This window comes from Camelina sativa, chromosome 4, assembly GCF_030686135.1.
Source record: "Camelina sativa cultivar CO46 ecotype springtype chromosome 4, ASM3068613v1".
In the NCBI taxonomy this organism is placed as follows: domain Eukaryota; kingdom Viridiplantae; phylum Streptophyta; class Magnoliopsida; order Brassicales; family Brassicaceae; genus Camelina; species Camelina sativa.
In genome coordinates this window covers 4,588,011-4,660,099 of record NC_141883.1, presented here as the reverse complement: position 1 = coordinate 4,660,099, position 72,089 = coordinate 4,588,011, and the positions used below count along the sequence as shown (strand labels likewise).

The 72,089-nt window shown below is 34.1% G+C and overlaps 5 protein-coding genes, 1 long non-coding RNA gene and 3 pseudogenes across 7 annotated transcripts; 8 read left to right on the top strand and 1 right to left on the bottom strand.

Annotated features, from left to right (window-relative positions):
- The first annotated feature begins 3,275 nt into the window (after positions 1–3,275).
- Positions 3,276–4,165, top strand: LOC147945379 (uncharacterized). Its single transcript, XR_015596566.1, has 2 exons — positions 3,276–3,824; positions 3,906–4,165. It is a non-coding gene; the product is annotated as an uncharacterized LOC147945379 (long non-coding RNA).
- An 8,831-nt stretch (positions 4,166–12,996) lies between these two features.
- On the top strand, positions 12,997–14,950 carry LOC104779838 (cytochrome P450 71B26-like). The gene is made up of 3 exons (XM_010504237.3): positions 12,997–13,336; positions 13,404–13,984; positions 14,063–14,950. The coding sequence occupies exons 1-3, from the start codon at positions 13,030–13,032 to the stop codon at positions 14,675–14,677; spliced, it is 1,503 nt and encodes a 500-aa protein (XP_010502539.1). The 5' UTR covers positions 12,997–13,029; the 3' UTR covers positions 14,678–14,950.
- Positions 14,951–19,465: 4,515 nt separating this feature from the next.
- Positions 19,466–21,407, bottom strand: LOC147945378 (uncharacterized). Its single transcript, XM_087509052.1, has one exon. The coding sequence runs from the start codon at positions 21,125–21,127 to the stop codon at positions 19,847–19,849; it is 1,281 nt and encodes a 426-aa protein (XP_087365178.1). The 5' UTR covers positions 21,128–21,407; the 3' UTR covers positions 19,466–19,846.
- A 13,425-nt stretch (positions 21,408–34,832) lies between these two features.
- LOC104779837 (cytochrome P450 71B26) lies at positions 34,833–36,699 on the top strand. The gene is made up of 3 exons (XM_010504235.3): positions 34,833–35,166; positions 35,234–35,814; positions 35,900–36,699. Exons 1-3 carry the CDS (start codon positions 34,860–34,862, stop codon positions 36,512–36,514), a joined length of 1,503 nt encoding a protein of 500 aa, XP_010502537.2. The 5' UTR covers positions 34,833–34,859; the 3' UTR covers positions 36,515–36,699.
- Positions 36,700–49,708: 13,009 nt separating this feature from the next.
- On the top strand, positions 49,709–51,842 carry LOC147945377 (cytochrome P450 71B26-like). The gene is made up of 3 exons (XM_087509895.1): positions 49,709–50,344; positions 50,422–50,999; positions 51,090–51,842. The coding sequence occupies exons 1-3, from the start codon at positions 50,038–50,040 to the stop codon at positions 51,702–51,704; spliced, it is 1,500 nt and encodes a 499-aa protein (XP_087366021.1). The 5' UTR covers positions 49,709–50,037; the 3' UTR covers positions 51,705–51,842.
- A 25-nt stretch (positions 51,843–51,867) lies between these two features.
- LOC104779836 (cytochrome P450 71B3) lies at positions 51,868–53,797 on the top strand. Its single transcript, XM_010504234.3, has 2 exons — positions 51,868–52,985; positions 53,075–53,797. Exons 1-2 carry the CDS (start codon positions 52,077–52,079, stop codon positions 53,681–53,683), a joined length of 1,518 nt encoding a protein of 505 aa, XP_010502536.2. The 5' UTR covers positions 51,868–52,076; the 3' UTR covers positions 53,684–53,797.
- Positions 53,798–56,478: 2,681 nt separating this feature from the next.
- LOC147945376 (cytochrome P450 71B4-like) lies at positions 56,479–58,172 on the top strand (annotated as a pseudogene).
- A 1,133-nt stretch (positions 58,173–59,305) lies between these two features.
- Positions 59,306–61,078, top strand: LOC147945375 (cytochrome P450 71B25-like; annotated as a pseudogene). The gene is made up of 2 exons (XR_015596565.1): positions 59,306–60,299; positions 60,386–61,078. The product of XR_015596565.1 is annotated as a cytochrome P450 71B25-like (transcript).
- A 3,769-nt stretch (positions 61,079–64,847) lies between these two features.
- On the top strand, positions 64,848–68,211 carry LOC104783535 (cytochrome P450 71B3 pseudogene; annotated as a pseudogene).
- Positions 68,212–72,089: the final 3,878 nt, after the last annotated feature.

Sequence of the window (72,089 nt, the reverse complement as noted above, 5' to 3'; positions counted from 1 at the left end):
GTGGTTCCTAAGAGTTTCTTGTGACAATTTTTTCATAGACAAGAAAACTATATCAATATCTTTGAATATAAAACTAACTAGAAGTAGACTCGCGCATCGCGCGAGATAACTTTATAATAATTTCAACATATTTTAGATTTATTAAAATATTTAAAACTTTATATTTTGTGTTTCTATAAATTATCTAATGTTTGTTATTTGTTTTGTTTTTAAATAAGTATTCAGTCAATTAAAATGAATGACTACTGATTAGTTAAGTGTTAGACTGAATTTTTTTGTTAATATGAATGAATACTTTAAAATATTTAGTTTGTATCCCACAATATATAAAACACTTCATGTTTTGATGCACAATCAAGACGTACAAGTATTTTTTTACGTTGGGAAAAAAAACATTGATTACATATAAAATAAAATGCGGCTGAGCATGGACATTATGTGTTAAGGCCTCTCCAACCCCACTCTATTTTAGAGTCAAAACCCTATTATAGAACAATATTTGCTCCAGATTGCTCTATATATAGAGCAAATCTATTCTCACCTCTATTTTTTTACACTAACTATTGCTCTATTATAGAGTTATTCTATTTTAAAGGAAAAATTTGAGATATACATTGGATATGGTCTTAGTTTGTCCGCTTTTAAAATAATATATAAAACATCAATATCTTCTAAAACCATACACCTCCAAGAAGGACGAGAAATTAGCTTGAATTTCTCGAATAACCTCTTCTTGAGCTGAAACTCATCCTCTTCCTTCATTCTCTGTGTAATTAATTTCAGTAATTAGATAACTAAAGGCGGTATAAATAATTTTGATATTTATATATTACCAGCATGCTTCACACATGCTTTAAAAGTTTTATTATTATAATTTGAATGTTTTAGAAATAAAATATTTTAATTGTAATGAATTATTGTTCTAGAAGTAGAATTCTTTGTGTTTATTGATTAATTGCATTTGGAAAAGAAAGTTCTTTGTTAGATATTTCTATATTTTTATCACGCACTTTATATCTATTCAATATACTAAATGCAAACTGAATTTTAGTTTAGAATTGAGTAAAAAAATGTTATTTATTATATATTGATATATTGTTATATCAAATAAAAAATGTTTTTTGTGTTACACGTTTCTATTGAAAATAATAATATATATATATATATATATATATATGTTGTATTATACTCAAAATGACCTACGAAAAAGAGTAAAAACATACCATCGTATTTCGAGTTACTTTTTTTTAATGTTAACTGTATAACCTAAGAGAACATAAAATAATTATTCACCAGATATTTTATTTTTTTCTTCTATGTTTTTATTTCTAAAATCATGCGATGGATGGAAGACGAGATAACTCAAATCTTCCTATTTCTCATAGACATTGTTTTCTTCTCTCTTTCCCTCCGTCTCTCTCTAGAATGCAATTGAGATTAGTTTAGGGTGATCTTTGGATCTTTCGACTTGATAAACATGTGGTAGAGGTGAGTTTTGTTAAATGTGTATTGATGAAACTTGCACACATGGTCAAATCCCATTGCCATGCTCTGCTTGCGGGTAAGCCCTATCATCATATCATCAACAATCGATCATGGCTAGGAAAAATAATGGAACATATGAGAAGAGAAAATAAGTGCATACATGGTATAACCCAAACAATAATGTTGTGAAAAGAAATTATATGTTAATTATATTTTAAGAAAATAATTAAGACTAAATTGTGTAAGAAAATAAAAACTGAATTTAGAAGAACCACATGGCTTTAGAAACCCATATCATGAGATTATCACCTAGACCTCCAAATCTTCCTCTTCCCTAAACCCTAAACCATCGCAAAACTTTTCTCATCAGAAGTCATAACCTATAAATAAAATAAAGGACCATGGAAATGGTTATCGGAAAGAAAGTTAATAAATACATACAAATACAGTTGTAACATTAAGGAACAAATTTAAAGTAATAGTATTTGAAACAGTTAATATTTGTTTAAACTCATTTTCATGGGTAATACATACAAACACACTTGTATAAAATATAGCACGGGTAATAAGTAGCATAAATATTATGACTAAGATATAAAATTTATTAGGGTTATGAATTATGATCTAAACCTAAAAATTTTATATTACTAATTTATCAAATGGATAAAAAGAAACACAAATTACAATATTGATATACAAAATAGGCATTCGAAACAACATTTACAAGTGAAAATATGTTATGTTCCCAAGGCTTTCTTCATCTAACTCTTTCTAATGAATAACCACCACATTTCACATGTTCACTTCTATATATGCTCCAAAATTTTGACTCAACTTATATATTTTAAAACCTACAAATATCACATAAAGGAGAAAATAAAATATTACAAAATTTAGAAAATTATGTGAGAGATAGAATATGATTTTTTTTGGTCAAACATTATGGGAGTTATGATTACATTTCAAAGAATAAATATACCGTAGGTTTTGTCTGTGTCTTTTTTTTTTTTGTTGGAAACACACAAATTGTATTGCAATTAATACATTAAAGTGTATTCATATGATGAAAGATTTTTTCTTAAATTTTTTCACACATCATGGGAGTTACATTTTGAAGAATTAATATACAATAAATTGTGTGAATGATTACTATTGAAGAAAAATAAATATCATATTGTTTTATATTATGAAATTATTTTAGAATAAATTGATTTGATCTTTTGGCACAAAAACTGTGAAACAAATATTATAATTTTTTTGTCAACAAATAATTATTATAATATTATAATATTTTTATAGCTTGAAATTAGTAAAGAATTTAATAACCATCAAATTATATTTTCCAAAATTATGATATTAATATTTAAATATTTAATTATTGGAAATTTATTTTGTCCAAAATTATATTATTAATATTTATTTTTTTCCTCTTTGCAAAATTATAATGTTATGGTAATTATAGAAAATACTGATAAATAATACCTATGCGAAATTATAATGTTATGATAATTATAAAAAATATTGATAAATGATATCTATATATAATTACTAAAAGGATATTGCATAAATGTCAATATATTTTTTAGTACAGAAATATCATTTAAATTTAGTGAATATAAAAAATAAGGTATGTAATATTGAAAAAAAATAAATTAAAAGAGTTTAATAATTGAGAAGTGAGGACATATGTCAAAAATATATGCTGCCAAATGTTGTTGTGTTATGCAAAGTTAGGAGAAAACCTTCTCATATTATATAATATAAGAGTGTTAAAAAATATATTAAATTTTAATAAAACTATTATGATATATGTAGCCAGCAAGAAAAAAAAACAAAAGATAGGGTCCCTAACTTAACACCATTAGAAAAAAAGACTTTAAAATGACAAATTTTTCAGACAAAGGAAAAACAAAAAACAAAATAGTTTTTTCTAAATGTAAAATTAAGAATCTTAAATAATATTTGAAGAAAATAATTTGAAGACAGCAAGGAGGTTATACATTTATAACGGTTTCCCTACAACAATCAATCCGAAATGGCTAACATTTGGCTTCTCTCACTTGTCTTCCTCATCTGTTTTCTTCTCGCCGTTTACAACCACAAGAAGCATCGAAAATATCGGCAGTTACCGTCTCCGCCAGGCTTACCGGTCATTGGAAACTTACACCAGATTGGAGAATTACCGCATCAGTCTCTATGGAAACTCTCAAAGAAGTATGGTCCTGTGATGCATTTGAAACTTGGAAGAGTACCAACAGTCGTAGTTTCTTCCGCTGAAACAGCAAGACAAGTTCTGAAAGTTCATGACCTAAACTGTTGTACCCGTCCAGGCTTGATAGGTACCACTTTTTGTTTCTCTGTTCCATAAGAGTTCAACAAACATCATGAATCTTGAATCTTGGATCTTGATCATTCTTTAGGGCAAAGAGAGCTCTCTTACAACTATTTGAACATTGCTTTCTCTCCTTTTGATGATTACTGGAAAGAAGTAAGGAAACTTTGTGTTTGAAAGTTAGCCATTAACAAAATTTTGACATGTGCCAAGTTATTAATCTCAGATTTTGACATGTGTAAAAGTTAATATTTAATAGGAGTAATTTGATTACAACAAAAATAAATATTTTCTTTTAAAAAGTATTAATATTTTTGAAAGTTAGCCAATAACAAGATTTTTACTTGTGTCAAGTTATTAATCTCAGATTTTGACATGTGTAAAAGTTAAAATTTCATAGGAAGAATTTGATTACAACAAAAATAAATATTTTCTTTAAAAAAATATTAATATTGTAAAAATATAATTATCAAAAATTACAGAATTTATAAAAAAAAAATACACAATTTTTTAAAATAATTATCAGGAGATTATATATATATATATATATATATATATATTTCATAAAATTAGAAATTATAATATTATTTACTTATTTTTAATTTTAAGTTATTAATTCTACAAAAAAAATATAGAAAAAGGGATTAAGGAAAATACACAGTTAATTATTAATTCTAAATTTTGTAAATACTCACTTCTATATAAACATAGATCGTCTCATATTTAATTAATTTATTCAAAAACAATGTTTTTAACCTTTTTAATTGGGAATTTTTTTTAATGGGAAAGTAAATTTTTCTTATTTTTTTAAACCAAAATTTTCTCCTACATTCTCCTTTTTCAGTTGGGAATGTAGGTAAGATTAATATATTGACCAAAAAAAAAGATTAATATATGCATCTTCTTTTCCTAATACTGTTTTAAAATTTATTGTAGTATTTTTAGATTGTTTTATTTAATGTATATTTTCATCTTTCAATTATTTGGGATTTATATATTACCGTGCTTATAATTTTCTATTGTTTTTTTAATTATGCCAAATTAATTTTCTTTTAATTTCTCAACCTTGATTGGTTGGTCATAAACCTTTCTTTTTTTTGCAAACATAATTGTTACCATTATTCATTCAATCCCAAAGGGAGATAACGAGTAGAAGCTCATCAACCTAATGGATGTATAAAATAGGCTAATCAAATACAAGCTTACAACAAACATAGATAGATAGATTCGAAAAACATAAATCGTTGGTATCAAAGACTGTGACACCCTGTGATATATCATAGTTTTTAGGTGTTTTTAGCCATGATGTAAGTCTTATTTATAGAGTCTTTTTGGTATTTTTAGAGTCTTTTGAGTCTTTATAGGATTTAGCATGGATGAGAGCTTAATGGAGCTAAATAGGAATATTTGAAGCTTAATCAAGCATTGAGGCTGAAGTTACGAAGTTGGGAGACCAGTTCAAGCGAAGGCATCGGTCGATGCTTCATATGTGTCGATCGATGCTGGGCCAAAGAAGAAATCAGAAGTTTTCCCACAAGTTTTGAAGATTTACAGAACCGCCCCAAAGTTTCCTTATTTGCATCATTTGTCCATGGACGTGTTTAAGGAATATATATAGGATTTTTATGGTCATTGTATAGACCTAAGCTTTATTTTTCATGCAACCTTTTTAGAGAGAAATCCCTGAGAGATTTTTAGAGAGCTTTTGGAGAGAAGAATCAAGACTCCTTCCAAAGAAGATTCAGAACTCCTTTTCTTCTTCCTCTAATCTCTTAATGCTATCTATTTTATTCATGATTTGTGTTCTTGCAATTATGTCTGAGTAGATCTGCTTGTTAGGTTCAGAGTTTTTCATAGGGTTTTTATGATTTATTAGATCTGTTATTTTTAGGATTCTTTTATCTTTCTAGATCTTCATCTTAGGTTGTTCTTCATATTAATTCTTGATTGATCACCTAGAATTAATACCTAGGAAAATAAATTGATATGAGAATATAATTGATTTTCCTGATAAAATCTTTTGATGAGCAAAATTACTTTATGCAAAGAGATTTGATTTAGTGATTTTGTGAACAATCTAAACTTGTTTTTAAAGCTGATTCATTACCTAGAATTTTGCAAAGATATTTGGATTTTCTGGTTTTAAATTTAGATAATATTTACAGTGAGAACTGATTTATTTTACAAAAGAGTTTAGAGTTCTAGATCTGATCTTAATTGCTTGAATCCTAATTTATTGATTGATTTAATATTTCATAAATTCCTGAGAAATTCCCTAGGCCTAGCGTTTTTAATTCTTGAATTTACAACACTTTTGAATTCTGTTTTTGCATTGCTTTTAAATTAATATTTCTGTTTAGCATAATTAAAAGATTATTAAATCTATTGTGTGATCTAGAGTCCTTGTGGATATGATCCCTAAGTACTACAATTGATCTCTTAATTGGAGAGAGTAGCTCAGGGTTAAATATGAGCATATCACCCAGGTTTGTGGAAAGGACAAGTTATTAAAGCCTTCCAGACGTAACAAACCGGCCATCAAATATGGGTCGATCCACGGACCGAGAATAGATGTAGGGCCCACTTAGGAAGGAGAGCCCATGGACTGAGAGTGGACATGGGCTCACTAAGCAAGGTGGCGGTTGAGGCGTTATAGAGACAGATGCTACATCATGATATGTCTAAGACACTTCCACGAATACATTGGAAAATTTAAGATTAGTTACTATCAAATGATTTTGTGACGTTGGAAAAATGTTTTTACTTTCATTGGTTGTCGGAGCAAGCCATTTTGAGATAGCAAAAAGATGTGACCATTTTCTTTCCACACAGGAGGAGGGCAGATCCGAGGTTCTCTCTATGGTGGAGAAGGTTGGACACAAGCTTATCTCCCATAGGAAGGAAGGTGGAGGAGATTGGACGAAAGGTTATCTCCCCAAAGGAGGAAGGCAGAGCCAAGGTTCTCTCCATGGTGGAGGAGGTTGGACGCAAGGTTCTCTTAATAAGGGATGAGGGCAGAGCCGAGGTATTCTCCATGGTGGTCATACATTATTGTGATGATACATCATTGATTAGTATTTTTATAATATATAAACACATTAAGCCAACTATTTTACTTTCATTTCTGCATAGTTACTATCACGAATACATTGGGAAATTTAACATTAGTTATTATCAAAAGATTTTGTGACGTTAGAAAAAAGGTTTTTATTTTCATTAGTTGTCGGAGCAAGCCATTTTGAAATAGCAAAAAGACGTGAACATGTTCTCTCCACATAGGAGGAGGCAGAGCCGAGGTTCTTTCTATGGGTGAGAAGGTTGGACACAAGGTTATCTCAATAAGGGATGAGGGCGAAGCCGAGGTTTTCTCCATGGTGGTCATACATTATTGTGATGATACATCATTGATTAGTATATTATGTCATATATTTTATATTCAAAATGTTTTTTGAGCCAACAATTTTAGTGATTAAAAAACTATGCAGAAGTGAAAGTAAATAGTTGGCTTAAGAATATATTTGTAACATAGAGTATATTTAGGTATAAAAATACATATAGACATTTTCTAAGGGGTGATAAAGAATATATTTGTAACATAGAGTATATTTAAGTATAAAAATACACTTTTAATAGTAACATACATAAAGATTTGTAAATGGATATAAATCAATGTATTATAAAAAAATAAAATTTATAAATAAAATACAATAAATTTTCATAATATTTTTTATTAAATTTAATTTAATTTATAAAGCATTAAACCTGCCTACGGGTCCTAATCTAGTTAAAATATGTTTTAAGGATTTATTTTGATGAGTCAATAACTAAAAAGATATTTTATTTTCCACAATTATTTCAACTGACTCCAGAACGAAAATAAATTTTTATAATATTGTTAATTGTTTGTATATTATCAAAATGAAATCTATATTTTTAACCATATAACAGAGGTTTAAAAAAAAAATTTGTCCAGGGGCCCTTAAAAACCTTGAGCCGACACTGGGCTTAGAGGCAGTGCGGTGCTTTGGAACCATGTCTCCTGATTTTTTTTTTATTTATTTTTTTATTTTTTAAGGTTTAAGGCCCTAAATTTAGATATTTTGTAATTTAGGATCTTAAAATTTGAAGTTTTGCAATTAAAACTCTAATTTTCTAGAAAAAAATATAAATTGGACACAAGATCCAAAAAAAGTGAGCCGGTCATGGTGTCAATATTAATAATTTTTTTTTTTTGAATTTACTGTTAAATTATATTCAAAAGAAAAATAGCTTTGTTACATCAAGTGCATCATAGAGCAGAAATGTTTTTAAACAGTCATAGAAGAGGAACACTGAAGATCTTGTGCCAAACCATAGTTGTAACCCATCGTCGGATCTTCGATCTCCCATAAGGCTAATGGCTAGCAGTTGGTCTTGCATGTGTCGATCAATCATGTGAATGAGATGAGAAGCAGGGTATGGAGGCTCACCATGCGCCCGGCCATTACACTCTTGCCAGAGGCAGTAGACTGTTGTTTGCAGAACTGAACGAGCTAGTTATCCCTGAACCCGAGTACCCCAGTTGTCACATGCAAAGGAGAGGATTGAGTGCCAAACAGTAGAATACTTAGCCTTGTAAATTGTTCGAGCAGACGCCTTCCAGACCTCTGAACTAAATCTGCAGGCAAACAATAAATGATCTCTCGTTTCAGTGGTACAATTGCAGAGAAGCCAAGTCCCCTGCGCACCCCTGCTCCACTGGATCATATTAATAAATTCAACAATGTAACGCTCACTGAATTATGTTTGGGTCAATGCAGGACGATATTATTAATTTTTGTGATGTCGTATTAAGTTGTAAACTTGGTGTATTTATTAATTATTACATTCAATGTGAGCAATAAGAGAAAGTATCCTTCTTGTGCAAGCCTAGGTGTGACATAAAAAGCGTTGAGGTTCTTGTTGATTCTTGAAAGTTACATAACGTTCAAAATATATCCAAAATTATGGATCATTTCTAGGTAGGAGAGTCAAAATGGATCTAAAATTATGGATCAACTCAAACCAAACCAATCCAAAAATTTATTGGATGGATAGTTTGGGTTTTAATGGATTAATGGATCAAACTGGTTTATGGATTTAATGGATTGGGATAAAATGGTTGATGAATTAACTTAAACCAAACCAAACATAGTTGAATTGATTTTGAATACCAAATTAAATCCATTTTTATTTTAATTAAATATGTAAACCAAATTGAACAAAACCAAGCTATCTTCCTTTTTCTTCGATCGATTCAAACTTCTTATTTTTCTTCTTCTTCTTCTTATTCTTCGACAGACTCATGCTTCTCCATTATCCTTTCTTCTTTGATCTTCGACGGTATGAATGACTCAAATTTCTGGGGTTTCCTAAATTTTTGCTTATGTTTGATTTTGTGTTTTTTAGGGTTCTTCTGTTCTCTTGTTGGAACATTTGAATTTGATTGATTGGGTTTTGGATTTTGTGTCCTTATGGTTCTTCTAATCTCTTCTAATCACATATTTTTGGAACAAAATCGAGCTTCTTTGCTCTTACCATTCGAGAAATTTCACAGATTTTGGGTTTTTTTTTTATTAGCTTATGTATTAGGCATTTCACTCAGGAATTGTCATGTTTGAAGTGTGCATACACCCTTTAGTCAATCTAAGTCATGACATGGTGTTTTCCGGAAGATGATTATTGGTCTAAGGCATACATTGGAGCGTTAATAAAGGGTCTTGATTGTGTTGTTGAGCGATTGTTAGTGAGTGATTGTCTTAACTGTTTTGTGGTTTGCAGAACAAGTGATGAATGAATGGAATGATGAAGAAGAAGCTCCTAGTGGTGTTGTTGGACAATCATCATCATCAAATACATCACAATCTAGAATACAGTAAATTCTTCTCATCATGCAAAGAGAAATAAGAGATCATCAGTGTGGAATTACTTTGTAATAGAAAAATCTGATAATGATGAAGAAAGGGCCTATTGTAAGAAATGTCCAAAGAGTTATTTCTGGAAGCCTACTAGTGGAACATCTAATTTATAACGACATTATGATATATGCTCACTAGATGTAGATGTAGAAAAAAGAGAGTGAAGTTTGATGATAAAATTGCTAAGGAGAAGTTTAATAGGGTGATTATATTTTATGATTTTATAAAATTATAACGACATTATGATATATTTTATGATTTTATAAAATTACACAAAGTCTAAATTTATGATTATGATATAAAATGAATCAACTTTTTTAACCCATTAATCCATTAAGCTAAATGACTTGTGGGTTGATCCAAACCATTTGCTTACTGAGTTGAGTTGACTTATTATCCATTAAATACTAAATTTCTATGGTTATGGGTTAGTTTGGGTTAATTTATCCAACTTGACACCCTCGTTTCTAGGTAATGATATCAAGTTACTAGAAGTTAGTATGAAGTTAGTATGATCGAAACAGTTAGTACTTTTTTTTGTGGTAAAAATAATAGTCAATACTTGATCAGTTTGACTGGTTACAAGCAAGCTGGAAGCTTCATAACTCATTGAAGAAAATATGTTCTTGGTGGGTCATCTAGTCAGGTAAAGCTGTTGAGATCTTCTGGTTAATCAACAAGTTGAGTGGATGTGGTTTGAAGGAGAAATATATATCTAAGCTGACATAATATTGAACACAATGACATGTTGCTATTGTCATACTCACAAAGCTGTTAAGAATATGAAAGACTTAGTGAAGAATATACTCTACTTAATTTTGGGAAGTAAAGCTCAATTTTTAGATTATATATTGATTCTCGTTTAGTATTGTTAATTCACGTTTGCATCGAGGACGCTTTTGTGATGAAATAAAATTGAAAGAATTACTCAGATGTTATCCAAAAGTTAGTTTATTTTTGATATGAATACATTTTCTAAAAATTGTTCAGATATTTAGTGTCCAGAGTGTAACTACAATTTACCCCTTGGATTTATTTTTCGATTTTGATTAAAAAATAATAAAAACTACACATCTGCAAATTAAAATACACATCATCTTCTATAATCCACGTCACAACCCGAAAAAAAACTTAATGGCTGAGTTATAGTATTTACGGAAAAACGAAAGGTCTCGTCGATTCATATGACGGCTGAGTTATAATGTTTTGTGAGCAAACAGTTGATTTATATTACTTGACGGCTGAGTTATAATATTTACGGAAAAACGAAAGGTCTCGTCGATTAATATGACGGCTGAGTTATAATGCTTGACGCCTGAGTTATTGCACAAAATAAAACAAATGTATTAAAGAATACTACATCGGACAATTTTTTGCATTGTGTCCAACTTGTTTAAATCAAGAACATGCGTTTAGCTCATGGCTCAACGCGTTCAATCCGTAGTCATCAAAAACAAGCTTCACAAGCTTGTCGTGTGTTGTTTCTGCATCTATCTGCACAACTCTACACCCTCTATTGTCAGTGTTAAATACATATTTGTGTTTTTTTACCCAATTACCGGAAACAACAATTACAGTAAGTGGATCCATGAAAGAAAATGAAGAAGAATGAGGAAAATTAATAAGAATGAGTGTAATTAAGAAGTGAAGAACAAGGAGAAAAAGAAGGAGAAGAACAAGGTGAAGAACACTTTTTAACCAGTTGAAGAACAAGAGTCGAAGGAACGACGTTTCGTATTTCCGGAGAAGATGATGACATGGAATGCTGACATGGATTATGCGTCCGAAGTGGCAAGTGAGTCACCAAACTAACATGTAAATCAGCCTAATTAAATCAGCCATCAAACAAAATTATAACTTAGCCGCAACATGAATAATATTACAGTAATTAAAAAGCAAAAAAATGGCTGCCAAATTCAGCCGCTTAATATCATAACTCAACTGAAAATTTGTAACTCAGCCGTATCGTTAAATAAGTCAGCCGTAACTGAATGATATTCTATTAATTAATCTTTTGTTACTAAGTCAGCCGTAAAATGGCTGAGTTTTACGATAAATCAGCTCATGGCGGCTTAGTTATAAAACTTAACCATAACTCAGCCATAACCACATCTCATAAGTCAGCTGTTGTTCATAACTCATCCAGATTCAGAATGATAATTCAGCCGTGTCGTAGTGATAACTCAACCACAAATTTTACAACTCAACCAAAAATTTTACAACTCAACCATCGGATTATAGCTCAGATGTAATGGCGGCTGAGTTATGGCATAACTCAACCAGATTTCATTAAGTCAGCCGTAACGCTTGATTGAGTTATGCTCTAAGTCAGCCGTATGCTCTTACTCAAATGTTTTTTCCATAAATCAGCCGCAGCATACCATTACTCAGCCGTCATTACCTCTGTAATGTGTTACGGCTGAATTATTTAATACACGTCAGCGATTTCTGACGTGATGTCTGACGTGGCAATGACATTTTTACAATTACGTTTTTTTCCGTAACATAAAACAAGGACACATTGTATATTTTGAAAATACATGAAATATTCTAGTAATAAAAAAAAGATTTGTTAATTCTGATAATATTACCTAATTTGGAGTACACCCTAAATCTTCCAATAAATTTTTTACTAGTGCATTACGAATAAGTAACACTTGGGTCAAAGTCCATTTAACCAAGTCCAAGTGGTCTGCATGCTGCATGCACACAGTGAATCGCGACAATATTGTGACGACTGACGAGTTTAATTACACTTTTATTTGTCCTTTGAACCGAGGCTACATGCTTGTTTAAAACATAAACTTTAGTAACTTTTGAAGTTTCAGTAACATACCACCGGAAGCTTTTTCAGCTTGTAAAAAACAAAAATTAAAATAAATAAATAAATAATTTTAAAAGCTACAATTTCTCTCTAAATAGATTATGATTAATTTAGTCAACGTAAAATATGTATATAAAAGCACTTCTAAAGTTATTTATTTTCTATAGATATAGTAGTTAACATGCCGAATTTCTATGGATTCAAAGTCATAATTGTGGTATATATATACTTTTATTTTAATAACGAGGCAAAAAATGGTAATAGTTAGTTAACGTGGTGATGACTAAGAAAAGTTAGTATACGTGGCTGAGCTAGGCTCTCTTTTGTCATCATCCGTTTAGTCAAATTTTCACGTCGCCTTAAATTTATCAAGTGAGCAATTCCCAAAGTTGTATATATATACTAAGGCATGAGTTTTCTTCATACATCGGTAAAACAATATAATAGAAAGGATGGCAAACATTTTGATTCTATCACTTCTCTTCCTAATCATCTTTCTTCTTCTCACCGCTTTGAAACGCGCAAAGCGGCGACAACATCAACCAATACCGTCTCCTCCTGGTTTACCTATCATCGGAAACTTGCATCAGCTCGGAGAATTACCACATCAGTCACTATGGAAGCTCTCAAAAGAGTATGGTCCTGTGATGCTTTTGAAGCTTGGAAAAGTCCCAACAATCATACTTTCGTCCTCAGAGACAGCAAAACAAGCTCTAAGAGACCATGACCTCCTTTGTTGTAGCCGTCCTTCCTTAGCAGGTACACTATAAATCAGTTGACATACTAAAGTTTTGAATCGTTACTTCATTCAAATCATACTCCTCAGGGGGAAGAGAGCTTTCTTACAACAATCGGGACATATCTTTCTCTCCTTATAATGACTACTGGAAAGAATTAAGGAAGCTTTGTACTCAAGAGCTCTTCAGTGCTAAGAATATTCACTCAACTCAACCCATCAAGGACGAGGAAGTCAAGAAACTGATCGATTCATTCGCGGAATCAGCTTTTCAAAATAGTCCGGTCAAACTGAACGAGAAGTGTCTTTCTTTGACTGTAAGTATAGTATGTAGGATAGCATTTGGTGTGAGCTTTGAAGGAACTGTGCTTAGCAATGACGGATTCAACAAGCTAATCTGTGAAGCATTCGAGATGATGGGAAGTTTCTCTGCCTCAGATTTTATTCCCTACATCGGTTGGATCATTGACCGGTTCACTGGTTTGCAAGGGAGGACAGAAAAAAGCGCACGAGATCTCGATGCGTTCTATGAACAAGTTATTGATCTGCATAAAGAGGAAAAGGAAGGAGGCAGTGAAGATATTGTGGACTTGCTCTTGAAATTGGAGAAAGAAGAAGCTGTTGTTGGAAATAACAAGTTCACAAGAAACAATATCAAAGCAATCTTGATGGTAATTAGTTATTTAAATATTCAAAACCTAATGGCAAGAAATATGTTCTTTTGACTTGGTAATGTTTTCTTGTAACAGGACATTCTTTTAGCGGGAATCGAAACTTCTGCAGCAACCATGACATGGGTGATGGCAGAACTTGCGAGGAACCCACGAGTGATGAGGAAAGTACAATCTAAAATTCGAAACAAATTTGGCAAGAGAGAAATAATCAGCTTCGAAGACATAGATCAACTCCATTACATGAAAATGGTGATTAAAGAAACATGGAGGCTACATCCTCCAGCACCTCTTCTGCTCCCAAGAGAAGTAATGACTGAATTTGAGATCAATGGCTACAAGATTCAACCCAAGACACAGATTCATGTCAATGTATGGGCAATCGGGCGTGATCCCAATACCTGGAAAGACCCGGAGGAGTTTCTTCCAGAGAGGTTTCTTGATAGCAACATTGATACAAAAGGACAAAGATTTGAGTTGTTACCGTTTGGGGCGGGCAGGAGAATGTGTCCTGCAATGTACATGGGGACAGCAATGGTGGAGTTTGGTCTAGCGAATATGTTGTATCATTTTGAATGGAAGTTACCAGAAGGGATAGCTGTTGAAGATATCGACGTCGAAGAAGCTCCTGGACTCACTGTGAACAAGAAAAATGAGCTTCTACTTGTGCCAGTGAAGTATTTGGATAAGTGATCCCTTGAACGAAGTTCATCATGAGAGTTCGGAATAAAGTGTAGCATCGATCGTACCTAAACAGAACACGCAATCCGAAGATCCTCTGTTTCTTTAGTTAGCCAGTTTTTTTTTTTTTTTTGGTCAAAACTTTAGTTAGCCAGTTAAGTGTTTAAGGAAGTGTCTGAAAAAAAAAGAAGAAAAAAAAAAAAAAAAAAAGAAGAAACTTTTCATCTGTAAGACTGTAACGTAATACGTCAACTGCATAATGAGCTTTAAAATCATCCTAAAATATGAAATTCCGAATCGCTTATTTGGTTTACTATGCTCCTCGCGCAAAGAATTAACTCGTCGAAATCCTCCATCAGAGACCCGTTATCTAAATATCTGATTTCACACTGCCATTGGATGGTAAGACACTTTGTGTTAGGGTTACGAAATTGTCGGATTCTTCCTATATAATAAATGAAAACTACTTTTTTTTCCCTAAAATGTAATGTAGATTATTGAAAAGAAATCAAGAAGTAATTAATCTTTTTATAACCTTCTGCTAATCATTTTTGAAGCAAATATGATTTTCAAAAATATTTTAATTCGAATACAGATAAAGTAATACAGTTTTTTTTTTAATGAATAGAATTTTATATATATATATATATATATTTTTGTCGTCAAATTTTATATTTATTTAAAGAAATGTTACCGATAACAACTGGTTCATTGAATTTCTATGTGATACGGATTATGGTATCACGTAGACCATGAAGCCTTAACTTATTATTAGATTATTAGGTTTCCATTTCATAATTAGATTAAGGCTTTAGAATATTTATTTATTAAGGTTTAGGTCGGTTGTACTAGGGTTTATAAAAGGACTCCTTATGCTAACGAGAATATCAAGCCCCAAGAATTAACCTTAATCTCTAAGAAATAATTAGGATTAAGAGGGAGCTAAGCTTTCAATCGTTTCTTAGACCTCAAGCAAAGAGTTAGTTCATAACAATTTGGTATCAGAGCGGAACAATCCTATGAAGGGAGCTGAGCCGTTCGATCTGATGGGAAACTTTGATAAGATATTCAATAAGCACTATGAAAAGATTATGGAGATGTTGAAGGAGTTCCAAGCAGCGGTGATGGAGACGGTGACTTCAAAACCAGATCCGGTGTTGGTTGCCGTTCCGGTTTCAAAGATAAAGGAACCAAACCACATGAGGAGAGAGGAGGTGGAGAGAATGACTTCAAAACCACTGGCCGTGAAGACCGTGACGGCAACGTTAGGAGCTGAAGCTTCGGTCGAGCCGGAGATACGAGCTGTGTTGGAGCTAAAATCACCGACTCACATGGCGGAGGGGATCATCAACAAATCACTTCTTGCGATGGAGATTGAGGAGGAGGAGTCTCTATCTGAAGCTATGGCGTTGAGGATTCAACAAGCAAAAGACATGAGACTTGAAAGACAAGTCGACGTGGAGGGAAGAGACGAAGAAGCTAATAGAGACAAACCGGAGCTTGAGGACAAGCTCCTAATCGAGGAGGGGAGTAATGATACGGATCGTGGTATCACGTAGACCATGAAGCCTTAACTTATTATTAGATTATTAGGTTTCCTTTTCATAATTAGATTAAGGCTTTGAAATATTTATTTATTAATGTTTAGGTCGGTTGTACTAGGGTCTATAAAAGGACTCCTTATGCTAATGAGAATATCAAACCCCAAGAATTAACCTTAATCTCTAAGAGAGAATTAGGGTTAAGAGGGAGCTTAGCCTTCAATCGTTTCTTAGATCTCAAGCAAAGAGTTGGTCCATAACACTATGAGAGGCTGAGTCTGATTACTATAGCTGATAAATTTTTGTAAAACTCCAACCCGCCGCACCACTTGGTCGAAAATTGCAATCTCTGCAATCTAAATAACGAATAAAACTAAGTTGGGAAAAACATTACAAAAGAGAGGAGTGAGTTACTCAGTGACGATCAATTCTGCTCACTGAAATACAACTACAACAATTTACTCAACCAATTGTTAGACACCACACTCTTAAAGCACATCCAACAATCATAAAGGTTCAATGCAATACTCAACCTAACATATGATTGCAATACTATTTACACAACATATATTTTTCAAACCATGATTTTCATCAATATACACAACCATCAATTTCGCTAAACTGAAATCTCATCAGCTTAGCCACAAGGATCCCAACCAATCTCAAGTTCATCGTAACACAAGGCACGCAACCAATCTCAGGTCCGTCCACTTACATGGCACGAAACCAATCTCAGCCTCGTCTAATCACTAGGTACAAAACCAACCTATGGTTTGTCCATGACGTCATCTCATATTATTGTACATAAATCATCATGTCATATATATATATATATATATATATATATCAATTCATTCTACCATGCTTAATATCATGCTACCATGTCCCAAAATATCAATCCACGGACATACATATAAGCACGTGTTTTAAGAATATTTAAGAGTGGTACGTTCTGTTTTGGCAGACTGGTCTATACACTCTAACTATTATGAGCATCAACTAGGTCGAATATGGCTGGTGTGGAGGAATAATGTGAGAGTCACTCCAATCTATAAAACATCAAAACTGATCACAGTTTTGATATTTATTGATGGGAGGCAGGATGAATTTTTTTGTCTCATTTATCCACTAACTCCACTTTGATTAAAATATTATTTTAATGGGTTCTTTTCGGTTTCCCGCAACCCTCCTCGGTTACGGTACTGTTTTATGGACCCCAACTCGTCTGTCTCCGTACACTGTCCTGCGCGTACCACGTACATTGGTACGTATGTCCGCTGGTTCTACCAACTGATCGGCCTGTTGCTCGATCTATTTTTCTTCGAACATCTCTCAGCAAGTCTTTTCTGCTTCGATCTCTCTTCCCTTTGAGTCTTTCCCGGTTCTATTCCTTAGGGTGAAATTATCCCGTAGTGAGGGTCACTACAACAGAGGTGGCGTGAGTCTCCTCCTCTCATTCTACTTCTACAATGCATCGGTTTTCCAAAAAGTTAAAGAGCTTAAAACCACATTAACGACTACTGGGGAAGCAGACGGTTGGACATATCTCTACTCTCACCAAGGACACTTATAAACGCCTATGTGACCTGCAGATGAAGACAATGGCAAATCCCTCATCGAATGCAGTTAGTCTTGAGCATGAAGCATACGAAAAATGGAAAAGACTATCTGATATTGAGGAAAGTTATTTGAAATAGAAGGCAAAAGTTCATTGGCTGAAGGTAGGCGATGAAAACAGTAATTCATGGATCTGCTACTTGAAGAGATGATACGCCCAAATTCGAGGATCACTCAGCCGGATTAGAAAGGATAGAAACTCGCCACGAAGCAAGGTGAAACAAGGGAGATTTAATGGATTGAAGGGTCGCACAAAAGTTGCGGAAGGCTGCTGATATTCCCAACTCCAATCGCTGCTAGATATGACACACTAGTCCAGCAAGAGGAGGTTGTTACTTGGATATTACACACCAAGAAACAAAGAAGTGTTCTAGACAAAGAACAAAGAGATAAACTCATAAAATGAAAAAGAAATTGATTGATTATTCTCAAATGAGATTACATGTGTTTATATAGGGATAAGAAACTTGGTAACAAGGCCAAGTATAAAATGTTCTTGAAACTAAAAGAAAATAAATATAGATAGTTGAATGGAGACCCAACTCTTGAAGTTTTCTTTCCCAAGGTTTCCTTCCTAAGGTGTCCTTCCCAAGATGAGTTGAACTCCATTTTCGTCACCCCTCTTTGACCACAAAAGAAAGTGATTATTTTGGGCTTTCTTGGACTTGAATTAGGCTCAAAGTGGGCTGGACTTGATATATATCATCCCTAATAGATTTTTCCATGCTCTCTTTGGCCATAATCTCTTGAGTAAGCCCATGAAGTGCATTCCTTAGCTTCCTAGCTTTTGCTCTAGTCATTGGTCCTTCAGGTACAAACAATGGTTCCTCAGCTACAAGCTCCTCTGATTCAAGCTCAGCTACATATTCCTCAGGTTCAAGCTCAGCTACAAGCTCAGCTACAAGCTCATCCTCATTAGCTCCATCCATGATCACATCATCCCCCTCCTCTTGAAAAGGATTTGACCCAAATCTGGATCATCTACCACAAAAGGAACTAAATCAGAAATATTAGAGCTTGAACTCACATTGTACTTACCTTGAAGATCAAGTTGGTAGGCATAGTCATTGATCTTTCTTTTGATCTCAAAGGGTCCATCAATTCTAGGCATGAGTTTTGATTTCCTTTCAGCGAGAAACCGTTCTTTCCTCAAGTGAACCCACACTTGGTCTCCGGGTTTAAATACCATCTTGCGCCTTCCTTTGTTAACTTATTTTGCATATTGCTTTGTCTTCTCCTCAATGTTTATTATAGCTTTCTCATGGATCTATTTGTCAAGGTCAGCTTTCTTTTTCCCATCCAAGTTAGCTCTTTCACTCAAAGGTAGAGGGGTTAGATCCAATGGAGATAAATGATTAAAGCCATAAACGATTTGGAACAGAGAAAACTTAGTTGAAGAATGAACTGATTGATTGTATGCAAACTCAACATGTGGTAAACAATCTCCCCAAGATTTAATGTTCTTTTTGTTCAAAACGCGCAAGAGAGTAGACAAAGTTCTATTAACTACTTCAGTTTGTCCATCAGTTTGCGGATGACAAGTAGAGGAGAATAGCAACTTAGTCTCTAGTTTAGACCAAAGTCTTTTCCAGAAGTAACTCAAAAACATTATATCCCTATCAGATGCAGTTGACCTAGGCACTCCATGCAAATGAACAATTTCCTTGAAGAACAATTCAGCAACATGCAAAGCATTATCAGTTTTGTGACAAGGTATGAAATGCGCCATTTTTGAAAATCGATCAATGACCACAAAAACTGAATCTTTACCAGTCCTAGTTCTAGGCAAACCAAGCATAGAATCCGTAGAAACATCATGCCAAGGCTGAGTAGGAGTAGGATGTCGATACTTTACCGTGATGTTGTTGATGGCATGACAATCTACACAAATGCGCAAAGAGCCATCCTTCTTAGGCGTAAGGAGAACATGTACAACACATGGGCTTAGCCTCTCCCTGATGTAACCTTTTCCAAGAAGCTCTCCAATATGCTTTTGAAGTTCCTTTGTTTCCAATGGATTGGTTCAATAAGCCGGCCGGTTTGGAAGTGACGCACCTGGGACAAAGTCAATTTGGTGTTCTATACCTCTTATTGGCGGCAAACCATTAGGGTTCTCTTCTGGAAAGATATCTGAGAATTCCTGCAAAACATCTATCAAATCACTCGGGAGGTCCGGTACAAGGTCAGTAAATCCTATTAGTGTTTCTTTATACACAAGCAAAAGCAATGACTGTTGAGAGTAAAAATATTTCCTTACTTGACTCTCTTTGACAAAGAAGTTGGAGTTCTTAGGAGATACCTCAGGTTTTGCTGGTTTAATTTCTTTGTCCCGGCTTTTCTTCAACTCGACCTGGTCTTGATGGACCTCCAACGGAGTTAAATGAACCAGAGTGATCTTCTTTCCTTTATGCTCAAAGGAATGTCGGTTGGTGTCGCCATCATGTATCGTCCTCATGTCAAACTGCCAAGGTCTTCCTAGAAGGATATGACTTGCATCCATGGGAAGGACATTGCACAGGATCTCGTCTTCATATCGGCCGATGGTAAGAGGAACCGTGACTTGCTCCCTGACATATTGTTCACCCGTTTCATTCAACCATTCCAGTTTAAAGGGACGCGGATGAGGTCTGGTCTCAAGTCCAAGCTTCCTAACAAGAGTATCACTAGCAAGGTTAGTACAACTTCCACCGTCAATGATTAAAGAACAAACTTTATTGTGAACTAAACATCTAGAGTGAAAGAGATTATCCCTTTGTTCTCGGTCATTGGACTTAGGCTGAACGCTCAATGATCTCCTAGTGACCAGAAGTGTCCCTTGAGTTGGATATTCAAACTGTTCTTCCTCTTCGTCAAAGATTGGACCGAGATCTTTCTCTTTTTCTTTATCGTCCTCGGACTCCACTTCACCGTCGTATAGGAGGATGATTACCTTTTGATTTGGACACTTGTTGGCATAATGTCCAAGTCCTTGACATTTGAAACACCGAATATCCCGATTGTTGGTCTCGACTGTCTTTCCTTTATCAAGACGAACATGAGCATTAGTCTTAAAAATTGAATTTGATGGGGTTGGAGACTTATCTTTATCTTGATAACTTGGTTTTTGAGCAAATGAAGGTTTAGAGAAACCACTTCTCTTGGTTTGTTGTTCGATTAGAATCGCCTTGTGCAACATTTCCTCCAAGCTTTCATATTCTTGAAACTCCATTCTTTCCTGAATCTCCCGGTTGAGGCCTGCAAGGAATCTGGCCATGGTAGCTTCTAAGGTTTCATCTACATCTGCCTTGATCATTAAGCTTTCCATTTCCTAGAAATAGTCCTCCACAGATTTGGTTCCTTGAAGCAAGTGTTTGAGTTTTTGGTGGAGATCTCTGTGGTAATGAACCGGCACAAACCATTTCCTCATCAATGTAGTGAGCTCATCCCATGAAGCTATTGGTCTTCCATCTGTACTTATCCTGTGAGTCATAACTTGATCATACCAGTTAATAGCATAGCCAATAAACTCAGTTTCTGCTAACCTAACCTTCTTGAGTTCAGAAAATTTTTGACAATCGAACATTAACTCCATTTTCCTTTCCCATTCTAGGTAAACATCCGGATCGTTTTTACCTTCAAAGGTTGGAGTTTTAAGTTTTAAACCACCTAAATTGTCATTTATTGTACCAAAAGGATTAACATCACCTTGATCATGGTTTCTATGACTTCGTCTAGTTCGGTTGGTGGATCGATCATCTTCTTCATGGAACTCCTCTTCTTCCATTTCCTCCTTGGGCCATTAAGTCCTCCTTGAATGTTCTCTCCTGGCTGCGGGTCTAGAACAGGTTTGTTGGCTATTCTGAATCTCGTCGAGCATCTCGTGTAGTTCTTCTAGACCTGTATTCATAAGGTTAGTAATAGTATCATTCAATGCCCTCATTTGCAAGTTAGATAGCCCGGCGACAGAATTTCCTGGCCGATCTCTTTCTCCATCACTTTCCATGGTTTCCTGAAAACTTAACACCAAAAGTTAGCAGATAAAAAATCCTCACACACACAAGTGTTTCTCTCGATTTTGGTAGGTCACTCAAGAGCTTTCTCCCTAAGTTCTAAGAGAACAAATCCAAGCAACCCAATGGAATTCCCAAGCAACAAGGGAAGAAGGAAGATAGAAAGACAAGAGGATTTTGTGAAATCTGTTTTAACCACTCTAAGGCTGGATTTCTCCTCAGCCAGCAAGATTTCTCTTCTACCACCTAGCCAAATGCAAATCTTTTTTCTTTTTTTTTTTTATATTAGAATTGTTTTTTCTTTTGAGAATAAAAATGGCCTAGGTAAGGAGATGACCCAGATTTAAGATAGAAAGAAAAAGAATAAATATTTAGAAATGGAAGATGAGAAGATGAACAGACAAGTACCGGTTGAGTGACTCTGATACCGCTTGATACGCCCAAATTCGAGGATCACTCAGCCGGATTAGAAAAGATAGAAACTCGCCAAGAAGCAAGGTGCAACAAGGGATATTTAATGGATTGAAGGGTCGCACAACAGTTGCGGAAGGCTGCTGATATTCCCAACTCTAATCGCTGCTAGTTATGACACAGTAGTCCAGCAAGAGGAGGCTGTTACGTGGATATTACACACCAAGAAACAAAGAAGTGTTCTAGACAAAGAACAAAGAGATAAACTCATAAAATGAAAAGGAAATTGATTGATTATTCTCAAATGAGATTACATGTGTTTATGTAGGGATAATAAACTTGGTAACAAGGCCAAGTATTAAATGTTCTTGAAACTAAAATATAATAAATATAGGTAGTTGAATGGAGACCCAACTCTTGAAGTTTTCTTTCCCAAGGTTTCCTTTCCAATGTGTCATTCCCAAGGTGAGTTGAACTCCATTTTCGTCATCCCTCTTTGACCACAAAAGAAAGTGATTATTTTGGGCTTTCTTGGACTTGAATTAGGCTCAAAGTGGGCTGGACTTGATAGGTATCATCCCCAATTGATTTTCTCATGCTCTCTTTGCTATAATCTTTTGAGTAAGCCTATGAAGTGTATTTCTTAGCTTCCTAGCTTTTGCTCTAGTCATTGGTCCTTCAGGTACAAACAATGGTTCCTCAGCTACAAGCTCCTCTGATTCAAGCTCAGCTACATATTCCTCAGGTTCAAGCTCAGCTACAAGCTCATCCTCATTAGCTTCATCCATGATCACATCAAGAGATTTCCGGAACAATATCAAGGAAATTCAGTGTGACGATGGCAACATGACCAAATCAAGTTTGAAGCAGAAAGATATTTCAAAGCTTTCCTCACTTTCACACCTGCAGACTATGTTTGTTGGTTACGTGAGGAGCTGGAAAGTATCTTAGGTTTCAAGTGTGATGAAAGTGATAAAGCCTACTTACGCATGAGGTTACCAAGGAAGAGGTTAGACGGGTTCTCTTGCAATGCCGAGCAATAAATCTCCAGGTCCGAATGGGTTTAATGTTGATTTTTTCAAGGAATCTTGGTCGACTGTGGGAGAAGACTTACTGGTGGCAGTACAATCCTTTTTTAGAACTGCTTCTTACCAAAGGGAGTAAATTCCACCATCTTAGCTCTTATTCCTAAAAATAAGAAAGCGACGATGATGAAAGACTACAGACCGATATCCTGCTGTAATGTTCTATATAAGGTAATCTCCAAGATCCTTGCAAACCGGCTTAAGATTATGCTTCCAATGTTCATCTCTCCAAACCAATATGCTTTTGTCAATGACAGATTGTTAATGGAAAACATTCTTCTCGCCACAGAGGTTATCAAATATTATCACAAGGAAACAGTCTCTCCAAGGTGTGCAATGCAGATTGACATATCAAAAGACTTTGAATCATTTCAGTGGAGCTTCCTCCTCAATACCTTGCGAGCACTTGATTTCCCTGAACAATACGTGGGTCCAAACATGTGTTACCACTGCATTTTTTTCTGTCCAAGTAAATGGAGAATTAGTGGGCTACTTCGGCAGCTTGCGCGGTCTCCATCAAGGTTGTTCTCTCAGCCCTTACCTCTTTGTAATCTGCATGAAAGTCCTTTCAAGGAAGCTAGACCAAGATGCTTGCAATAGGGAATTTGGTTTTCGCCCAAAATGTAAACTTCTGAAGCTCACCCATTTATGTTTTGTTGATGATTTGATGGTCTTTGTTGAGGGGGACAAGACATCGATTTCAGGTGCTTTGGGGGTTTTTGAGGACTTTGCAGTGCACTCTGGCCTCCACATTAGCCTCGAAAAATCGACTATCTACATGGCAGGGGTCTCTCTAGAACAACGAGAAGCGATACTTGAACAAATTCCCTTTGCCACTAGCACTCTTCCGGTGCGGTACCTTGGTTTACCCTTGCTACTTAAGAGAATGTTCTCTGCAGATTACTCACCTCTACTTGAGAAGATCCGACTGCAGATAAGTTCTTGGAAAGCAAGGATGTTATTCTTTGCTGGGAGACTACAACTACTAAGCTCAGTAATATTCAGTGTTACTAACTTTTGGATCTTTGCCTTTAGACTTCCAAAAGCTTGTATTCGAGAGATAGATAAGTTATGTTCTGCATTTTTGTGGTCTGGTCCTTCGTTGAATGCAAGGAAAACAAAAGTATATTGGTCTGAGGTTTGCCGACCCAAAAAAAAGAGGGATTAGGACTAAGATCGATTGAAGAAGCAAATAAAGTGAGTGTTTTGAAGTTACTTTGGCGGCTTTTATCTGATAAAAGATTGTTTTGGGTGGAATGGGTGAAGAGATACTTACTTCGCAGTGGTACTATATGGGTTGAGAAGGACAACACCACAAATGGATCATGGATTTGGAAGAAGCTACTAAAGTATCGTGAGACAGCAAAACAGTTTCATCGGATTGATGTTAAGAACGACGAATCCACATCCTTTTGGTTTGATAATTGGTGTTCTCTGGGCTACTTGCAAGAGAAAGTAGGAGAATGAGGTTTTCTTGATCTTGGCTTACCGAGATCAAGTACACTGGCTGAAGTAATGGAAATGACAAGACGAAGAAGACATCGACATGCTCTCTTTAATGCAATAGAGGAAGAGATAAGGAAAATTACTCTTACTCGGTCTCAAGGAGACGATGTGGCTTTATGGAAAGGAAGGAATGATAACTACCACAAGTAGTTTAACACGAAGAATACTTGTTTGAACATTCGCACAACCCATCCACCAATGGAAGGCTACAAAGCTATCTGGTTTCTCCATGATACTCCCAAGTATGCTTTCATTACATGACTGGTGGAAAAAAAACAGAATATCAACAGGGGAAAGGATGATACTATGGAACTCAAATGTCAACACAAGTTGTGTGTTCTACAGCCACCTAACGGAGACAAGGGAGCATTTATTCTTTCAATGTCCTTTTTCGCAGCAGGTATGGGAGGCGCTAGTGAAAGGACTATTGTCAAACAAATTCACGGCTAATTGGACAGAGGTTATGGCTTTACTTGTGTGGGTACTGAACTGGATACAACACAAAGGTTTCTCTTGGGGTACACTTTTCAAAACACTATACATGCTCTTTGGCAAGAACGCAATGACAGACGCCATGGGGAAGCATCGTTGACATCAGACAAGCTGGTAAAATTGATCGATAAGAATGTCCGTAACGACATGAGCACACTTGGGGATGGAGGAGATACTCGCATTCAACGGTGGTTCACCGCCAGATTTTATTCAAGATGACTTAAGATCAAGTTTAAAAACAGTCTTAAACGCAATCTTGCTTTAAACAATGAAACAAAAAGCTTTTTTTTTTTTTTTTCTTTTGAATATAATTTAGTATTAGATTCAAAAAAACAAAAAAGAATATTTTTTCGTTTTTTAGTATTCATTTTGAGTTGTTTGTCATGTATGTGTCCATATTTTGTGTCTTTCGAATTGTGTTTTGAATCTTCAGCAGGTGCTAGGAAGTTAACCGAGTTGGAGACTGTTGGACTAGTTGGGTCAAATTAGTGCGAGAAGTAGAGATAAGGGACAAGGATCGATTGGCCCATTTTACCGACCGATCAATCTCCAATCAAAGGTGACCAAAGCAGATTTTCTGAAGGACCAATCGGTCTTTTATTTGGACTGATCGGTCCCTATCTGTAACAACGAAGAGTTTAAGGTATGAGACTAAAGGACCAATTGGTCCGCTTCTCTGATGGGAAAACCAATTTTCTTTAGCCGGCTTTTATTTCTGTTTTTTCTATAATGAATATAAAAACCCCTCAAAATCTAAATCACAAACTATGTTTGTTTATCTACAACTTGAGACTTTTTGTAAGCCACTTTTTGAGATTCTAGAGATTCCATTTTGAAAATTTAGAGAAGATTGCTCCATCTTGCACAGTCGTGGTCGTCTTGCACAATCATGCTCTATCTTGCACAATCGTGCTCAGTTTTACACAACTGTGCTCCTTTCGTGCTCAGTCACTCATACTCAGTCTTCTAAAAAATTTAATCATTTTAAAATAACAGAATATATCTAAAATATTAGAAAACGATAACACAAATATATCTAAAAACAATAAATGAAAGAGAAAAAAAACTTATTGATGTACAAACGAAACACAAATGTATCTTGAAACAATAAAATAAAAAGATTGTTGGAAAAGAATGTTAGAAAAGGATGTCACCAGTGCAGAAATAAAAGACGTCCTTTTCTGGATGCACAGGATAAGAGTCCTGGACCAGACGATTACACAGTGGAATTCCTCAAAGCGACATGGCCAATAGTCCACAAGGATTTTGTTACTTCTATTCAGTCTTTCTTTCAGTTTGGTTTTCTCCCCAAGGGAGTCAATGCTACCATATTAGCGCTTATCCCAAAGAAGAAGGAGGCTATAGAGGTGAAGGATTATATGCCAATCTCCTGCCGTAATGTTACATAAAAGGTGATTTCGAAACTCATTGCTAATAGGCTTAAACGGCTTCTCCCTGGTTTTGTCTCTCCCAACCAATCTGCCTTCATCAAGGATCGTCTTCTTATGGAGAATGCATGTTCTTTTGGCATCTGAGATAGTTACAGATTATCATAAGGATACAGTGTCTCCTCGAAGAGCTGTTAAGATTGATATTTCCAAAGTATTTAATTCTGTTCAATGGCCTTTTTTGCTAACCATTCTAAAAACTATCAATATCCCACCTACGTTTATTCGATAAAATGAACTTTGTATTACTACAACCTCCTTTTCGCTTTAGGTGAATGGTGAGTTATCTGGACTTTTTTGAAGTGAAAGAGGGCTTCGACAAGGCTGCTCTTTGTCACTATATCTACAATGCTTGATAAAACGGCTTTGGAGAGGCAGATTGGATACCATCCTCACTGTCAAAACATCAAGATAACACATCTGTGTTTTGCTGATGATCTCCTGGTCTTCACAGGTGGCACTAGAACTTCGATTGAGGGGATCCTTAAGATATTTGCAGATTTTGCAGGTTTCTCGGGTTTAAACATTAGCCTAGAAAATAGACACTCTATATGGCACAGGTCAAAGACTGTGATAAGGAATCGAACTTGCGATCATTTCCCTTTGCTTTCGGGGCTCTTCCTGTTTGCTATCTTTGTTTACCTCTCTTAACCAAGCGTATGACGATGGCTGACTACGCCCCCCCCCCCCCCCCCCTTTATAGAAAGAATCAGAGACAAGATTCTTAGCTGGACGGGGAGACACCTCTCTTTTGCTGGTCGTCTCCAACTCACAAATTCAGTTATCCAAAGCCTTACAAACTTTTAGATGTCTGCCTTTAGACTGCCCAACGCTTGTATCAAGGAGATTTTCAGTTTGTGCTCTGCTTTTTTATGGTTAGGGCCAACCCTCAATGAAAAAAAAAGCAAAAGTTTCATGGAACGATGTACCCGTAAAGAAGAAGGAGGGTTGGGTATCCGCTTGTTAAGAGAAGCTAACAAGGTTAGTTGCTTGAAACTCATATGGAGAATTCTCTCCTCTAACTCACTATGGGTTACATGGCTTCAGACTTATTTGCTAAAGAAGGGCTCCTTCTGGTCTCTGAAGAGTAACACAACTATAAGATCATGGATGTGGAGAAAATTGCTGAACTACCTCCACTTAGCCTCAGGTTTTATTCGATATGAGGTGCAGAACGGGCAACAAATTTCCTTTTGGCATAATAATTGGTCGCAGCTTGGTTGTTTGATTGACTTTGCAGGCCCTAGGGGTTGTATGGAATTGGGCATTGGTTTACATGCCACGGTAGTCGAAGCATTAAAAAACGAAAACATAGAGTTGATTATTTGAATCAGATAGAGACAGTTCTTGAGGGAGTTCGTCATAGAGGGCTACTGCAAACTGAGGATATAGTTCTCTGGATAGGTCAGGGGGATCGTTTTAAAACAAAGTTCCACACAAAATAGACATGGGAATACACTAGGATTCAAGGACAACGGAGGATGTGGTATAAGGGTGTTTGGTTCTTACAAGCCACCCCTAAATACGCGTTCATAGTCTGGCTAGCAACGATTAATCGGTTGACAGTAGGATATCGCATGCAGCACTGAAACACAAGAGTTGATACGTCCTGTTCCCTCTGATATGATCCTCGGAAAACGTGGAATCATCTATTTTTCACATGCTCATACTCAGCGGAAATTTGGACAGGCCTTGTCTCCAAGCTTCTAACCACCAAATTCACCACGGATTGGGAGACTATCCTGGCTCTCCTCACGAACCACTCCCTGAGGAAGCCTACACTGTTCTTGTTAAGATACACATTTCAGACCTCAGTGCATTCCCTTTGGAAGGAGTGAAACAACCGCCGACATGAAGAACCTCTAGTGCTGCCTGCACTTTTCATCAAACGCCTTGATAGACTCATACGGAACCAGTTGCTTTTCATTCAAGCCAACAAACACTATGCAGAATATCTGACTATGTGGCTAACTACGCGATAAGAAAACCTTTGTCAGTCTACTTGCTGTTTTCTCGAATAATAGTTTGATTTAAATCTTATCTTTAATTTGAATACTCTTAATCATAAACTGCAATTGATGTAAAACAGTTTTTTGGAATAAATTTTATATTTTATTTAAAATAATAATAATAATAAATAAATAAAATAAAATAAAAGTAAAAAACTTTGGTATTTAGTTTCTAGAAGTAAGAGATTTTCTTTTATCTCGATTTTTGTGAATATATTGTATTATATGGATGTCCGTTATCGGCCCATTAGTATAAACCCTAAACCCTAATATGTATCCCTATATATATTGTATCATATAGAAGAGATGAATAATATAAGAGAACAATTCCCTAAACCTTTTGTTATAACACTTTATCAGCACGAGTCTCTAACCCTAACCGTTTAAAAAAAAAAAAACACCGGAAAATACTACCGAAAACCCCTTCTCCGTGGATGGTGTCTCCGATCTCAACGTCTTCGGTTTGATCGAGATAAGTATTCATAATTTTGTACTCATCGTATGCTTTTGTCATAAGGTGGAATGAATAATTATGTACTTAATCATGATCACCCTTTACCTTCCACTGGTTTAATTTGTAAAGGTTTAATTATGTACAGATTCATTAATTACGACATTACAAGCTCTATTTAATTTGTATTATTAGTAAGATCTGTTTGCGTTAATATTCAATCTGTGGATTAAATTATGGCATGACAAGTAGATCCATTTGTTATCCACTTACAATGGTTCGGTTTGATATTATTTAGAATTGTTTATTGTGTACTCTTCTGTTATGGGTCATTCACGTTGTTTGGTTTTTTCTTATTGATTGCTCAATACGTGAAGTACTCATGTTTTATATTATTTAATTGCGGTGCATATCAATAAACCTGTATATTAGTTGAAGAAATGTATATCTTGTAGTCGATCGACTCATGTTTATTACTATGTATGGTTTGGTTCATATTCTCACGAACTGAAAACATTATTATTTTATTGTATGGTCAATTTAATCGTGTGTTCTGAATATGAGTAATGATTTGATCCATATGTTGATTTCTTCCTGTTTTGAACTAAAGGAGGATTATTAAGCAAATAATCGTTAGAGGAAAACGGCTCTACTGATCGACTGATCGAGTATATGATCGATAAACTTCCGCTAAAATCTATAGTCAAGGTGTCTCCGAATTCCAATCATTCTTCCTATTGAGATAAGTATTTTTCATGTTTAAAATATCTCTCACGCTTATAGTTATAGTTAGCCCTTGCTTAGAGGGGTTGGGCAAAGTTGCTTAGTCCTAAGACCCAAAATTTTATTTTACTGTTTTTAAGAAAAAAAAAACAAAACCTCTTTTTATGAAAATTATATTAAAAGAGACCTATAGATTTGTTTTAGTGTGAAATATACCCCAAATATAATATATAAAAGTGATATATATAGATTTATATATATACATATTTTTACATACATTTAATAAAAGGTCTCTAATATATATATATATATATATATATATATATATAAAGATATGATGCTTAATACTTATTTAACATTCATTTATATGATTGTTATAATGTTTGTGCATTACTTTATTTGTTTAATCACAAATTTAAATCTAATTAGATTAGATATAATATCATGATGAAATATCATGATGAATATTTTAAATCATATCTCCAACTTTTTTTGTGAATAAATTGAAAATTTAGTAACAAATTACTAAATAATGAATATTAATCATGTTTTCTTGACATCATTTCTATGAAGAGGTTTAAGACCAAGAATAATCTTAAGAAAATAAATGATTAAAATTCTATAAAAGAATACAAATCAACTTGATTCCAATTATTACCAAGATTATATAATTGAAAATGATATCTTTGATGGAAAGATATTAGAAAATACATAATTTACTTGTCACAAAATATTGTTGTCATGTAAGACACAATATAGTGAAAATATATATTTTTTAAATATTACAATCTCATTATTTTTTTGTGACTGTGTAAAATTATGAGATCTATTGGTTTTCGTCTGTTCATCGAACTGAATATGATTTTATGCAAAGAAAAAGGAAAATGCCACATCAATGATAAGAAAGTTGCTATAGAAGTGTTTATAAATGTGGGTATGATATATATATAAGGTCGCGGTTAAGTTGACTGATATCTTCACTATAGGTGAATAATAAGTACATGAGGTACTTATCTCATCTATATATGATGATGATGAAAGAACTTAGTGTGAGACAATTTCCACTATTCTACTACAATAATAAGTAGTAGAAAAAGTATTGAAAGCTCTTGAAGAGTATCTATACTATTGCCTATGGGAACATAATTTGATAATTATGTGTTATAATCTCCCAATTAGTCTCAAAGTTAAAAGGGTCTAAGATATAATACATTACCCAATTTGAGAATGTTATTGATTACAAAGTGAAATTCAAATCGAGATTGATAGACATGAAGTGTCATCATCTCAAGGGGGAGAATTCATGAATCCCACATACAGAGGTGATGGAACAAATATAAGATTATGTTCACACCCAAAATGAGTTTAATCACTCATATGAAAAAGCAAATCTTGAGGATTTGAAAAGTAATCATGTTGAGACAATATGCGAAATAAATACTTTGAAATCATAAGTATTACCCAAGGCAATAAAAGTATTTTAGAGATTACATGCAGATAAAATGCTTTGTGAAAATCTCACTGTTTGGCATGACCGGTTAGGCTATTCCGGTTCAGTATCGATGCGAAAGAATAATCAGAAATTTATGAAAAGATTCATTAGATTTCCTAGTGGTTTCTTATGTGGCTTGCTTTACAAAGCAAGCCCATTATATGGATTTCACCAACCCCATGAATTTGGATAGTGTCAATTTTCTGGTACGTATACAAAGAGATATTGTGGACTAATCATCCACCATATATTTTGTTATTAACATGCAACCTTGAGTTTGCGAGAGTATTTGGTTAATTAACAATGGTGGTGAAACCAGGCTATGTAATTGACAGAAATGACTCTATATGTCAATAAATCCGCATCATGCCAACAAATTATCACGAGTACTCCCAATTATAATTGGTTTGGGTCAGAAACCATGTATATCCCATCTAAATGTGTTATACATATTGAGTTGCTCCACCACAGTGATTAAAATAGGATTTGAAAGAATGTTGGAAATATGTTGGATAAAAATCCCTCTTGATAATTGAATATCTCGAGATGCAGAGACTGTTGGTTCAGTGAGTCAGTCTTTTCAACATGAGGGGGAGAAAATAAACAGCTGGTAAAGAAATATATTGTAAGAAATTATCTTGATCCTCGTACTAAGAAATGTGCGCTAGAAATAAAAAAGATAATTTATTGGCAAAGTTTGCAAAGATGCTAAAAGCATGCAAGACCCATTTTCTGACCTTTAGTGAAAAAGTCACATATACCAGCTGTGCTCCAATTAATGTCCTAGAAGGATAAGATCAACTGCTAGTAATTCTAAAGATCGCATGAAGTGCAATAGACTTATGGTTCCAAATATAAGCATCCTCGGAAAAGAAAAAGGAGCATAAATTAATATGGCATCGAGGAAACAAAGAGTTATGAAAAATCTCTAGAAGAGATGTAGGAATGAGTAAGAAAGAGATTCAGGTACCTGAGAATCATAATGAAAGAAAATCTCAACAAGTTGAGTCATGTCTAAAATGAAAAGGAACCAATAAGCAAATCGACATCGTAATATGTTTGCATGAAGTGTTGCAGTTGATGATGTTATTGATGAAAATCGAGGATCATAAACCGCGGTTAATATAAAGTTTTATTGAAAAGTGTACACAAAGAATGATTGGTTAATCATTGAAAGAAGTAACTATGAAATAGTTATAGTCTCTTAAAGAGATAATATTTGGATTTGTAGTCCTTACACTTGAAAATGTAAAATGAGTGGGACATAAGAGGATCTTTATGAGATATAAAAGTACAATTAGTAGTACAATGATTCTCATAAATTCTTGATATTGATTATGAGAAATTTACTCTCATATGGTCGAAGCAACTATTTTAGATCCCTTATGAGTTTAACAGTAAGAGCAAGACTTGATTCAGTCTATCCAGCATGTTTTCACACTGTCATAAGTATCCCTTAAAGTGATTATATTGCTAAAAGCAATATTTTATAGTTCTCGAGAACATTGTTAAAGTGAGAAAACGTTTTGATGCCTTTTGACACCTTTGGGGGGTAAATGGTGAGATTTTTTCTCTATCTGAGAATCATTGGTGTAGATCATTGTTGTTGATCTTAGGAATCTTATTGTGGGTTGAAAATAGATCAGGAACAATCTAAGAGAAAATCTTAGAGTTGTGTGAATCCGAGATTGAACACTAATTGTAATTGTGTTTAAGAAGTATTTTCAACATAGTTTGAGGAAGTAGGCATTTGCTGAACCTCGTTGAAAGAAAAATTATATTTGTCTCTTTTCTCTTCAGCACTTACAAGTGGTTCTTGTTAAAAGAAAGGTACAAGAACAAGTGCAAATATGTTGATGATGAAAATATTATCTGATCTCTGGTAGAGATTTCACATACCAAGGAATATATGGAGAAACAATCAATAATGAAATATTATTCCTGAAAGATGGAGAAATCGGATTGTGTAAGATTAGATCTTTCATGAAATTTCTTGAGGTTACAGATTTGACATCTGATGAAAGAGATGTTATCTCAAGATGCTTACATCATCTTACATAGAAAAATGGTCTTGTAGTATCATACTAAGAAGAAGAGTTGAAAGAGAAAGTTTTACAAGGAGAGTATTAATAACTCCTATGTATAAGATGATTGTTTGGAAGATTGTATGTAAAAGAAGATTTGGGCTTAAAGTTCAAATACATCTTCTATATGAAAGGGGTTTAAATGACTTGAAGTTCAATGACCCAAGAAAATATATAATGATCATATGAGTTTGTACCTGAAAGCGCTGTTTATAACAGTTCAGAAAGTTGATATATATGATCATAATACATAACCTGAAGATGATGCTTTCAGGGGGAGATATATGATCATGTATGTGGTTGTACTCTTTTTCCCTTATCATGGCTTTTATCCCAATAGGTTTTTCCTTGAAAGGTTTTTAACGAGACAACAAAGAACACGCGAAAGATAAACACCTAAAAAAGGAATATTATGATTCCAATGGTGAAAGACTATCATCTTCAAAGTCTTTGAAATACATTGATAAGATTGTGAGAAACAAAAATAATGATAAAGATGAGTCACTTGCGAGATCCATGACCAATAGAAGAATGTCGATACACGTTTACTACAGATTCGTTCAAGTAAAGATTTGGCGAACTATTTATCAAGACGTTTCCAAGCACTACTTTTAAGAAGCTATTTCATCATATTGGATCGGTCATCTCGAAGATTTCAAGTGATGTATTCATGAGGGGGAGTAAAAGCGCGCTGCACTCTTTTTCCCTTAACCATGGTTTTTTCCACTGAATTTTTCTGGTAATGTTTTTAACAAAGTAGCATCTTACATGCGCATTTGGAACTATATTTTTATAATAGTCATCCAAAAAAGAGTATTATAAATATATTATATTATATGAATGCCCGTTATCGGCCCATTAATATAAACCCTAAACTCTAATATGTATCTCTATATATGTTATATCATATAAAGGAAATAAATAATACAAGAAAATAATTTTCTAAACGTTTTGTTATAACAATTTTTAATTTTTGATTTCTAAATCAATTATTTATTGTTTTTGATCTGTTGACATTAATTTTGTGGTTCTCGATCTCTGATATTTTGTCTCTTGATTGACGAGATTTTTTATTCTAGATCTATGTCACATATTGGAGAGTCCCATTTCTATCGATCTCAATGATTCAATAATTATCGTGGTAGATATTTTTTTTATAACGAGGAAAAAAATTGTTAAAAGTTTAACGTGGCTCTCTCTTTTGTCTTCATCAATTATAATAATTTAACAGTCTAATTTTCATGTCGTTTTCTTCAATTAAATTATTGAAGTGAGCATATCTCAAAGTTATATATATATATATATCTACACAACTCGGTAAATTAATAAAATAATACAATATACAAATGGCTAACATTTTGATTCTATCACTTCTCTTCCTAATCATCTTTTTTTTTCTCACCGCCTTGAAACATGCAAAGCGGCGGCAAAATCGATCAATACCGTCTCCTCCTGGTTTACCTATCATTGGAAACTTACATCAGCTCGGAGATTTACCTCATCGGTCTCTATGGAAGCTCTCAAAAGAGTATGGTCCTGTGATGCTTTTGAAGCTTGGAAAAGTCCCAACAATTATACTTTCATCCTCAGAGACAGCAAAACAAGCTCTAAGAGACCATGACCTCCATTGTTGTACCCGTCCTTCCTTAGCAGGTACTATATAAATCAGTTCACATACAAAAGTCTTGAATTGTTACTTCATTCATATCTCAATCCTCAGGGGGACGAGAGCTCTCTTACAACAATCGGGACATATCTTTCTCTCCTTACAATGACTACTGGAAAGAACTAAGAAAGCTCTGTACTCGAGAAATCTTCAGTGCTAAAAGAATTAACTCAACTCAACCCATCAAGGACGAGGAGGTCAAGAAAATGATCCATTCAATCGCGGAATCAGCTTCTCGGAAAACTCCGGTCAACCTGAACGAGAAGTGTCTTGCTTTAAGTGTAAGTATAGTATGTAGGACAGCATTTGGTGTGATTTTTGAGGGAAATGTTCTTAGCAATGACAGGTTCAACAAGCTAATCCGTGAAGCATTCGAGATGTTGGGAAGTTTCTCTGCCTCAGATTTTATTCCATACATCGGCTGGATCATCGACCGGCTCACTGGTATGCAAGGGCGGAGAGAGAAAACTGGACAAGATCTCGATGCATTCTATGAACAAATAATTGATCTGCATAAAGAGGAAAAGGAAGTAGGCAGTGAAGATTTTGTGGACTTGCTATTGAAATTGGAGAAAGAAGAAGCTGTTGTTGGAAATGACAAGTTCACAAGAAACAATACCAAAGCAATCTTGATGGTAAAATATTCAAAACCTAATGGTGAAGAAATTTTGTAACAATACCTAAGATTCTTGACTTATATATAACATGTTCTTGTAACAGGACATTCTTTTAGCGGGGATTGAAACTTCTTCAGGAACCATGACATGGGCGATGGCAGAACTAGCGAGAAACCCGCGAGTGATGAGGAAAGTTCAATCTGAAATCCGAAACAAATTTGGGAAGAGAGAACTAATCAGCTTGGAAGACATCGACCAACTCCAATACTTGAGAATGGTAATTAAAGAAACATACAGGCTACATCCTTTAGCACCTCTTCTGCTCCCTAGAGAAGTAATGACTGAATTTGAGATCGATGGCTACAAGATTCAACCCAAGACACATATTCATGTCAATATATGGGCTATTGGGCGTGATCCCAATATCTGGAAAGACCCAGAGGAGTTTCTTCCCGAGAGGTTTTTTGATAGCAAGATTGATACAAAAGGACAGAGCTTTGAGTTATTAGCCTTTGGAAGTGGCAGGAGAATCTGTCCTGGAATGTACATGGGAGAAACAATGGTGGAGTTTGGTCTGGCGAATATGCTGTACCATTTTGACTGGCAATTACAAGAAGGCATGGAAGTCGAAGATATTGACATGGAAGAATGTCTTGGATTCTCTGCGGGAAAGAAAAATGGTCTTCTACTTCTTCCTGTGAAATATTTAGATCATTGATTGAATAAATTTTGCATTTAATCATTCAATGATCCAAATATGGTTTTTGATTAAATAAATTTTATATTCAATCAAACTACATATAACACTTCACTACAACTATTTTAGAAGCTGGATATTATTGTAGCTGATTAGCCTGAATAGTCTACGTTCAATCAATTAGAAAGTTACCCTAGCTTTGCTTACGAAGTTTCGCGTTAAGTTTTTGTCGTTAGACTTTATTTTTACGTCTTCTCTTTTATATTCCTCATTTGTCTATAATTAGCTTCCTTGTAACATAAGATTTTGATTTTCTCTTTTAGGTTTAACTAAGTTTTGGATTTACGTGGGTTAATTTGATATATTTTAGTAAAAATTATATATAATTGATAATAGTTATAAAATATTATCTTATAAAAAATATTAAATTATTATCAATTCATAATTTTTCTTTTAAATACAATTTTTTTTAAATATCAAAAAAATCAGTTGTGTTAGAAAATTATATCTAATTAAAAATCATGAATTTAATGTGACGTTTAGGCGAGCGAATCGAACTGGTGACTTCTCATATCGAAAACTATTTCTTTTAACACTAGACAAATGAAACTTTTTTAGAATCAGAAGGTGCATCGCCACCATCTATGTTTACTTATTTATTTCACTGTTTTTTAATCTTTCACTACAACAAAAACGCTCTTTGCGATAGAAATCTGCAACGGCAATATGCCTTCGAAATTTTGCTATGGATTTATGAGTAACTTGCTACGGAGTTGAGGGCACTTGCAATTCCCTTGCAAAATTTGCGACGGAATACTCCCTTGCAAATTTGCGAAGGACGTGAAACAGATTTGTGTGGTCGAGTAAAACCCTCGCAAATTTGTGACACATTAGCGATAACTCATGGCGTAGCAAATTTGCGAGGGAGTTGCAAGGGACGTAGATGTCGGCAAACACGTTTTACCCGAGTCTAACTGGTATGTCGGCAAAAATCTAACAGCCTCACATATTTGTAGCAAAAAATAAATTTTAAAAATATTCATCGCAAACCCCTTGCAAATTTCCCTAGCAAATCCATAGCAGTTATTTTTAGTAAGCCTATCAATAGCAAGTCCATATAACATGGAAACCACAACACAAAACACTTAGAAAAAAAAACCTTTGCGACCCAAAAAAAAAAATCTTGTGAAAGAAAAAAGACTACAGAAAAAGCCTAGAAAATTTTAAATTTCATAATAATGTTTGGAGGTGCTGAGCATGATATGTATACAATACAACAGTGTATGTACAATCATAGAGATCCGGAGACCGGTGATGTGACGAAAGAGTTTTGTGATGGTTTGCGCGGTTTCATGTACCTGGCGAAAAACCAAGACTTTGCTCGTGAAAACGGTACAATATTTTGTCCATGTCGTAAATGCTTAAACGATAAATATTTAGAATTTAATCTAGTGAAGAAGCATCTTTATAATAGAGGATTTATGCCGAATTACTATGTATGGTTACGTCATGGAGATAGTTGTAGCAATAACGCTGGAAGTAGTAGTATGAATTATGCTGTTGATCAACCTAGTAATTATGGGCATCAAGAATCTGATGGCATGCAGAACATTTTACTGAAGAAGGAGAAATTACACATCCATCCGATGCAAAGGCGTGGAAACATTTTCAATCGGTATATCCTGACTTTGCTCAAGAGTACAGATGGTTTTAGTCCATTTGGTATGTCAGAGAGGCAGTATTCTTTATGGCCTGTTATATTGACGCCATACAATCTTCCTCCAGATATGTGTATGCAAAGCGAATTTCTGTTCTTGAGTACTTTGGTACCTGGTCCTAAGCATCTGAAGCGAGCTCTAGATATCTTCTTGCAACCTCTTATTCATGAGCTGAAGCAATTGTGGTATGAAGGTGTTCAGACGTTCGATACCTCGAAAAAACATAATTTCAATATGTGGGCAGTGCTAATGTGGACGATTAGTGACTTCCCCGTATACGGAATATTATCTGGGTGGACTCACAGAGAAGGTTATCAAGTCCTTATTTTATGGATCGTACAGAGGTATTTCAGTTAAAGTATGGGCGAAAACCTTGTTGATTTGATCTGGGTGGACTCATCGTCGGTTTATTCCCTTGCAGAATCCGTGTCAAAGGAACAAGAAATTGTTTAGAAAGAATAAAGTTGTGTGTGTTCCTCCACCAACTTACGTCTTTGCCAATGATTTGTTTGAACTAATCGATAACTATGGTGCTCAAGAAACATGTAAACATGGGGGTAACTGGCATACACCAGCAAACATGCCAGATGGATATCGAAGCGCTCACAATTGGCACAAACAGAATATTTTTTGGGAGCTTCCATAGTGGAAAGATCTTCTCTTGCAGTATAACCTTGACGTGATGCACATAGAGAAAACCTTTTTTGACAATCTCATCACTACGCTTTTAAATGTGCAGGGTAAAACCAAAGATAGTATGAAATCAAGGTTAGATTTGGCGGAAATATGCGTAAGGATTGTAACACCCGCGAACCGAAATCCCGGTTTGGGGATTGCATCGGTCGATGCAGAAGGTGCATCGGTCAATGCAGGTTCAGTTTTCTGCGTTTTGTCGATTCTTTTGTCTTATTAGTCGACTTTGGCCATTTTTGAGAGAAACAAAGGAGAGAAAGAGTGTTCTTGGTGTTCTTGGTGATTTATGTGGGTTTGTGGCGTTTCCTGGTGAGATCTGAGGCTTAGAACGTTGTTGGAGCTTGCTAGGAGTGTTCTATTGCTTGTTTGAGATTCAAATTCTTATGTGGCAAAGGTAAGTGCAGGACCATGGCTTATCTAAGCTAGAGCTTCTCTGATCTGCTTGTTTATGTGTTGGCAGGCTTGTTAGATGGTTATTTGGGACGTTAGGAAGCTTTCTTGTGGCTTGGGATCGAGTTTTGTGGTTGCAGGAACAAAGATCCGGTGAGAAGCTTCGGGGAAACACGATGCTCGGCATGTTGCATCGGTCGATGCACTTTGTGCGTCGGTCGATGCAAGTGCGAGGACGGCGCGTAAAACCTTAGGGTTTTTGTGTGATGTGGAGCATGCGTCGGTCGATGCAGTGCGAGTGTCGGTCAATGCAAGTGTAACTTGCATCGGTCGATGCATCCCTTGTGTCGGTCGATGCATCCCCATGTGGTGTCGGTCGATGTATGTTGGTGTCGGTCGATGCAGAGTCCTGGTTTGTTATTTGTTGTTTGTTGATTGTTGGTTGATGGTTAGAGATGTCTCTATTGCTTGTGTGTAGAGCCCAATAGATGGGAGGATTTCCTTACTGAGTGTTTATTAAATACTCATGCATTGCAATTTGTGTTTGTGGTACAGGGAAAGGCAAAGTGTGATCGTGGAATCAAGGCAATGAAGAGGAGGATGTTCTAGGGACTCGATTGGTTGTTGTCTGGCATTGCTAGGTTGCTAAAGTTGGGTCATTAGAAACATTGCTAGGTTGCCGGTTTTATGTTTCCTGATGTTTGGTATTTGGATATTGTTTATGATATAATATTGGTTTACTATTGGTTATTTACTGGATATTGGTATTGGTTATTTCCGCTGTTGATTGTGATTGTGGTTAGGTGGCTAGTGGGTATGAGACCACTAGTTGTAGTTTATTTATTATTTATTAAAAAAAAAAAACGGGTCGGATCGTAGTAATCAGAGCATTTTTCCAGGATTTATGCACTAGAACATTGACCATTGATGGTATATAGCAGTTACAGAATAATATTCCAGTGTTGATTTGTAACTTGGAGAAAATATTTCCTCCTGCGTTTTAACGTTGATGGAACATCTTCCAGTCCATTTACCACATGAATGTATCATTTCCTTTACCACATGAATGGGTAGTGCAATTTCGGTGGATGTATCATTTTGAGCGGTTGATGGAATCTCTTAAAGGAAAGGCCAAAAATCTTGCCAAAGTTGAGGGATCGATAGTCGCCGGAAGTTTAACAAAGGAAACTTCTCACTTCAAATCATACTACTTTAGCCCCACCATGAAAACAAACAAAACACGTACTCGACGATGTGACGACGGAGGCGTTGCACCTACATATAATGTTCCCGATGTTCCAGATATTTTTGCTCAGATAGGAAGACTCGCTGGAAAGTTAAAGAAAGTTTGGTGGGATGATCATAGTTATTGTCGAGCAGCTCACAATTACATCTTGCGGAATCTAGAGTATGTTCAATCTTTTGAGGGAATTTCGCAAAATCATATACCCTAAACATATATGCGAGGAATTTGCAAGTAACTGCTTACTTGAACTCAGTAGTTGCGAGGTTTAGATCATTTTCGAGGTAGTTGCGAGGTTTTTGCGAGGCATTCCTCGCAAATGCCTCGCAATAATTTCTAAATATATGAAAATTTATGCTATATTTCTTCTTGTTCTATTGTTTTTAGCTCAAATATTAATCATTTTATATGTATCTACATGGTATTAATGTGAAAACATATATATGCTATATTCGACCCTTATATCGTAGAATCACAAGAGGGCAAATTAAGTTTCGTTCTTATCCTATTATGCAGTGAACAGATGAAATTTGGTTATTAGTCATTAATGTTAAACAGGTTAGTTTATGATGTGTTGTTATAATAAGAAAGAGTAGGGGAAGTTTCCATTTTAACCATACCAACAGAAAATGTCACCCACATTGATCTACAAATTAGAGAAGTAGAAGATATCTTTGATGGATGCATAGAAGTGGTAGAACTAGGTGAATTTTTATTATTCGATGATAGAGTAGATTCTAATGAGGATAATGAACTTTATAAAGAATCATAAAATAAATCTGAATAAATTGTAATGGTGTTTTGTTGTATTTTTCCATAATTATATAAATTTCACGATGTTAATGCTTTATAATTGCGAGGTCTAGATTATTTGCGAGGTTTTTGCGAGGCGTCGTAGCTAATCCTCACAAATATGTGACAGATTACCGAGGCTTCTCTCGCAAATGCCTCACAACATTCTCCTAAATATATGAAGATTTTTGTTTTATTTCTTCTTGTTTTATAGGTTTTAGCTCTAATATCAATTATTTTTTATGTATCTAGATAGTATTAATGTAAAAAATTACACACAGTTTATATGTAGCTTTTTGATATTTTTTTTTCTAAATATGTAAAGATTGATTGTTTTATTCCTTGGTTCCGTATTTGTGAGGGTGTCTAGCAAAGCCGTCGCAATATTTGCTACGGAATTGCAAGGCTACATAAATATATACGGAAGAGCTAGTTTGAGTGAGCTCAAACCCAGCCGCAATTAAAACCCTAAATTTTTTCTTTTTACTTCTTCTTCTCCGGTTAACCTTTCGCCGTTTCCGCTAAGCCCTAAGTTTCTTTCTTCTTTCTTCTTCTTCTCCGGTTAACCTTTCGCCATTTCCGGTACTATAAGCCGTTCAATTGTTTCTTCGTTTCTTCTTCCTCTTCTTTTCAGGTAATCCTTTCTCCACTTCATTCGATTCTTCTTCTTCATCATCTCCGGTAAATCTAAGGTTGTCTCCCCTGTATTTATGGTTTATTCTACCGGATCTGTGAATTTAAAAAGGTATAAACTCGTCTCCTGCGATTTACGGTTTTATAGGTTTGATTTAAGTTTTTTTATGTTTGTCTCATACTTTGTTTTTTCTTGTAGATGTTTTCTGGGAACGACTACATACTATTCCTATCTCAGACTAATGCTCCAAGTCCCTGCAGTGGTGGTTCTCGAGGGACCTCATCGGGGTTCAGGATTCTCGCCATGCAACCTCACAACATAGGCCTCCAGAAACTGCTTCAACTCCACCCATTGGTGCGCCTCCAGCCACTGCTGCATCTCCACCCATTGGTTTGGCTCCAGCCACTCCTACATCTCCAGCCAGTGATGCGTCTCCAGCATCTAGTTCTTTGCCTCAACGTCTACACAGTATGACTTTGGAGGAGTTACTCGAGAGTCTTGGTCGTCAACAACTTACAAGATTAGATCCAAACTGCCCTCCTTCAACTCTCTGGTAAGAAACTCATTAAACTGATTTCAGTTTTAAATTTGAAATTTTATTTATTTGTTTATTTCATTGTTCCTCTTTATTATGTTTTCCTAGGTTTTCCGAAGATAAGAGTGTTGCAGCCACTGTCCTTGACATCTTTGAAAGAGATTTCAAAGAGCCTTATGCCAATTGGACACAGACGCCATAGCGGATTGTAAATTGAAGGTATGACACTTTTGTAGTAAGTGAAATTTTCTATGAAGGATTTTAAGTTAAGATATTACTAACGTAGCTTGGACCAATACTTATATATATTGTTTTCTTTTTTTTCAAGCAAACATATAGCTGGGACTGTTCTATAAACAGTAGAGTTAGGCTTGAGTTTGAGAAAAAGTTAAAGAGCGGATGTGTGATCAAGTGAGCCGGTGGAAGGGAAAGTGGAGGGATAATGGTGATAATGCAAAGCCGCGATGGATTGATCATCAAGTCTGTGCTGGACTTTTTCAATATTGGCGTGATCCCAAATCAGAAGTAAAGAGTATCAACGACCGTAATGCTGGATATCATGATCATGATGGAACTGGAATACATTAACACCGCTCATGCCATACTTCTTTTAAAGCTCGTGCCAGAAAACTTGTAAGTTTCTGAATTCTAACAACTACTTCTGAATTCTAACAAATACTTATTTACGACTCGTTTTTTTCTTACTAATACCCTTTGTTTTAGTCTGAGCGGAATGGTGAAAGCAGTCCAGATTATCTACGTATCCTAGAAGAGACTCACAGAAAACCCGATGGGAGTTTTGTTGATGGAAAGTCGGATTCCATCTACAATGATGTGTCATCGAAGATACAAGAGGTTGAATCTCAGCTTTGTTCAGGTGATAACATGGACAGTTCTGGTTCTGGTGGGTTGTCTATTCATACTAAGAAAAAAATTTATGCTAAGGTAAACTTCTAATTTCTTTGTGTTGTAAGTTTGTTTTGTGTTTTTGTTGGATGTTATAAGTTTGTCTTGTGTTAATTTGTGTTGTTTTGTCTGTTCTATGATCTCAAGCTTGTATGTTGGTCGTTGGGTCTTTCTTTCATATGACTATGTATGACTATGAAAGTAATTGTTTGATTGTAATGCTGACAGGTTGCTCCGAAGAAGAAATTTTTTTTTATGGAATTGGTTCTTTGAAAAATGAAGCATCTTCAGCCATTATAGTCCATCGCCTCCGCCTACTGATGATCCGGTTGTTCTTGATCAGAAGCTTGTTGTCAATGAAGCTACTCTAGCAACTCAAGCCACTATTATGGCAACTCAAGCCACTCAACTACAAGACAATGTAGAAAAAATGCATAGCTATGATGCATACTTTGACTATCTTGCTGGGAAGGATCCTGAGTTTGCTGCTAAGTTTGGAACCAGAACCCCGACAAGGACTGAAGATGGCTGCAATCCAACCATACCAGAGACAGGAGGCTCCAATCCAACTATACCTGAGACAGGAGACGGCACTGGCACTCACACAAACACAGGAACAGGAACCGGAGTTCAATTCCCTCTCTATCACAATCTTTTTAAGTTTTAATTACTTGTTTAGAACATGGTTTCTAATGTTCAGACCATTTTTTGTTTGTAATCAAAAATTTATATTCTATTTATATATGTGTTTGACTTTTATTTTCTATTTTAACTATGTTCTATTTATAAGAAAATATTGTTAAAATAGAAAAATGTAAATATCAAAATGAAAATGTAAATATCGAAAATAAAAATAAAAACAAAATCCGTAGCAATTTTATGTTATGGATTTGCGATGAATGCAAAAGTGCAACTAATTTGAGAGGAAAACATGTTCCTAGGTTTATGATATTATTAATATTTTGCGATGGCAAAAATGTCACAAAACTCTTGCAAATCTGTGAGGGAGTTACTATGACACACTTTGCAAGAAAGTTGCGACGAATAATGTACATCGCAATTTGCATGATTGTTACGAGGGAAATATATTCATCGCAAATATTGCGAGGGAAGTGCTATGTTTTTCAATTTGCAAGACGGATATTGCGAGAAACTGACATTCTTCGCAAATCAGTTACTATTACCATTTTGCAAGGGATGAGCGATGAATCTTGTCATCGCTATAGGCTTGTTTTCTTGTAGTATTTATATTCTTTTTCTTCAATTTCATTGTCAAATTTTCATGGTAATTGTCATCGTTACTTTTACTGTTCGCGTCCGGTTATTTGTTATACTCTTCTTCTTCCTCTTCCTCGTCAGCTTCTTCTTATTTTCAACTGAATAATTATTCAAAACTTATTTATAGACTACCACATAACTTGTAAATCTATCAAACTCCAAAACCAAAGTCATTTTCTCTTTTCTCGTAAAATTTGTGCAATTCATGAAGATCAGCAAAGTCACCACATGCACCCAATTATTATCACTCTTACCTGTATACTTACTCAGTTTTAGATCCACACGCATTAAACTTTCTCAAACCAAAATCCTTAATACTATAAAATTGCAAATTACTTGCACAGTAAGTAATATGAACACATATATAGCTAATAAAACATGTATGCTTGTCGTCGATCTTTCTTTTTTAAACCCAAAAATTAACTCAAAAAACAACAAATCAAGGTCTTGTGATGTCAATCCTTCTTCCTTAAACCTAAAAATAAAACTTTATTAAAAGAATATCAAATCATCTATAAATTCATAAACAAAAGCATGTTTTACAGCTCATAAGATATATAAAGCACAAACGGAGATAAATAAGATATTTTCAAGGTCTTTAAAAAATCGAATATCAATTATTTAATAATGTTAAAACTTTTAAATTTTTAATAGAGTTTAAATATTAATAATATTTTAAGCATTAGATGTGGTTTAAATATTTGTAACATTTAATTTTTTTTTGGAGTTATATTAATGATACTTTAACTGTTTATACAGTTTATAGGCTTATCTATAACTACACCAAATTTCATTACCTTTTGCAACGATTTGCTATGTCGAATCATTTTTTTCCCAAAACATAACAGTTCTACCTCCTTTACCTTCACTTCAAGGTCAAGTTAACTCTCCTTCTTCCCCTTTTTCACCCTCAACGACCAAGAGCTCTCTCTTTCTCACAGACCAACAACGACAACAGCCACCAAGCAAAGGAGAAGAAAGCGTGACTTGATAAGTAATAGGGTTTTTGGTTTAATTAAATTAAACAAGATTTACCTAAACTGAAATTAATTAAAAAAATTATTTGATTTAATTAATAAACCAATCAAGTTAATAAACCAACAGTGATTAAACCAAACACACTTCAATTCCCGATATAAAAATCCAATATTTCATATTTCCCGGAACATGGGCGTTATATTTAGTAAGATGTGTGTCTTCCTATTTATAGGAAAGTTGTAGTTAGAGCATATGACAAATTCATTGTCATAGAAATCATATAAACTGCGTGAGAGAGTTACATATATGCAATAAATACATATAAATATATTTTCTGATATGAAAATAACGTCAAATGACAATTTTTTGTAGTTTGCCAGAAGAAAACATTACCTTATTATTAGACAATATAATATAGTAAGGTTTCCTCCTCTCTTACTCTACGAATCTGATACTTGGCATCTCTCCTTGTGACACATGTGTCATTTCTTTTAAAATAAATTAAAATCATTATCTATTTTAATTGTATTTAATTATATCATTATAAATTGAAACTCTTTCAAAATCAAATAAACAATTATTTATTTTAAAACTAACTATATATATAACAAATATTATCAGTATAAATCATACAACCCATTTGAGCTTCTTCTCTTTTCCAGGTCGAACTTCTTATACACATAATAGCATATGATACATACAAATTAAAATATTTAGATCTTTCTAAACCTACAAAAATGACATAAGAAATAAGTTAAGATAATGTTAGTTAAATACAAAAATTATATGAGATTTGAGATATGAAGGTTAGTAAGATGGGTGTATTCCTATTTATAAGAAATGTTGTAGTTAAGAGCATATATGGCAAAAATTCATTGTCATAGGAGTCACATAAACTATGTGAGAGAGTTAGAAATATGTAATAAATATATATATATATATAAATTTTTCTTATATGAAAAAGCATCAAATAACAATTTCTTCGAGCTGAACCTTACTTTATTATTAGACAATATAATATAGCAAGGTTTTCTCCAAACTCTTACTCTAAGAATCTCACATTTGGCATCTCTCCTTATGACATATGTTATTTCTTTGAAACTTAATTAAATCATTATCTATTTTAACTGTATATAATTATATCATTATATATTAAATTTCTTTTAAAATCAAATAAAAATTATTTTTTTCCTCAGAATTAATTGTAATATTTTAATGAAAACTCATTCTTTATTTTTGCATTAAAATAAAAATTAATATTAAATAAATTTATAATTAAGTAATTTAAAATATATTTTATATTTATGGATTTTTCTATAACATGTAATTTTCATAAAATTATTTTCTATTTCTTTTTTACATTCTAAGATAAATATGTTTTACAACTTGCTTTTAACCATTTGATCTTGGAACTAAGACAACCGATTAGAAGGGAAAGATGCTTGAATAGCACAATCCTGGAGACGATTCCGGAATGAATCTAACCACAGACTGATATATGGTGACTCTAGTTTCATAAGGGATGCATATGTCTCCGATTGAAGAAAGGAAGAAGAAAATGTCAAAGGTTTTTGTTTTTGTCTTATGGGCCTATAGTTAATTAGATCCAAACTATAAATAAGTTTAGTTAATTAAGTCTAAACAAAAAATAATTACACATGTCAGATAGATAGCACGCCAAGTGTCATTTCCTTAGCAAAAGTTGAGAAATTTTTTCTTATATTATTTTCGTGTAATTCCGGAATGAATCTAACCACAGACTGATATATGGTGGTTCTAGATTCCTAAGAACTGCATATGTCTCTGATTGAAGAAGGGAGGAAGGAGATGTCAAATATATATATTTTTTGTTTTTGTTTTTGTTTTATTAACTTGTAGTTAATTAAGTCCAAACTACAAATGAGTTTACTTAATTAGATCCAAACAACAAATAACTACAGGTGTAAGATAGATAGCAAGTTAAGTGTCATCTCCTTAAAAAAAAGTTGAAAAAAAACTTCTTATATTATTATATAAGATATACCTAAAACTGATCAAATATTCAAATTTCAAATTTCTTCTAACCTTACGCTAATACATTTTGATCAGTTCATTTTTTTTTGTCAACCATTGGGCTACAACTGGCCGGTCTATTAGCTAAATTCCTACATTCGTAGAAAGCAAGACTCGATCCCTGATGTGATAGTACTTTCTACAATTGAACTTACCTCCTGCCACTGCACTAAGGTCACTTCACATTAGTTCATCTTTTTTCATAAAGAATATTGGAATAGAGAATTCTGAGTCAGTTTTGGTCTAAACCCATAAAAAATGATGTTTTCTCCGGTTCAAGAAAACTGTATATAAGCTACGTCCCTTCATTTTTGCATTTTAATAAGCATTCAGATACATTTTTCGTTTATCATTTTAGTTTTTGGGTGCACGGAAAGGTTGATACCCAAAATTAAATAACTTTATTTGGAAGAAAAAGAATAAAGATGGTTTGTATATCTTTGCAACCGGTCCAGTGTATACACTAAATAAATAACAATATTGCATTTCAAAATACTTGCGAAGTTTTTTCTGCGATAACAGACAATATGAATCGGTCGTATTGACAATAATTTATATGAATCGGTCGTATTGTCATTGTCTTATCCACCACATCTACCATCGTTGGTTGAGTTGTGTCCTCCTTTCACTTTCACAAATTATTGTCCTCCACTTTCTAATATTATTTTCCACCGTCTATTAAAACAATGTCCCCATGTGCAGATTTTTCAACTCATGTTTATTGAGTCTTTTCAATATGGTCCACGTTTCCTGTTTTATTTGTATGCTCTGAATAAAACTCACTCAATGTCCGGCTTCCCTTCAACATAAGCCAGATTTCTCGTCCTGTTGGATTTGTGGCTTTCTCATGTCTTTTCCCCAATCACGCTCTCGATCATTACGTTTTCGATAACAATTTTACATTTTCAAAACTGAATACTGTGGTAGTTTTAGACATGATATTTTAGAGAACTGGTAGAGCCAACTAAATTCCCTAAATAAAGGTAATAATGGAAAGATGCTTGCAGTAATTAAAGTAATATGATATATCAAGTAATATATCATAAATTTATAGAATTATTTTTGGTATGGGTTTTACGGTTTCACTTCATAATCAATCAGCTTTAATAATCCATTGTAGGTTGACTATTATAATCCCATCATAAGTAGTATCACCAATAAAACCACTACGAAATTGCATCATTTCAACTATAGTATAAGTTTGGTTATGAAATTTAGTGAAAGGTGCGACGAAAAGCTAAGACCGCAATCCCATCCTAAATTTGTGACGACTATATGAACACGTATTATGTGCAAAAAATATTACTCCACTACACGAAGAAATTATGTGAACCATGAGTCGAGATATTTTTCAGTCTCATCTCATCATTGACAAAACAAAAAACAAAAAAGACTATAGCTATGCTGTTATACAATACTAAATTTTGATAATTTATTTATTTATTTTAAATATGCTTAATTTGGGTGTTGAACAGTTTTTTTTAAAACACGTTTGAAGCACTTGTGTCTACACGCAGTGTTGTATACATACGAAAAAATCAAAACACTGTACGTTACGAGTTTATGGTCATTAGTCGAAATCGTCTTGCTACCACATGACCCTAACTTATGACGACCCTTTATTGATAAAGAGTTTGCCTTTAAAATAGCATGTGAAGAGAAAAATAGACTAAGTTTTTTCAAATGAAAGTTCAAGAAAATTGGAACAAAATGAAATTGTTTTAATTAGGTTCTACTGTCCTACTAAATATCCATGGATTTTGCTTATATATAGTTGACGTAAAAGTAAAATAAAGGACCATATATATATGCTTAATTATCTCTATCTTTCGTTAAAACCCAACTTGAGCCACTTCCATTAATTTAATTCAGATCACTATTTGAATCAAAATATATATTATTCATGATGGTAAAGCAGTGAAAATGTCCAAAACTTCTACAGTTAGATCATTGTTGATGCATACGTTTATAGTATAATACAATTTTTTTCTTGGTCAAACATTAGGGATCTTAGGTTGGCTTCGCTCTCTCATGTCGTCCATTATTCATAATTGTATCATACTGTCACTGTGCATCCATAAAAGATGTGATATGACTGAGTTACTCGATGGTTATACTCGTTCTGAGAAATCTTCGGTATAAAAGTTCGAATTACTTTCTAGTTATTAAAAAAAAACGGAAAAAGAATTATACATTATTTTTCCGTTAAGTCGACTTCAATCAACTAAATTAGTGAGGTTAGCGTTACTCAAAGTTGTATATATACTAAGGTATATGCAGGGCATGAGCTTTCTTCACCGCTAGCTAAAACAAAATAATATACAAATGGCTAACATTTGGATTCTATTACTTCTCTTCCTAATCATCTTACTTTTTCTCGTGGCCTTCAAACGCACAAATCATGGGCAGCATCGACAAATACCATCTCCTCCTGGTTTTCCCATCATCGGAAACTTACACCAGCTTGGAGCATTACAACATCAGTCTCTATGGAATCTCTCAAAGAAGTATGGTCCTGTGATGCTTTTAAGGCTTGGAAAAGTCCCAACAATTATACTTTCATCCTCAGAGACAGCAAAACAAGCTCTCAAAGACAATGACCTCCATTGTTGTAGCCGTCCTCCCTCAGCAGGTACTGTAAATCTCACAACATACACTAACAGTACTGAAGTTCTGAGTTTTTACTTCATTCTTCTCTCAATTCCTCAGGAACAAGAGAGCTCTCGTACAACTATCTGGATATGTCTTCCTCTCCTTATAATGAATACTGGAAAGAACTAAGGAAGCTTTGTGCACAAGAGCTCTTGAGTGCTCACAAAATTCAATCCATTCAACCCATTAAGGACGAGGAGGTCAAGAAAGTGATTGATTCAATCGCAGAGTCAGCTTCTCTGAAAGATCCGGTTAACTTGAGCAAGACGTTTCTTGCTTTAACTACAAGTGTAGTTTGCAAGGTAGCGTTTGGTGTAAGTTTTGAGGACACTGTGCTTAACAGTGACAGATTCAACAAGTTAGTCCGAGATGCTTTCGAGATGTTGGGAAGCTTCTCTGCCTCAGATTTTTTTCCGCATATCGGATGGATCATCGATATGTTCAAAGGTTTAAAAGGGCGGAGAGAAAAAAGCGTACAAGATTTTGATGCGTTCTATGAACAAATGTTTGATCTCCATAATAAGGAAAAACAAGGGAGTGACGATTTCGTGGATCTCCTTCTGAGGTTTGAGAAAGAAGAAACTGTTGTTGGAAATGACAAGCTCACAAGAAACCATATCAAAGCAATATTGATGGTAGTTATATCATGATAGTGTTCATTAATTTATTTAAAAGACTTTTTACTAGTATAAATTATGTTTGTTTTTATATGTTATTGTAAACAGAACATTCTTTTAGGAGGGATCGAAACTTCAGCAATAACAATGACATGGGCAATGGCAGAACTTGCGAAAAACCCTAGAGTCATGTTAAAAGTTCAATCCGAAATCAGAAGCCAAATCAAGAACAAAGAAAGAATCAGCTTCGACGACACAGATAAGCTCGAGTACCTGAAAATGGTGATCAAAGAAACATGGAGGTTACATCCACCAACACCTCTTCTCCTCCCAAGAGAAGTAATGACGGAATTTAAGATCAATGGCTACACGATACCAGTCAAGACACGGCTTTTTGTGAATGTATGGGCTATTGGGCGTGATCCTGATACCTGGAAAGATCCGGAAACGTTTCTCCCCGAAAGGTTTATGGATAGTAACATTGATGCAAAAGGACAGAACTTTGAGCTGTTGTCATTTGGGAGTGGTAGGAGAATTTGTCCTGGAATGTACATGGGAACAACAATGGTGGAGTTTGGCCTAGCTAATCTGTTGTATCATTTTGATTGGAAGTTACCAGAAGGCATGACAGCCGAAGATATCGATATGGAAGAAGCTCCTGGACTTACTATGAGCAAAAAAAGCGAACTTCTACTTTTTCCTGTGAAGTACGTAGACCATTGATCACCTAACGTAAGTTCTTCATCAACTGTACTATAAATAAAAACGTATTTATATTTAAATGAATTTCCAGTTGTACTAATTTGTTTATGTAAATTTGCATTATTATATTTCTCGTCTTATAAACTGTGATATTTAAAATAGGGTTTATTTCTAGTCCTTACACGTATAGTATGAGTACGATAATATCTTAACCTCACACTCTCTGTCTTCATCTCAAACCTTATCCTGACCGACGGCACAAAACGACATTTAACTTTGTATATATCAAAACCAACCTGTGTTTCCGTATCTCAATACGTCTTCTCAGGCTAGATTAAATCGAAACTTGTTGTTTTCTACTAAATACTCTGTTTCTCTATCTCCGAAAGAACAATGGCGATTCTTCTGTCTTTCTTCTTACTTTTATCCCTTCCCGTTATCTTCTTGGTAATTTACACCAAAAAGATCAAAGACTCAAACCAGAAACTTCCTCCGAGCCCACCAAAGCTTCCTTTCATCGGAAACCTACACCAGCTTCGAGGATTGCTTCACATATGTCTTCACGATCTCTCCAAGAAATATGGACCAGTGATGCATCTCAGTCTAGGGTTTATCCCAGTTGTGGTAATCTCATCAAGTGAAGCAGCAGAAGAAGTTCTTAAAACCCATGACCTAGAGTGTTGTACACGACCCAAGGCTCTTGGAATGCAAACATTTTCGCGTAACGGTAAAGACATTGGTTTTGCGTCATACGGTGAGGGATGGAGGGAATTGCGCAAGATTGCTATTCTCGAGTTCTTCAACACGAAAAAGGTCCGATCTTTTAGGTATATCAGAGAGGAAGAAAATGAATTGATGGTCAAGAAACTGACAGAATCAGCTTTGACGCAATCTCCGGTGGATTTGGGCAAAACACTTTTCTCTCTATCTGCGAGTATCGTATTTAGATCTGCCTTTGGACATAATTTCTCGGAAACCAAACATATCAATAAGGAAAAGATTGAAGAAATGATGTTTGAAGCTATAACAAATATGTCTTTCAAATTTTCCGATCTCTTCCCTACTGCTGCTATCGGATGGTTTATGGACTTTATTTTAGGAGAACATAAGAGACTTCACAACAATTTTGTAGAAGTTGATACTTTTGTCAAGAAAATAGTTGATGATCATTCGAAGATTAGACATGGAGTAACATCTCAAGATCGTCCTGATATCGTTGATGTGATGTTGGAAATGCTACACAAGCACGAACAAGATGATTCTTTCAAGCTCACAATTGATCATCTCCATGGAGTCATCTCAGTAAGCATAGAATCTTTATTTAGTTCATGATTCTTGATTAATCTTGACCTAACCTAGCTAATCATATTTCTTGACCAATTATTGATCAGAATATATTTCTTGCTGGGGTAGACACAAGTGCTATCACCATGATTTGGGCAATGGCAGAGCTTGTTAGAAACTCGAGAGTGATGAAAAAAACTCAAGACGATATCCGAAGTTGCATTGGAATCAAACAAAATGAAAGAATCGATGAAGAAGATGTTGATAAGCTTCAGTACTTGAAGCTTGTGATCAAAGAAACCTTAAGACTACACCCACCAGCTCCTCTGTTAATTCCAAGAGAAACAATGAGTCAAATCAATATTCAAGGCTACAACATTCCCCCAAAAACCATTATTTTGGTAAACGCATGGTCTATCGGCCAAAACCCTTACCGCTGGGAAAGTCCAGAGGAGTTTATCCCGGAGAGGTTTATTGATTTTCCTGTGGATTACAGAGGACAGAGTTTTGAAATGTTACCGTTTGGTTCTGGCCGGAGGATATGTCCGGGAATGGCTTTTGGGATTTCGACAGTTGAACTGGGACTCTTGAACTTGCTTTACTTCTTTGATTGGAGATTACCTGAGGAGAATAAAGATATGAACATGGAAGAAGCTGGTGATGTCATAATTGTTAAGAAATTTCCTCTTGAGCTTCTTCCTATTATTCGCCAGTGATAGGGTGACATAATCTTAAGGAACAAGAAGTTAAACTGTGTAATAGATCAGACTTAATTAGACTAGTTATGTTTCTTTATATATATATAATAAAACTTGTTGGACAAGGATAAAGCTCATTTGTTTTATTATGGCAGTGATAACTGATCACATCATCTGGACATCTGGTGATGTATTTGTAAGAAAATAACTCACAGGGTTAGGATTTCGATTATGTGGTGCCAAAGTCGTCCACATTTCAGTTTCCTGCATTGACATGCTTGCCGTGGAGTAGGTAGTGCACATGCAACTATGCAAGTGAAAATATCCTCGATTCCTCGTGGGTTGTGAGTATGTTAGCGTAATACTGTAATTCTTTGTATTCCCTCTTTAGAATGTGCGTGTGTAGCATATTACCCAAATTTCAAAACCGCGTTTTTCCATCAAAACGACAAAAAACCGCGTTCTCCCATCAAAACAACAAAACTGTGTGTTTTCCACTGAAAATGCAAAATTGAGTTTTGTCACCAACATTTTTAACTAAAAATCTATTTGAGAGCTAACAACAAATAATTTATCAGATACGTTTATGATCTTTTTGTGGACAAATGTCATATATCGTAACAAAAAAATTGTGGACACATGTCTTATTGAGTAAACGAGAAGCTGGAAAGTATATCTTAACAGAAATAATCGAACTCTTCTTATTGACCCATTCGTGAGTAGATTGAGAATAACTGCCCAGTCCGTAGAGAAGTTACCAGCGAGGAGCTTGGAAGCATGACTCGACCACACTTCTCTCGAGTATGGACATTCGAAAAACAAATGATTTCTGGTTTCCAGTGAAAGACACAAGATATGAGAGCTCCACTATTTCAACTCATCATCCGATCTCCCGTTGTTAATCTATTTCTTGTTGCAAGCCAAGCAGAGAAACAAAATTTGGGCGTGGCATGGATATATAAACCATATGCCTTGGGACCTCCTGCCTTGTGTGCTACACCCGAGTTGCCTCCCACACTTCTTTTGTGTTGAAGGAGTCGTTATAACAATCCCATTTCCCTCTCCCAAACCACATGCTCTGTTTAAACTAGTCCCTTAGTCCGTATCTCATCAAAACCTCACTTTCTCTAGAGGACACTATTGTTTCTCGAGGTAACGTGTTTGCAATTAGTGGGTATCTACAAACAAAGTTATCTCCCCACACATGATGCCTGGATGATGTATTTTTAGTTGTTTATATATTTTTATTGATTTGTAATTATGATATATATATATATATATATATACATTATTTGATTCTTTGATACATATACTGAGTTTATTTTTCATTAAATTCTATATACATATAAATTGTAGGTGTGATTCTTTATATATGGCAGCAAATTAATTATTTTTTTGGTCTTTGAAATGTTGAATAAACATAGTTATTATCCTCAATAAAATCATGTTCATCTTGTTATGAGACACATTTTGTTTTCCAAAGAGTGGATGAAGAGAACAAGTTCTATATAGCTGAAAATTCCTAAAATATCTATTATGACTTACATATTTAGTATCTAATATATCTTTTTCTATAGAGAAAATTCTTAACCGGTTTCTAATATCACAAAACTGAACATGTATTACATATAATTATATAATTTCCAACTAATTTCAATAATAAGATTTTGTATTTACGTAACATATTACATATATTTCTATATGAAAAAAAATTAAGAAAAATTAAAGCAAAACATATGTATAATGTAAACAAAACATAAGTAAAATATTTTTACGTATGTGTTTTTCTAACAAATAAAGGACTTTCAGATGTCTAACCATGTTTTAATATTATCACGTTAGCATTTTATTAGTTTATTAAAAAGGTTTTTCCATATAAAAGTTAAATATAATTTCTCAAGTTTCGCGTGGTTTTTCATCTTCTTTACAAATATCTAATATATTATATAATACTCGAATAATAAAAATAAAGATTAAGAAATATGAAATTAGATTCATATTTAATACTGTATAATTGTTTTATGTTTCTTCAAAATAGATCCTTAATATTTTTTTAATTATTAAATTAATAAAAGTAATAGACTTTATATATTACGAAACAAATGACATTTTCTCAGATATTTGATTTTGTGGAAACTTTACTTTATTATATAAGATGGTATAAAATTACCTTGATACTATAGTTTGGTTGCCTAAGAAAGTATCTGGTTTGAAAATAGTATAAATTCTCTGTTTGTTATAATTTACACAGCAATTCAACTACTAAAAATAAATCAAAAAGATCTTACACAACTAAAATAATTGTTATATATTTTCAAGAAACTCTCACCGTTTCTCAACGATTAAGCTGCTATCACATGTTTATAACTGAAAGGGTGTATTTAACTGTATATTTAATTGATTTGAGTTTTTAAAAGTCCAATCTTTAGAAAATGTTTTCAATAACATGAGATTTTATAATTGAATAATATGGAATTTTATTAGATTTTATAAAATCCATAATTGAATAATACATGATTTGTTATTTAAACATAAATCACTTGAAATGTTTGATTAAAATCATATATTTTGCTACAAAAGTATACATCATTTTGTAAAAAAGTATCCCATTTTATTTGTACCTTATCGTGTTTATAACTTTTTCAATATGCCACGTTTCAAATCATTATTTTTTTTTTGATAAGAAAATACTTTAATACTTATTTACAGATATGTATGAGAATTTTTTAGCCTCGCTCTCTCAGTATAAAACCATTGTAATTTTGTCTTATAATACTCTGTTTCCCTTTTGTCAAAAAAAAAAAAAAAAAATACTATGTTTCCCTTTTGCTTCTATATCTGAAAAAGCAGAGAACAAAACAGAGGAACGAAAACAATGACGATTGTTCTGTCTTACTTCTTCCTTATACTCGTTCCCATTTTCTTGTATTTAATATTCACCATGAAGATCATCAAACAATCGAAACACAATCTGCCTCCAGGCCCAAGAAAACTTCCGATCATCGGGAACTTACACCAGCTCCAAGGGTTGGTTCACAGATGTCTTCACGATCTCTCCAAGAAACACGGACCCGTGATGCATCTCCATCTAGGGTTTGTCCCAATGGTCGTGATTTCATCGAGTGAAGCAGCTGAAGAAGCTCTTAAAACACATGACCTCGAGTGTTGTACAAGACCTATCACTATAGCCTCAAATGTTTTCTCGCGTAACGGTAAAGACATAGGCTTTGGTGTATATGGTGATGAATGGAGAGAGCTGCGTAAGCTTTCGGTTCGCGAGTTTTTCAGCGTGAAAAAGGTTCAATCTTTCAGGTATGTTAGAGAGGAAGAGAGTGACTTAATGGTCAAGAAACTTAGAGAGTCGGCTTTGAAGCAATCTCCGGGGGATTTGAACCAAACCCTCTTTTTCCTAGCTGCAAGTATCATATTAAGAACAGCATTGGACAGAGTTTCTTAGAGAACAAGCATATTGATAAGGAAAAGATCAAAGAACTCATGTTTGAGGCTCACAAAAATATGCCTTTTACATTATCTGATATTTTCCTTATTGCTGGTCTTGGATGGTTAATAAAACTTGTGTCCGGCCAACATAAGATGCTTTACAATGTCTTCACCGAGGTTGATACGTTTCTTAATCATATAATTGATGATCATCACTTACAGAACTCAACTCAAGATCGTCCTGATAGCATCGACTCGCTCTTAGATATGATACGTGAACAAGATCATGATGAATCATTCAAGCTCACCATTGATCATCTCAAAGGAATCATCCAAGTAAGCAAAAAAATCTCTTTACTTAATAATTCTAGCTCGAATATAACCTTAAATCTATTGTCTTTTGGTCGACATAGAATATTTACCTCGCTAGAGTAGACACAAGCGCCGTTACTATGATTTGGGCGATGGCAGAGCTCGTTAGAAACCCTAGAGTGATGAAAAAAGCTCAAGACGAGATCCAAACTTGCATTGGATTCAAACAGGAAGAAAGAATCGTGGAAGAAGATCTTGGTAAACTTCAATACTTGAAGCTTGTGGTGAAAGAAACCTTAAGATTACACCCACCAGCTCCATTGTTACTCCCAAGAGAAACAATGAGTCATATCAAGATTCAAGGCTACGACATTCCCCCAAAAACCCTTCTTGTGGTTAACGCATGGTCTATAGGACGAGATCCTAAACACTGGCAAAATCCAGAAGAGTTTAATCCAGAGAGGTTTGTGGATTGTTCTGTGGACTACAAAGGACAAAGCTTTGAGATGTTACCCTTTGGTTCTGGTCGTAGGACTTGTCCAGGAATAGCTTCAGGGATTGCGACCGTTGAATTGGGGCTCTTGAATTTGCTTTACTTCTTTAACTGGAGAATGTCTGACGAGAAGAATGATATGGACATGGAAGAAGCTGGTGATGTCACAGTTGATAAGAAAGTTCCTCTTAATCTTCTTCCTATTCTTCGCCATTGATGATCCCATTGATTCTTGAAATTAGAGAACTTGAACTACCAAGACTCATGTTGTTGCGAAAATTATGTAATTTTGACGGAGACAGCATGATGCCCTTTCAGTTGTTGAAATTAAGGTAAAAGCTACATGCATGCATGTAACATGTTTTTTTTTTCTGTCCCTACTTGACCATTATTGATTCTACATTATTGCTTCTGATTTCTGCTTCTTCCGGCTCTTTTCTTGTTTCTATTCGTGAAAAGAATCAAAGTTTCAAAAAATAATCTTCCTCCGAGCCCACCAAAGCTTCCAATAATCGGAAATTTATGTTGGAATTTATTTTCACAAGTTGCATCGAGCTACTTTTTTCGGGTAACTCTTCAAATTGAAGTTCATTTGAATGAGAACTGATAAGTCTTCTAGTATATAAGGAAGGATGTTTGTGTCTAGGTTTAAAGTTTTGAGACAAACGTATCATGTTGTAAAGGAGAGAGCATATTCATACTAATTAAAACGAGTTATATATAGGTCGTTTGAGTTTGGGTAAAATGGTCTCGCTGGTTAATAGCTTATCGTTTATTTGTTTTGAATTTCGTGGTTGACAACACAAGAAACAAATATCTCTTCCTTTCTTTTTTTTTTTTTTTTTTTTTAAAAATCTAATGTTAAAATTATATTTAAAAGAAAAACTTTTTTACAACATTTTTTAATTTCTCTTCTTTTCAACATTGAAACCTATGAATTAAGGACCATAAATAATAGGAAAATATATAGTCTCATAAAATTTTTTAGAATTAATGTTATTAAATAAAAAAATATATAGTCTTGTAGAAAATTTTATATTAAATTATTTAATGTATGTTAAAAAAGGGAATATTTTCTTTAATAAAAATAAAAAAACTTACACATGTCCATGTCTAAATTTATGATGATATTATTTCCAATTCTAATATTATATAAATTTAAGATTTTTTAACTAAAAAGGTTTTATCTTAGTTTAAATTTTATGTTTTTTAAAGTTAAATATATCTTCTTCCTTTGTTAATTTGTTGGATATTCTTTATTTTTTTCCTTCTAACTTCTTAAATATATCTTGCTCTAAAAGAACAGTTTGTAATGATATTCTTCATACAATATTAGCCTCACGCTCTGACAGATATTTACATCCCAACCGGCTAGTGTGTATTCTTTTTTTTTTTTTCAACAAAATCGGCCAGTGTATTTATTCGTAATAAAAACGTTGTTGTTGTGTCTTCAAACTCTATATCTCTATCTCTCTGACTCTCAAGAACAGAAGATCCAAAACAATGGCGATTCTTCTCTTGCTTCTATTCCTTCCCTTTCTCTTCTTGTTAATGATGAAAAAGATGGATTCGAAACAGAATCTGCCTCCCGGCCCAGCAAAACTTCCGATCATCGGAAACGTACACCAGCTAAAAGGGATGCTTCACAGATGTCTTTACGATCTCTCCAAGAAACACGGACCCGTGATGCATCTACGTCTAGGGTTTGTCCCAATGGTTTTGCTCTCATCGAGTGAAGCGGCTGAAGAAGCTCTTAAAACACATGACCTTGAGTGTTGCACACGACCTAACACTAACGCCACAAGGGTTTTCTCCCGTGACAACAAAAACATCGGCCTTGGTGCATACGGTGATGCATGGAGAGAGGTGCGTAAGCTTTCAGTTCGTGAGTATTTCAGCGTGAAAAAGGTTCAATCTTTAAGGTATATTAGGGAGGAAGAGACTGACTTGATGGTCAAGAAACTAAGAGAATTGGCTTTGAAGCAATCTCCCGTGGATTTGAGCAAAACCCTCTTTTGCCTAGCTGCAAGTATCGTGTTCAGGCCTGTCTTTGGACGGAGTTTCTTAGAGAAAAAGCATTTCAGTGAAGATAAGATCGAAGAACTGGTGTATGAAGCGCAGAGAAGCTTAACTTTCAAAGTCTCTGATCTTTTTCCTATTCCTGGTCTTGGATGGTTTATAGGCTTTGTGTCAGGCCAACATAAGAGGCTTCACAATGTCTTCACTGAGGTTGATACTTTTCTTAATCATATAATTGATGATCATCAATTACAGATAACAAATCAAGATCGTCCTGATATCGTAGACACTCTCTTACAAATGATACATAAACAAGAACATGATAAATCTTTCAAGCTCACCATTGATCATCTCAAAGGAATTAGCCAAGTAAGTAAAAGAATCTCTTTACGTAATCATTCTCGAATCTAACCTATATATCCTTAATTAATGATAATGTCTTTCTATTGAACTAGGATATATTTCTCGCTGGAATAGACACAAGTGCAATCACCATGATTTGGGCGATGGCAGAGCTCGTTAGAAACCCGAGAGTGATGAAGAAAGCTCAAGAGGAGATCCGCAATTGCATTGGTATTAAGGCGAGAATCGAGGAGGAAGATGTCAATAAGCTTGAGTACTTGAAGCTTGTGATCAAAGAAACCTTAAGACTACATCCAGCAGCTCCTCTTTTACTTCCAAGAGAAACGATGGCTGATATCAAGATTCAAGGCTACGACATTCCTCGAAAAACACTTGTTTTGGTTAACGCATGGTCGATAGGACGAGATCCGAAATACTGGAAAAATCCTGAGGAGTTTAACCCGGAGAGGTTTATCGACTGTCCTGTGGATTACAAAGGACAAAACTTTGAGTTTATACCCTTTGGCTCTGGTCGTAGGATTTGTCCAGGAATGACTTCGGGTCTTGCGACCATTGAATTGGCACTCTTGAATTTGCTTTACTTCTTTGATTGGAAATTGCCTGACGAGACGAAAGATATGGACATGGAAGAATCTGGTGATGTCACTGTTGTTAAGAAAGTTCCTCTTGAGCTTTTACCTATCCTTCGCCATTGATGTGGCCATTGAATCTTGAGAAATGATATATAATAACTGTGTAATGTATCTGTTGTTGAAATAAAAAGTGTCATGTTGTTCTGAAATAAATCTGAAATAAATGTAATTTTGATGTCCATTGGGCTGTTGAGATTCAATAATTGTTCAAGCATATTTTGAAAACAATTTTGAAAGCTTTATCCTCCCAAACACTACATGACTAGTGACTTTATATGTATTGACTCTGACTTGTGTTGCCGTGGTAAAGACGTTTTCCTGTTTTATAGTCTGGCGTGAATACTCTGTTTCAACATCACCAAAAAATATAGCACAAAACAAAACAGAGGAAAACGAAAACAATGTCAATGCTTTTGTATTTTCATGTTGTTTCTCTTAGCGTTAATGTTGGGAAATAAAATCAAAGAATCGAAACGAAATCTTTCTCAGAACCCATCGAAGCTTCCGATCATCGGAAACCTACACCAGCTTCAAGATCGTCCTGATATCATCAACTCTCTCTTAGATATGATACATATAAACAAGAGCATGATTGATACATATAAACAAGAGCATGATAAATCATTCAAGCTCACCATTGATCATCTAAAAGGTATCATCCAAGTAAGCAAACAAATCTCTTTACTTTCTCATTCTCGAATATAACCTATATATATATATATATATATATATATATATATATATGTTAGAAAAAGTCCCACGCGATGCGTGGGTAAAATAAATATAATGAAATATGTAATATTTTGAAATCAGAGAGTATTCCGATGAGCGGTTTAGAGCCATTAAAGTTTCGGGAGACAAGTTACTGGTGGTATTTAGACGGGCGAGGGGTGTGGATATTTAGATTGCAAGAGGTCAATGCGAGTAGATTTGATTATTTTTCCTATAAAATTATATGATGTTATCCTTGGTATGAATTGGTTGGATCGGTACAAAGTGCATCTGGATTGTCACCAGGGGAGAGTAACACTTGAGGGATTCGGAGGGAAGTTGATATTCATGGAGTGAGACCGAATTTAGGGTATCTCGTCATCTCGGCCATGTAGACAGGGAAGACCATCGAAAATGATTGTGAGGCCTATTTGGTTACTGTAGCTATGTCGGAGTCAGTGAGACAGGCTACGGCTGGAGGTATTCGGGTGGTTCAAGAATTTGATGATGTGTTTTAGTCGTTGCAGGGATTACCACCATATTGGCCTGATCTTTTCATGATTGACTTGGAACCGAGATCAACATCGTTAACTAAGATGCCTTACATGATGACTTCAACAGAGATGACAGAGTTGAAGAAGTAGTTGGAGTGAAATATACAAAATTTGGAACTAATATATATATTTAGTTATTTAAAGATACATGCAATGTTAATTAACATAGATATATTAATTGAAAATTGAAAATTTATTAGGTTTTATGAATTATTATCTAAAACTAATTTTATCTTAAAATTTTGTCAACATGATCAAAAGGAACAAATTAAAATATTAATATACAATAGAAACCTTTTGTTTTATTTCAATTTGTAAAAAACATATGCACCATTTCTTTGACTGTTAGATTTCAAATTTGAAATTGTATATGTGGTTTGTGTGTAAATTGTAAAATTTTCATTACTTTCAAAGTTATCAAATTGAGAATGTTTTGATTAGTTAGTGAGATTAACATATATGAATGAACTATTTTTTTAAAGAACATACAATGATGTGAAGTCACATACATATTTATTTTGTACACCTTCTTTTGACTCTCACCGTAGTTTACTATTTAGCACATAAGTTTTTTTCCATTTTGTGAGGAGAAAAAGTACATAAATGTTTAATCTAGATGTGCAGAAAATATTTTTTTTTTAACTTGACCAAAAAGAAACCAAGTGTGTACATATATGAGAAATGTTTGTATATTAAAATTTGAAACTAAATGAAAAAGATAAAATAAAGCAACCACAGATTAAAATAAAAAGTGAATATGATATTAATCAGTATCAATCTGGAAAGAGCCTAGATATGTATTCAATGAACATTAGGCTGTTTATGTTCATCATTTGGCTGTTTATGTTTATGTCTCTTTTGACTGTTTATGTTTATGTCTCTTTTGACTGAGAAACGAAACTACTTTTAAAAACTAATATGAATTTTAGCAACTTAGCAAAATATACATGTTAAACAACTTTTGCAAACCTCAAAACATGAAGAAGAAGTATAAACTAAAGATAAAGAAGATAGACATACGAAAAATTTCATCTAAAAGTAAGAAGATACCATTTGTTTTACATTCTTCATCTAGTCATTTCTAATGACGAATCATCTTTCACATGTTCACTGCATATGCTATAAAATTTTGACTTGTCCTATTTGTTTGAAAACCTACAAAAATCACCCCAGAAAAAAAAATGGAGTTGTTTTAGTTGAATATAAAATTGATAGTACAAAATTTAGAAAATTATTTTACAGATAGAATATGATGTTGGATCAAGACCTTTACTTGATATTTATAGATACTTTTTATGCAATGATACTTCATTTGTATCATGAAATGTTTTTCAGTGTCTTTTTGTCAAACATCATGGGTTTTATATATTGTTACATTTTAATAATAAATATAATTGTGTGGGAATTAATACATTAAAGTGTATTAATATAATGACTGTTTTATTTGTTTTCTTTTTTTTGGCAAACATCAAGAGAGTTACATTTTAAAGAATTAATATGCAATAAGTTGTGATTCTGATTATTATTATTTTGAAGTTATTTTAAATACAAAAAAATTACTCTTTAAGCTCAAAATTATGAAATATCATATTTTTAATATCTTGGAATTAATTTATTTTATATATTGAATTCAGTTTAGATGGAAGAATTGATTTTTATGCCAAAATTAAGAAATTTTATATTTTATATCTTTAAATTATTTATAATAAATGAATTGATCTTTTGATGTAAAACTTGTGAAATTAATTTATATGGTAATTATATAACTACTAAAAAGATATTAAAATTGATAAGATATTTTTTTAGTATAAAACTATATTTAAATTTAAAAATATTAAAAATAGTGTATTTAAATCTGATTGTAATTGACAAATGTCAAAATAATACAATCTAACGTCTTTATTATATAAGATTCTTAAATCTAACGTCTTTTGGTTGACATAGAATATTTATCTCCTGGAGTAGACACCATTCAAGCTCACCATTGAACTCGTTAGAAACCCTAGGGTGATGAAAAAAGCTCAAGACAAGATCCTAACTTGCATTGAATCTAAACATGAAGAAAGAATCGTGGAAGAAGATCTCAATAAGCTTCAATACATGAAGCTTGTCGTGAAAGAAACCTTAAGATTACACCCACTAGCTTCATTCCCAACAGAAACAATGAGTCATATCAAGATTCAAGGCTAAGACATCAACATGGGAAAATCCGGAAGAGTTTAATACAGAGAGGTTTATGGATTTTCTTGTGGACTACAAAGGACACAGAGCTTTGAGATGTTACCCTTTGGTTATGGTCGTAAGACCGTTGAATTGGGAATCTTGAACTTGCTTTACTTCTTTGACTGGATAATGCCAGAGGAGAAGAAAGATATGGACATGGAAGAAGCTGGTGATGTCGCAGTTGAGAACAAAGTTCTTCTTGATCTTCTTCCTATTATTCGCCATCGACAGGGCCATTGAGTTGTTGAAATTGATGTTTACGCTATTATTTTAATGTATTGGTCCATGTTCAGATATCTTACACAATACACATATCGAAGATAATTGTTTTGGACCTCTCAAAAGCTTATCTTCACAAAGACACAAAAAATAAATGAGATGTTGCTTTATATCATCAAAAAGATAACACAAATTTGAGAAAAAAAACGAAAACAATGTTAATTCCATTGTATTACTTCTGGTTTATACTTCTTGCCGCTCTTTTCTCGTTAATATTCATTGAGAAAATCAAATACTCGAAACAAAATATTCCTCCGAGCCCACCTAAGCTTCCGATCATCGGAAACCTACACCAGCTTCAACGATTGTTTCATAGATGTCTTCACGATCTTTCCACGAAACATGGACCCGTGATTTAGCTCCGTCCAGGTTTTGTCCAAATGGTGGTTATCTCATCGAGCGAAGGAGCTGAAGAAGCTCTTAAAACTCATGACCTTGAATGCTGTAACAGACCTTTGACGAACGCCTCATCAAAATTCTCGCGTGACGGTAAAGATATAGCATTTGCGCCATATGGTGAGGTTTCGAGAGAGGTGCGCAAGATTTCTTTTCTCAACTTTTCCAGCACGAAAAAGGTCCGATGTTTTAGGTACATCAGAGAGGAAGTGAATGATCTCACTACAAGAAAACATGCCATTTGCGACGACCGTTTGTGACTGATTGTTTAGTCGCAAATATTTGCGACGGTTTTGCGACTATTTTAATACCGATTAACGACCATACAAAATACGGAAGTAAAACCATCGCAAATTTACGACGAAACAATAAAGTCACAAAAACGTCTCACCTTTGCGACCGAATATATACTCTTTTGTAACTGATATTATTTCGTCGCAAAACAAGATGCATTTTGTGACTACTTTGCAACTGCAATTTTGGTACGTGAGAGCCGTCACAAATAAGTCGCAAAATAGAGACTTATTTGCAACGACTTTTTGGAGTATCATTTAGTAGCAAAGTCGTCGCTGCATGTCGGCAAAAAACGTTGAGAATGTGGAAGATATTGTATTCAACTTTTGCGACTACATTGAAAACAGTCGCAAAAGAGTCGCACCATGTCGGCAAAAAACGTGCTTAAAGTGTGTTAGGTGAACTGAAATTTTGTGACTCTTTCTATAATAGTCGCAAAACAGTGGCAAAATTTCTCTTATATATATGCCACCACTTCTTCTTTCATTTAAGAAACAAAAAAACGGGAGAAAGAAACAAAAAAAAAACGTGAGAAAGAGAAAAAAAAAGAGAGAGGAAGAAAAAAAAAAAGAGAGAAAAAAAAATAATAATAATGTGGAACAATCCTTCAAGAGCATGGATGTACAATCGGATCGATCCGTTCACTAATCATATCTCATCGGATTATTCGGCGGGTGTGGAAGAGTTCATCGATTTTGCCTGTAGCCATGCACAAAATAGCAGAGGTAGGTTTTACTGACCTTGTGTAGTATGTCACAATTCGAAGTCTTTGAAAGCTGCCTCTGTTTCGAATCATTTGCTAAGTAGGGGGTTTATGCCTAACTATTATGTATGATATGAACATGGTGAAGATTATGATGTTGTTGGGGAGGGAACTAGTAGTCATTATGCTAATAATACAGATTATGCTAGTGCTAGTGAACCAATAGGATTGGATGGGGAGAATATATATGCTGGGATGGTGAATGATGCATTTCATGGTTCTGTACCATATAACGAGTATCATGAACATGAAAGTGGAAATGATCATGTTCATGAACAACCCACCCAAGAAGCAAAACGGTTTTATGATATGCTAGCTGCTGCAAACACGCCACTGTATGATGGATGTCGGGAAGGGCAGTCGCAGTTATCGTTGGCAGCTCAGTTCATGAACAATAAGGTCGACTACAATTTGTCTGAAAATTGTATGGATTCATGGACAGGACTGTTTACGGAGTATTTACCAGAGGGTAATCAGGCAACCGGTTCATACTATGAGACGGAGACTTTGATGCGAAAGCTAGGATTACCGTGTCATACATATGATGTATGTATAGATTACTGTATGCTCTTTTGGAAAGATGATGAGAAGTTGGAGCATTGCAAGTTCTGCGGCAAACCAAGGTATAAGGCTAGTGAAAGAAAAACAAAAATACCGTTCAGTAAGATGTGGTATTTACCGATTGCGGAAAGGCTGATGGTCAAGAAACTGAAGGAATCGGCTCTGAAAAAGTCTAAGGTAGATTTGAGCCAAACACTTTATTGTCTACTTGGAAGTGTCATATGTAGAGCCACCTTTGGACAAAGTTTCTACGAAAGCAAGCATATCAATAAAGACAGGATCAAAGATTTAATGTTTGAGTTCCAGAAAGTTGGGTCTCTCAGTAGTTCTGATCTTTTCCCTTATGGTTTGGGATGGTTTATGGACTTTGTGTCAGGACAACAGAAGAGACTTCGTAAAGTTCTCTTTGAGGTTGATACATTAATGGATCATTTAGTTGACGATCACTTGAAGAACCCTGAAGAGAAAACAAATCAAGATCGCCCTGATATTGTTGACTCGATTCTGAATACTATGCATAAAAAAAAGCAAGATGAATCATTCAAGCTCACCATCGATCATCTCAAAGGAATCATCCAAGTAAGCATATAATGTTCACAAGATGTGTCAAAATTCATGGGGTTTTTTTTATATATAATTTATCTCCAAATTCTTTTATGTATTACGTACCGTAGATTTTTTCACATACTTTTTTATTGATGCATGTGAAAATCCTAACACAACTCATATTAAAAGCTGTCAAATTTTATGACTCTTTATTTAAAAATTAATTGAAAATGAAAAGACTTTGGTTCATATATGTATATGTTAGATTATATAAATTTTATTTTCGATGTTGAAATCTTGACAAAAATTTTGAATATTAAATGCCCTTAACCACTTTCTATGATTGTTGATCTAGGAAATATATCTTGCTGGAGTAGACACAAGCGCCATCACCATAATTTGGGCAATGGCAGAGCTTATTACAAACCCGCGAGTGATGAAGAAAACTCTAGACGAGATCCGAACTTGCATTGGAATCAAACAAAATGAGAGAATCGAGGAAGAAGATACCCATAAGCTCATCACTTGAAACTTGTGATCAAAGAAACATTAAGACTATACATAATACATCCAGCAGCTCCGCTTTTACTTCTAAGAGAAACAATGGCTCAAGGCTACGACATTCCTTGCAAAACCCTTCTTTTGATCAACGCATGGTCAATAGGACGAAACCCTAAACTCTGGAGAAACCCTGAGGAGTTTAATCCGGACAGGTTTATAGATTGTCCTATTGACTACAAAGGAAATAATTTTGAGATGTTACCATTTGTTTCTGGTCGGAAGATATGTCCAGGGATGGCTTTTGGGATTGCGACCGTCGAATTGACACTACTGAACTTGCTCTACTTCTTTGATTGGAGATTGCCTGAGGAAAGTAAAGATATAGACATGGAAGAAGCTGTTATACCACCATTGTTAAGAAAGTTCCTCTTGAGCTGATCCCGGTTCCTTATCCTTGAATGATGGCTTAAACAGGTAAAATGATGTGTATAATTGTACCTTGAGCCTGCTTTACCTCTCCAGAAATTTGAGTTTCAAGGGCCTTAAATATTTCAACTAAATTTTTTTTAGGCCATACCGGGAATAAGAGTTTTGTGAAGTCTAGACAACACTTAATATCATTTGGTTTAATCATTTAGCATTTAAAAATTTGGGTCTTGTTAAAGTAATAGATTTGAGGGGAAAGCTTGTATTATTCCATAGACATAATTGAGTATATATATAAGATATACAACTTGGTAAACAAGCATTAGGTTATAACCTAATGGACTTCTAATGGGTCTCTAATGGGTAATGGACATCCACTAAATCATACATAACACTCTCTCTTGGATGTCCATTGTAAATGAATAATTGTAAATGCGCGTAAGATGTTGCCTCGTTAAAAACCTTACCAGGAAAACCCAATGGGAAAAACCATGGTTAAGGGAAAAAGAGTGCAGCGCGTTTTTACTCCCCCTCTTGAGTATGTCACTTGAAATCTTTGAAATGTCGCAATCCAATATGATGAAGTAACTTCTTGAAATAGTGGTTGAAAAGGCTTTGGTAAATTGTTCACCAAATCTTCACTTAAACAAATTGGTAGGACATGTATATCACTGTACATCACCATTCTTCTGCAGGCTATTGGTCCCTTAAATGACTCATCTTGATCATTATCTTCGTTTCTCACTATCTCATCAATGTATGTCAAAGACTTTGAAGATGATAGTCTTTCATCATTAGAATCATAATATTACTTTTCAGGTATTTATCTTTCGCATGTTCTTTTGTTATCTCGTTAAAAACCTTTCATGAAAAAACCCAATAGGATAAAAAGCATTATAAGGGAAAAAGAGTACAACCACGCTTATGATCATATTTCTCCCCCTGAAAGTATCATCTTCAGGTTATGCATTATTGTAATATATATCATACTTTCTGAATTGTTATTAACAGAGCTTTAGTATACAAAAGCACATATGAGCATCAGTCCACAATCCTAAGATTTTCTCTTAGCTCGTTCCCGATCTATTTTCAACCCATTATGAGATCCATAAGATCAAGAAGAATGATCTACACCCAGGATTCTCACCAAGAGATAAACTCACCATTTTCTCCCCAAAGTTGTCAAAAGTCTACAAAACTTTTTCTCGCTTTTACAATGTTCTCGAGGGCTATAAAATATTGCTAGAGCAATATACTCACTTTAAGAGATAGACTGAATCAAGTCTTGCTCTTACTGTCAATCTCATAAAGGATCTAAACTAGTTGCTTCCACCAAAAGAGAGTACATCTCTCATACGTATTTTCTGAGAATCATTGTACTACTACATGTTATTTTTTTTCTCATACATATCCACTTATGTCCCACTCATTTTACACTTTCGAGTGTATGGACTACAAGTCCAAATATTATCTCTTTAAGAGGGTTGAACAATTTCATAGTTACTTCTTTCAATGATTAACCAATCATTCCTTGTGTACACTTTTCAATAAAACCTTTTCTATTAACCGCGGTTTATGATCCTCGATTTTTATCCATAACATCATCAACTGCAACACTGTATGCAAACATATTACGACGTCGATTTGCTTTTTGGTTCCTTTTGATTCTAGAAATGACTCAACTTGTTGAGATTTCTTTTCATTTTGATTCTCAGACACCTGAATCTCTTTCTTACTCATGTCTACATCTGTTTTAGAGATTTCATATTAATTTATACTCTTTTTCTTTTCCGAGGATACTTATATTTAGAACCATAAGTCTATCACACTTCATGCGATCTTTAGACTTACTAGCAGTTGATCTTATCCTTCTAGGACATTAATTGGAGCACAGCTAGTATATGTGACTTTTTCACTCAAAGTCAGAAAATGACTCTTGCATGCTTTTAACATCTTTGAAAACTTTACCAACAAATTATCTTTTTAATTTATAGCGCACATTTCTTGATAAGAGGATCAAGATAATTTCTTACAATATATATCTTTACCAACTGTTTATTTTCTCTCCTCATGTTGGAAAAACTGACTCACTAAAACAACAGTTTCTGCATCTCGAGTCTCAAATTATCGAGATATTCAATCTTCGAAAGATATTCATATCCAACATATTTCCAATATTTTTTCACATTCCATCTTAATCACTGTGGTGGAGCAACCAACATGTATAACATATTTAGATGGAATATATCTGGTTTATGACCCAAACCAATTATAGTGGGGACTACTCATAATAATTCGTTGGCCTGATGCGAATTTATTGACATATAGAGTCATTTATGTCAGTTACTTAGCATGGTATCACCACCATTGTCAATTAACCAAATACTCTCACAAACTCAAGGTTGCAAGTTGATAACAAGAATATATGGTGGATGATCAGTCCACAGTATCTCTTTTGAATAAATACCAGAAAATTGACATTATCCAAATTCATGGGATCGGTGAAAACCATATAATCGGTTTGCTTTGTAAAACAGCACACATCAGAAATCACTAGAAAAACTCCTTAAGATCTCTAATGAATCTTTTCAGAAATTTCTGATTATTTTTTATTATTCTTTCGCATCACTACTGAACCGGAATAATTTAACAGGTCATGCCAAATAGTAATATTTTCACAAAGCATTTTATCTCTAGATAATGTATGTAATCTCAAAAAGACTTATATAATTATATTATATACTGCACGCACATGTATTATGCATGTATTTATTATCTTATATGCTATACACACATGTATTATGCATGCATGTATTTATTATGTTATATGCTATGCGTACGTGTATTATGTATTACGCGTGCATGTAATTTATATAATACAATAAAACCTCTATAAATTAATAAGTACTATAAATTAATAAATTTTGCTAGTCCCAAGTCGGGACAGTGTAAAAATAATAAAATTCGATAAAATAATAAGATAATTTTTTTTTTGAAATCCCATGTAAAATATGGTCCCAATAATATCATAAATTAATAATCATGTAAATATATATATATATATGCTGATATAGTAAAGTATGTTTCCCTTAAACCTCATATCTATAAAATAATTGTTATATTTGTATCTTCAAACTATAATGATATAAAATATTCTATAACACGGCTAAAACATTTAAAGTTTTCAATTTCTAAATATGCAACATTTACATTTTGATAGTTTGATAGACTATTAAAATACGATAATTGATATTCTTATTCATAAATTTGAATATTTATGTCATGTGTATAAGTGAATTTATCTACAATATTTGTAATTCATTGTCAATAATATTTTTTAATTATTTCAAATTTAATTCCAATACCATAAAATTTGCAACATCCAAAATTATAATCTTATTATGCAAAAATTGTCTCAATTCATAATTTTTAAAAAATTAAACAATTAAAAATATACCTATAAATTAATAATTATTAATTTATACTATAAAATAATAATTATTAATTTATAGATAAATTAATATCACTATAAATTAATAAAATGTCTTGGTCTTAACATTATTAATTTATAGAGGTTTTACTGTAATAACGTTTATTAAAGTTGCATGCATGTATTTATATTATAATACTTACAAGCATTATGCATGCATGTATGATCGCATAGTAGTTTAAATCAACTTACGTAATAGAATAATAAAGTGAAGCGTATGATCACTTTAGAAAATGATTTAAATTAATCGATCATAACTCAAATTATAAAAACATATATGATTTTAAAAATAAGCAAATTATAAAAATAAGCTTTAGACGTAAAATCATGTTTGACATAAAATTAAAATTAAAAATTTTTCTATACACCAGACCTACTAATGCGCTCTAAACCTTAGCCGTGTAAAAAAAAAACCTAGCC

Coding starts and splice junctions, on each gene's coding strand:
- LOC104779838 (XM_010504237.3), top strand. CDS start 13,030: ATGGCAAACATTTTGATTCTATCACTTCTCTTCCTAATCATCTTTCTT. Junction 13,337..13,403: donor TAGCCGTCCTTCCTTAGCAG/GTACACTATAAA, acceptor CATACTCCTCAG/GGGGAAGAGAGCTTTCTTAC. Junction 13,985..14,062: donor ATATCAAAGCAATCTTGATG/GTAATTAGTTAT, acceptor TTCTTGTAACAG/GACATTCTTTTAGCGGGAAT.
- LOC147945378 (XM_087509052.1), bottom strand. CDS start 21,127: ATGGAAAGCTTAATGATCAAGGCAGATGTAGATGAAACCTTAGAAGCT.
- LOC104779837 (XM_010504235.3), top strand. CDS start 34,860: ATGGCTAACATTTTGATTCTATCACTTCTCTTCCTAATCATCTTTTTT. Junction 35,167..35,233: donor TACCCGTCCTTCCTTAGCAG/GTACTATATAAA, acceptor CTCAATCCTCAG/GGGGACGAGAGCTCTCTTAC. Junction 35,815..35,899: donor ATACCAAAGCAATCTTGATG/GTAAAATATTCA, acceptor TTCTTGTAACAG/GACATTCTTTTAGCGGGGAT.
- LOC147945377 (XM_087509895.1), top strand. CDS start 50,038: ATGGCTAACATTTGGATTCTATTACTTCTCTTCCTAATCATCTTACTT. Junction 50,345..50,421: donor TAGCCGTCCTCCCTCAGCAG/GTACTGTAAATC, acceptor TCAATTCCTCAG/GAACAAGAGAGCTCTCGTAC. Junction 51,000..51,089: donor ATATCAAAGCAATATTGATG/GTAGTTATATCA, acceptor TATTGTAAACAG/AACATTCTTTTAGGAGGGAT.
- LOC104779836 (XM_010504234.3), top strand. CDS start 52,077: ATGGCGATTCTTCTGTCTTTCTTCTTACTTTTATCCCTTCCCGTTATC. Junction 52,986..53,074: donor ATCTCCATGGAGTCATCTCA/GTAAGCATAGAA, acceptor ATTATTGATCAG/AATATATTTCTTGCTGGGGT.